This window comes from Oncorhynchus nerka, linkage group LG9b (assembly GCF_034236695.1).
Source record: "Oncorhynchus nerka isolate Pitt River linkage group LG9b, Oner_Uvic_2.0, whole genome shotgun sequence".
In the NCBI taxonomy this organism is placed as follows: Eukaryota; Metazoa; Chordata; class Actinopteri; order Salmoniformes; family Salmonidae; genus Oncorhynchus; species Oncorhynchus nerka.
In genome coordinates, this window is record NC_088424.1 from 1 (window position 1) to 62581 (window position 62581).

General features: G+C 41.4%; 1 long non-coding RNA gene and 1 pseudogene across 1 annotated transcript; both read right to left on the reverse strand.

Annotated features, from left to right (window-relative positions):
- Nucleotides 1–474: 474 nt before the first annotated feature.
- On the reverse strand, nucleotides 475–2030 carry LOC135565767 (uncharacterized). The gene is made up of 5 exons (XR_010461843.1): nucleotides 1461–2030; nucleotides 1197–1373; nucleotides 976–1027; nucleotides 813–893; nucleotides 475–725 (listed from the first exon to the last, which is right to left on the reverse strand). It is a non-coding gene; the product is annotated as an uncharacterized LOC135565767 (long non-coding RNA).
- Nucleotides 2031–2649: 619 nt separating this feature from the next.
- LOC115114218 (CREB-regulated transcription coactivator 1-like) lies at nucleotides 2650–49613 on the reverse strand (annotated as a pseudogene).
- Nucleotides 49614–62581: the final 12968 nt, after the last annotated feature.

A 62581-nucleotide genomic window follows, 5' to 3' on the forward strand; every position in this document is an offset into this window, starting at 1 on the left:
AACCTGTATCTTTCATATAGATGGTCATCAGGGAAGGCCAGTGGGTCCAACCGGTCCCTGAAGACCCTTTCTCGCCTGAAGGCTCTCCTCAGCACAAGTGCTTCTTCATCCACCACATCTCGCACGAATGGGCATGCCATTGTCAGAGCAGAAAGGAACACACAATTTTGGGCCTTCATATAGGCTAGTGGCCACACCTGGTGCTGGGGGGGTGGGCAAAAGAGGGCGATGCCTTATAACGATGACTTGGTTGTACTGATTGCTGGGAAAATAAAAAAAACCTTAGATGCCACCGTCCTGTGTGCTCACAATAAGAGCTCATATGTCATGGCTCACTTGACTTTACGAGAATATACCTAATTTTTATTTTGAGCTGTGTCATCTTCTTGGAGCTGGGGGAGGAAAGAAAAATAATGATTAATACATTTGTGTTACAGTTAGCATACAGTGTACATTGAAGGCATATCTCACCAGTTTCCTAATTGTCCTCTTTTTTATTTCGGACTCCAGTGCAAGATTTTCCATCTTTTTCTTCTTGTACTGAATGTCTATGTCTGCCAGTTCTATTTGGCGCAGGAGGTGGTTGCCATACAACTTTCTGATAGCTTGTGAGCTCTGTGAACACAATACAATTAGCGCAGCTGGAATTTGGCAGGATGTGGTGTCCTTTTATTAATACGCACTATGTTGCCAGGCTGGTTTTCCCACTGTATAGCATCTGGGTCCTGTAAAAGAAATTCGATTTTTTGATTTTGATGAGGACTCCTCACCATTGTAGAGTAAATAGTACTTTCACAGTCTTAACATGATACCTCATGCCTTCTGGAATCCAGAGAGATGGTCTCCTCCTCATCATCGTCTCCATCATGTGCTGTTGCACTGGGGCCTTCACCCTATCACATTTAATCGGATTCATATTGAAGCTAGTAGACAAGACATGCCAGGCCTACAGTATGCCTTTGATGGAGTACTCACTGGATCAGCATCGTCTGGTGCTTGTGCTGGTGGCTCTAACAGGAACACAGTGCTGCCAGGCAATAGGTAAACCAAAGTCAGACAGTCCAAATTGATTCAATATGAATGTGGTTGTATCCCATGTACATTTACATTTACATTTAAGTCATTTAGCAGACTCTCTTATCCAGAGCGACTTACAAATTGGTGCTTTCACCTTATGTAGAGATGGAAGGACATACCTTGAATGAAGCGGGTGGCATCTTGGGAGGAACCTATGCTCGTCTCTTTCCCCCCAGGGATCCCCTCTAAGACGGGCCTGCCTTTATTTAGCTCCAAGGCCATGTCCTCTGCTGGGGTAAGGTCAGCCTTTGGTGACCCACCACCCGTGCCTTGTCTGTGGGTATTCTTTTTCACTGCTAAAACAGTACAGACAATGTGTGAGCAGGCACCTTCTGGGTACAATATATGCTTGTGCTTTGTTAAATATTAGTCAGGGACCATACCATTCTGCAGAATGTTCTTGTATTTGATTTTGACCTGCTGCCATGTCCGTTTTGGCCCGTTCATGTTTAATCTACACACACACACATTTAATGGAGTCACACTGCAAAAAATTACTTGGTATTTTTGTCTTGTTTTCAGTAAAAATATCAAAAAATGTATCATAGCTTTATACAGTGTGATGGAGTTACTTTACACAATTTCACTCATATCTGCAGTGCATTTCAATTAAAAATTTAACCGTTTCATAATTACAGTACAACTGCATTTTTGGAGATGTGAATTAAATATTTGAATTGTAATTGTGATGTTTCAGCGGAGCGGTGAGTGTGTAATTGTGCACTACTTACGCATTCAGGCGGTCTGCAATACTTTGCCACGCTTTTTCTCTTTGCTTTATCACTGTGGCGGTGTTGCCTTTCTTCTTAATTATATCTTTTACCTCCTCGTATGCCTCCATGAGGATTTGTGCTTCCGACGGGGAAAAGTACGCGGCTCTAGTTGCCATGGTAAATCAGTTAATCTGTGATCTGTGGCGGGGTCTATTTGAGTGAGCCGTGAGCGCGCACCTATCCAGGATTGGTTTCACCTGGCTTAATGAATCCGTGTCTGCTCATCCTGGCTTGGTCTTTGTGCAACCAATTAAGCCTGGACGCACATGTTTTGGCTTCATTGAGCTCAGCTGAGTCATTTATCCCGGATGTCTTAATTCTACTTTTGTGCAACAGGCCCCTGGGTGGAAGGCACCAACAATGTTTTCAATCAAATTGGCTTACAATAGCCTACAGACCCTGGTTCGATTTCAGGCTGTATCACAATAGAGTGGCGCACATTTGGCCCAGCATCGTTAGGGTTTGGCCGGGGTAGGCCGTCATTGTAAATAAGAGTTTGTTCTTAACGGACTTGCCTAATTAAATAAAAAAACAAAAATACCAGGAGAATAAGGTTCTTTCCAGTGACACCTGGGAAACTCCCAACACTGCAGATATGTGACAAATGACTAAATGCAGTCTTTCTACAAAAAGTTGATAAGTGGTTATCATATATGAGCTGATATAAAACCTGAATGTGACTGTTTCAGTAACAATTTCAATATATCTTACTGTGTGTGAACGTTTCACAGCTTCTATACCTCCTATGTCCAGCAGATGGAGACATTGTACAACAATGAAACAACATTCAATGGGTCAGTCACATTGATATGCTTTGACTTTTATTTAATGTCATTTCATTTACAAATAGTAATGCAAAGATACTAAGACAGAAGCCTTCACACAAGAAAAATACATTAGGTACGATTTGAGTAGAAGCTTAACATCCGTTATTTAGCACATAATATAGCCAACTTGGATTTTTTTGGCCTGCTTTCTCCCTTTTATATAAAAGCACAATTTAGAGAACAAGAGTTGATCCATTCATTTTAAAAGGGCCAGCTCAACAAAAGTACAGGATTGCCAAACTGCTGCTGAATTCTAGGATTTGCATATTTGATGAGCATAACTGTGTCCTGTTGCTGTGAGTACAGAAGGTGTAGTATCCAGACATTGCAGTCAAATGCATGTGCAACGTTCAAGTAAATCGTACTCTAAAGGAAAATACATTATATTACAATTTAGCTGCCGTTGTATGAAGAAAGGACCACTAGAGTGGGTCATCCCCCATTAAATGCACATAGAGGATTTGCAGTTGTCTTTTTGTGGGAACTATTGAATGATCAAACAATTACGGTCTGTCTGATTCGTTTACCCTTTCAACATGTATTGCTTCTAACCAATTAAACATTTATATTCTGATATTGAGATCTGCATTTTATCCTACTGGAGATGAAGGAGAAAGGAAACCACACACTGCTCTTGATAGTATCACTGATCTTTAATAAGCTTTAGGTATCAGCCTCATGGCCTTCGTCAGAGCTTACGGGAGATGCTTTGGGTGAACAGGTTTTAGTCACATGGTTAAATTATATATATATATATATATATATATATATATAAATACATTTAAAACTTTTATTTAACTAGGCAAGTCAGTTATCACATCAAGCCTTTTTGAGTCATTAGGGGTTATTTTGTCATTCATTACCATGGAGAAAGAGTTTCTAAGTGCTTCCGCTAGGATTATTTTCAGCAGTGGTGGCAACATTATCGGGGGAGGTGGGTGGGTATGTTTTTTAAGGCCCTCTACTTGGCCGCAGAGATAAAATTGCCGCTTTAAAGCTAATTTCCTGCAATTCTACACATTTTGTCATGGTGCTGTGAGAAGAAAAATGCAGTTTTAAAGCTAATTTACTGCAATTCTACACATTTTACCATGACTTATGCCATGTTCTTATAATGTTTGAGTCACTCAGATAGTATAACAAAATGAATGGGGGCCCCATGCCATGCCATTTTTGGAATTTTAGATTCTCCCTGACTGTCTAGTTTTTATTTTAGTGTTAGTTTTCAAAGATGATCTCATTTAAAAAATATATAGCCTCATGACCTTTTCTATATACTTTATATCTGGTTTTGGTCATTTAAGTTTACACTGAAAACATTACCATCCCGAAAAGCAAAAAATGTTGCCTTGCCGTCAACGATTTAGCAGCAGCGGCCTGCCACCGTTAAATTAATGTAGGATAAACACTGAGAGTTACCTCAAGGTATCAAGCAGGAAAAGTCAGTCACATGTCAATCTTTATGCGGTAGGTTATGCAGCAAGAAACAAACTGTTAAGATAAAGCAGATTGTGGTTTCCTCGTAAATATTCTCATTTTCTAAATGTAAACAATTCATAGACAAGTGCACTGTTATAAATGGATGTAATTCTCAAATCTAACAAAACTAAAACTTGGAGATACAGTGGGAAAGTGGAGTATTTAACTCTAAACCTTTGACAGAAACAAATTTTAGTAAATGACAGATAAACAAAGTGCTCTAAACAAGTGCATTACTTGAACATTAAAAACAAGAGTTAAAGGGATGATTTATGAACTTCGGTTTCCTTAATGGTTCACCCGTTGCATGTAAAAAACCAACAATAGTATGATAACTCATCTGACAACACGGGGGAATTAAGGTAAAATAGCAACTCGCACATTTAACGGCTTACAGCAGCGGTTCGTTTTTTTTGTTGCCGTAGCACTACACAGCTGATTCAAATAATTAAAGCTGGATGATTAGTTGATTTTAATCAGATGTGTAGTGCTAGGGCACCCTTTTGGGGTGCCGGGGACGGAGTTTGGGAAACGCTGGTTCATAGCCTGTGAGAGAAAGCAACGGCTGACTTTTCCATTCACTCAAAACAACTTAGCACATAGCCATCACTTACACACTCACTCTCTGTAAAAGGGAACATACAAATCACATTTCTAAATATTTATATTATTGGAAGTATATACATCTTTATATATCTTGTTAAAAACTGGTAAATACAGTTGTTATTTTCCCTATCCTTTGCAACTATTTAGCCTGGATCTCTGTCAGTTTCAGAATTGGACAGCTCCATTGTCACAGCCATGACTTAAGGGAAGCTGTCAATTGCCGGGCAGTTAAAACTTTGAGATGACCATGTTTGGCTATGTAATACCTGTCTGGTGTCAAAAGGGAAGCTAATGGGTTTACAGTATCTTGTGTGGGTGGCAAGGGCCCAGTTTATATTCCCCCAAATTCCTCCTTATTTATATCAATTACATGAACCTACACACACAAAAAACATCAAAACTTGCTCCATTCTTTGTAAACGGTTGCTTCTGTAAACGTTTGAGTGTAAACCATTATAATAGCTGAATATTAGTGCAAAAATGGTGGCAGTAATAATAGACGTATCAAATCAGTCAGATTTACTACATAAACACAGAAAACATTGTTTTAAAGAAAATACCATTTAGAGTTTGGATCAGTCTGAAAAACTTTAGATTTTCTGACTTAGAAGTATCGGTTAGACAGAACAGAAGAACAGAGCCACAATGACATAGCGCAGCACATGACTCTCAGTGCATATAACAACAATTTTCACTTTTGACATATCACAAAAACATTTATACCGAAAAGCAATATAAACAGCCAGTCTACGCACTCGACAAAAATAATACACTTCAGTGGGCATCATCTCTAGCTCATAAGCACATATAAGATCAAATATATAAGCACGTACCAACAAATTGCATCTACATGTGCATAAAAGGCTGATAACAAAAATCTGTTGCTTTTGGATTGACAATCCAGTTTGTGTGTGAGGCCTTGCCACTGTTCGAATCAAAAACAAAGACAATTTACCAAACAAGGAAAACATAACATTAAACCACATTTAAACAAAGGTCTATTCCACTTTTCTTCCTTAGTCTACAATTAATATTTTGCATTAAAAAAAAAAACAATAAAACCAAGCTGAACTAGAAAAGTACATTTCCTGAAGAAAATGTGGTGTGCATGCCATTTTATTTGATGCAATTGTATATAGTTATAGTTGAATTAAGTTCTAAAGAATTGGAATTTATACACATTTGCATAAAATAAATCACCAACATTAACTCTTAAACCATAAATCACGTGAACATGTGAAAGTTGATTTAGTACCTCTAGCTTTAATGGTTTAAGAGTTACTGTTGGCAATTTATTTCATGCAAATGTGTGCAAATGTATTTAATTCAGGTATAAATAATATCACAAATATTTTCAAAAGCAATATAAGTTGGGGTAGTCTTCACATTTGGAAATTGGTTTCGTCTTAATAGCTTAAGTTGTTTAAGTACTAGAGCGAGCGGAAGAAATCAAATAATGAGGAGTATGTAAAAGTAAAGTGTCACAAAACGGAACAAAACAAAAGTAAAAACCAAGCGCTAAACATCAGAAGACGACATTGAATTCAAAACAGTTCTCGTTTTCAGATCTATAACCGATAATGTTTTGCATGCTTGGCCAGCTGACACTGAACCAACAGATCCTTTAAGGAACTCCCTTGTATCTATCTATGGTAAATGGTGATGCTGCATGTATTAACTGTAAACATTGTGAAATATGATGGAACAAGAGGATTCACTAACATATGAGACAAGCATTTAGTTAAACCTTTCAAATAACAAACTCCAACATAGCACAAAGGCACCATAATTTGTGTGCACTCACAATGCATTATACTTTCTGCTACTGTATGAGCTGCACATTAAAGATGCGTTATAAAAGTTTAGTATAATTTCAGCCAGTAGTTTAGAAAGTAGTGCTCACAAGCCAAAAAGGGTCACCAAAAATTGTGCACAATGATATGTTATGTCCTGCAAAAATAAAATAAAACCAAAACCAGGCTTTGAAAGGATTCCCTCATTTCTCCACAGGTGACCCCATTTTGACATAATCGCACCACTAGTGGTATTTCTTTCAGGTGAATTTACACACCTGGTTCTGTGGCTAGCAAATTACACAGTTAAATAGTGTATATTCTATGATAATAATGGGGATTGTTTATATACTCTTTGCACAACAAGATGACTGTTCTTACTCCTGTCCATGACAAATTGTAATATTAAAGTGTGATTTACCACAGCACCCCTTGATGCATCAATGGTGGTACATCCAATGGCTTCCCTATTTCATGCTTACTTCTCCCTGCATGAATTATACTCAAAGCTATATAGCTTGAAAACATGTCCAGCTGTATCTGTTGTGCAGTGAGAAATCTATCCAAAAATACAAAGTTTATAAAAATCACCTCTTTTATATAGACAATACACATATGCTTTTCAAAAATACTTTTTTTTTTTTTTTTTTTTAAACAAAAGGCAAGTTTGACCGAATACAGGGGAAAACAAGTCCAGTGCACATAACAGTCGCTCAGAGGGGGGTGAAACAAACACCAGGGTTCAATGTTCTAATGTTGTAAGTAAAGTGCAAAAAAAAAATAATCTGGATAATGTCATGGCTACATCCAAAGGAATTACTCACAAGAAAAGCTCACTTGACATTGACTACTAACAGGTAAACTGTATAGCCGACATCTACAACATCACTGAAATTCTGACACTATACATCTAGAAAAGCTGGTGGGAAAACTGATGGACTTTTCCAATGACAATGAGTGGGAAACGATTGACAAGTACACACACACACACAAATATTCAATATGAGAAAGACATTAACAGTACTGAACCAAACTCCAAATCGCATGCCACGTCCCTTGGATTTTGAAGTGAAACACCAATGTGGTCGATGCTGAGGTTCATATGAAGATGTTGAGATTATGATAGTACTCTATGGCGATGTGATGAAATACATTCTGGTGGCAGAAATGCTGTTCTAATAGAGGCAGTTGAATCATGAAATCATCAACTTTCAGCAGTAAAAATAATCAACCTCAGACACATCCATGGGAGTCACATATAGGGGTTAATGTTCTTATATATGCAGCGTAATCCTCAAGTTTCTCTTTTGTCATGCTTTTTTACCGTTTCTGCCAAAGCCAACGTGCAAAATATATAATTTGCATTCTCATCTGTGAAGTGGAAGACCCAAACTAAAATGTTCAACAAAAAGTAGCGAATGAAACATGTCAAAATGCTTATTTTCTTTGCTGAAAAAGCTATAAAAATGGTACCGTACAAATAAGCATGGTAGGTACTTAGTTTAGATACTTGCTTAAGCCTATTAGATTGCTAATAACTGTCTTCAATCAATTAATTTGTTCTGCATAGATACCATAAGCAAAATCCAATTTTAAAAAAGACAACTAATTTAAACAAAACATCAATTACCAGGGAGCGAAATGTAAGGTTACTTAGCGTAATCACGGTTCTAGGATAAGATGAGTGAGGTCACTCCGTATGTATGGGTATGTCTCCATTGGTTGTAGTCAATAAGGAACTCCTATCACACAACATCTGTCGTAGACAGACAGGAGCGACAGCCAATAGACTCTGCTCCTTTATAAGGCGCTGACGCCCCCTCCTGCGTTACTTGTACAAGTATACGTTCTTCCATACGCAGATTGTGTGAAGGGCAACGAGCTAAGTGACCTCAGTCATCATCATAAAACCAGGGTTAAGTAACGTCACATTCTATTTAAAATAATCGTTCGATCACTCAGTATGGGATTTAGCCAACTCCTGTAGGGCTCGTACACTCTCCAGGTAGTCTAGACAGAATCAACTCTCAGATGTGCTGACTCGAAGCGAGATCGGTAAAATGTATGGAGGAATAATATCCCAGAAATATCTCTGAACAGAGATACCTTCTTAAACCATGCCCGTGACGCAGCCACACCTCTGGTGGAATGAACTCTGATGCCCTCCAGAGGTAGTCACCCCTTGCTGTTATATGCCTTATAATAGCCTCCACTTGGATAAATGCCTGGTCGAGAAATGGGTCTCCCTACATTAGGGAAGTCCTTTCAGGGCTCTCATCCTGTCCACGTAGAAGCACAAAATATGTGGAGCACAAGCAGTGGAAACAATATTCCTCCATGGAGAAATATGTGGTGGGTGAAAAGCCAACGGCTCTAAAGAGATCTGATAAAGCCCTACTAATCTTTAAGCACAAAAAAAATGATTTATGTTGAAATAACCGTGGATAACCCCAGGGCAAGGAACAAGCACTCGTGGTGAAACTAACAGTGCGTGCAGCTCACTCACCCGCTTTGTGGATACAAATGGCCAAGTAAAGCGGTATTAAATGAGATAAACTAATTTCCACGCTTTCCAGCGGCTGTGAAAATGACTCTCAAGCACCCTAGATGTTCCAGGGTGGGACTATCTGCTTGGTCACTGGTCGTAGGCGAAGTCCGCCTGCCTGTGGCTGCTGTACTGGAACCCAAGTGAGAACGGCAGGGCCCGAAACAGGGCCATAGGGCTGGAGATGTTGGTGCGTCTAGAGGGAGGCTTCCCTCGTCATATTGCTCTAGCACCCATGTATACCATCTGGTGACAGCCAGGCCTACCAACAGTGTGGAGGCTAGACGTCTGAATCAGTCTTGGTTTTAAGAGTGCAATACAGAGGAACAGAGCAGGGCGATCTGCCACCGAGGCATAAGCTTAGGAAACACACGCATGTTGTGTTCCAATGGTGCCTTGGTCACCATCCCATATCTAGTACCAATGTAACGAACAGCAGGACATGGAGGCCAGCCCGGGTCAGTGGTGTGGGATGTGCATGATGCCCAACGGTGCTATGGCTTTAGCTAGCAGCAATGGTGAAGCGTGCCTGCTGTCTCTAAAAGTCTGGGAACCAGTCTGCCAGATGAAAATGGCGAACGTGCCCTAGCAGTTGTGAGTCGTCAATGCAGTCAAATCCCTCTATAGTAGGATAGGATAGAAATGACGTTGAAGGACAGTTAACTAAGTGGATGGAGAACTTTAGTGACCAGCCCAAGGGATTTGTACCTGCCTACTATAACTCGTCCCCTCTCTCTCCATCGCTCGCTAGCCCTCTATGAAAGATGCAAGTGTTTGTGTTCTCGGAAGTACAGCAACTAATCAGTCTCCTCCGTTCCAGAAATTACTGAATCGAATCTCGACACTCAGAAATGGGAGTCGACACTCAAGGAGTCATAGAATCAACCATTCTAGAGTCGACTCTCCACCACTACATCATCGTCGCCATCAACAGTTGGAAAAATGTCAGAGAAAGACAAGCGACAGCAACCAAGTCCTGTATGGCAATACCTTGAGAAGATAAATGAGAAGGAAATGCAAACTTTGGGAGGCGGAATTGAGGTACAGCAATGTATCGAGGTACAGCAATGTTAGTAGAGGTGCAATGCTTAACCATCTGAAAGGGACACACCTTGAGACCCAAACCATTGCGCAGCTGCATTGTGAATACATGGAATGTATGCATTTTTATTATTGTTTTTTAACAGACAATCACAAAAAAATGGGCATTTAAACTGTATGATTTTTTCCCCTCCAATTTGTCAGATCCCTAATCTGAGCAGCCCCTCTGCTGCACCCTCCTTATTGCTTGTTTTCCTATGAAGGAGAACAAAGCAGGTAGTAGTCCAAATGCAAAGTACAAGGAAGAGGCAGAATAGCACTGCAGGCTTAAAGGATAGCTGTCCGGGGCCTAGTCCGACAGCACCTGCTCCCCTCCTCCTTTTTCAAGAACCAAGAAGCAAATACACTATGTTCCCTGGCTCTAATAAAAGGATGTGGCAATAGAGACGAATTCCCGAAAGCCACCGAAAAGTGAAGACATTGGGGCTGATGCCTGCCGTTCCTAAGCAACCCTGTACATCACCCGGGGGAGACTGTGCATGTGCAACAATCTTTCCCAGCCAGTAGGGGTGCATGCTATAGGTGCCGAGACCCTCGTTCGCCTGAGGCAAGGATGCCCTCTAGCAGCGCAAACAAGGTGTCAACTCTTTCATTATAATAAATTAGCTCTGTGCTGTTGGCGAAGGGCCTGGATGTAACAGAAAAAGGTTATAAAAGAGGTATAGTGCACGGGGACGGCGCTTGATGACAACTGGTATACTGCCGTCCTGCTCCTTTCTGACCTAAGCAGTATGGAGGGAGAGCAAACACATCGTCTTCTGGCCCTGGCTGGAACAACATAGCCAGGGGGGGGAGCTATGAATGGGGCGGCACTCGGGGGGTGAGGTGCGGATCTCACTGTTAACGAGGCCAAAGATAAGTCCCTGTGTAGTAGATGGGGAAAACAAACGTAGTAGCATTTCTCACAGGGTGGGGAGATAAGTCTACACTGAACTGGAGAGAGGGTAGGGCAGGGAGCTTCTAGTGTGTCTACATGGGTGCGAACAAAATAGAGTCACTGGCCATCCTGGCCACCAGTGGGCTTTAGGAGGGCGGAATTTTGCTGTGACTGCATCGAAGGATTGTTAACCTCCAGGCTTTCTCTGGTTCTGGGGCTTCGCCTGTGTATGGACAGTCGGCTGCGTAGCCAGGGACCCGAGTTCCTTATGGCTTATCCGTTGTCCCCTTCTAAACATCCCCACGTGGCTTTTTGATGCAGGACCCAGCGAGCTGCCACATGGGCCGAGTTGGTGGGGGTTACAGGAGTTCGGGGGCCCTCTTTCCTACATGTTGAGTAATGAGTGGGCCCCCTCCCTCCTCGTGGGTATGAAACGATGCGTTGCTGCATAGAGGATAGGGCTCTAGAAAAGCAGAGGCACCCCTCCTTCGTTATGCAGGAAATCATCTTCTGCCAAATGGGGGCAGGGCCGGACATATGTGAGCTGTGCCGTTTTTCTCTGCTGCTGGCCTCTAGGCCGTCCCCACTGGCAGCGTTAAAGAGTGTCACGCTAAGGATCACAATCACCTTAGACCCACCACAATTTGCATACCACCCCAACAGATCCACGAACCACACAATCGCCATTGCACACCGCCCTATCCCACCTGAACAAGAGGAATACGCAGGTAAGAATGCTGGTCACTGACTACAGCTCAGCCTTCCACAGCATAGTGCCCTCTATGCTCATCACTAGACAGCTGAGACAGCACGCCCCCATCCACATCAACGGGGTCGCAGTGGAGAGGGTCAAAAGCTTCAAGTTCCTCTGTGTGCACATCACTGAGGAACTAAAATGGTCCCTTAACACCGACAGCATGGTGAAGAAGACGCAACAGAGCCTCTCCAACCTCAGGAGGCGGAATAAATTAGTCTTGGCCCCTGATACCCTCACAAACTTCTACAGATGCACCATTGAGCGTATTCTGTCGGGCTGTATCACCCCATGGTACAACTATACCACCCGCAGTCTAAGGACTCTCCAGAGGGTGGTACGGTCATCCCAATGCTTCACCAGGGGCACACTGCCTGCCCTCCAGGACATCTACAGCACACTGTCACAGGAAGGCCAAGATCATCAAGGACCTCAGCCACCATCATCAAGGACCTCAGCCACTGTCCCAGCATCAAAGCTGGGACAGGCCATCTGACTGTTAAAACAGTCATCACTAGCCGGCTACCACCCGCTACTCTACCCGGCACCTTAGAAACTGCTGCTCTATGTACATAGAGATATTGAACACTATTTTACCACTGTATATGTATCTACTGTATTTGTTACAAATTCCCTGCCGGTGACTTATCAGCACCACACAACCCTAAGCTGCACACTCCACTCCCCTTCCCCCACGACCGGAGCCTGAGAGTCTAGGGGTACCATAAACCTGCCTCTCTAACCTGTGTGACCTTTGCCCTGATAGGTTGCTAGGGAGGTTCCTAGGGGGCTGGATATATGCCTATCCTCTTGACTCTGCAGGTCACACAATACTTGCAGTCTCCCTCAAGTGGCAGAGAGAAACAGTCTGTCTCTGCCCATCAACAACTGGACTCACTCATATCTCTGGACTTGTGGGATTTTGTGCGTGCCCAAAGTGAGTTGTGTGACATTTATATATTGTTCTTAATAGTTAGTTGTTACTATTGTTGTATTGTCATATGTGCAGGTAGCATATACATTTTCATCCTTCCCTTTAATAGTCTTGTTGCTCTACTTGTGCTATCAGTTATAGTATTGTGTACAGTGTATTCATTACCTGTCTCTCAACCACTACCATTCCACTACCTTTCCCACGTTCATCCCCATGTCCATTCCCATCTTCCTGTGAATGATTATTTATATTCTGAACTTTGACATTGCTCGTTCTGATAATGCTCATTCTGTTGTCTTAATTTCTTTTAAATTTTTGATTATGTGTGCATTGTTATTGTATTGCTAGATATTTCTGCATTGTTGGAGCTAGAAACATAAGCATTTCGCTGCACCTGTGATAACATTGCAAAAGAGTGTGTGCGCGACCAACTTCGATTTGATTTTGATTTATAGAAAAAAAACAGGCTCTGTGGCACTTTGGCAAGTGGGACAAAGAGCAATATATTTCTGGAGGTGCTGTAAGCATCGGGTGGGGACAGTGCTTGTTGGTGACTGAATTCTACCCGCCCAGCCTCAGCTTGAACCTGAACCAAGGGGAGAGCTTAGCTTGGAGGGCACTTGTGCCCGGTTACAACTAGCAACAGCTAGCCTGTCTTTGCCATCTTGTGGACCGGATCATAGAATTGGGACCAGTTCAAACAGTAAGTACAAATAAACTGGGTGCTAGACTAAGTATGTATGAGGGTTAGGCTAGTAATATCCAGGCGGTAGTTAGCTAGCTAGTTGGTGTTTGTCGGGATGGCTGGTAGGATAGCTTAAGCTAGCATTGACCGGTTCTCGGTTCATGCCATACAATACTTGCAGTAATGAGGATGGTCGAGAGCTGTCTGGGCATGTTACCCGGGTTAATCGTTTGCTAGACGACGTTAAGCCATGAGGTTCTCATAATTGGTATTAGCTAGCCAGTGTTCACCCAGTTGCTTACTCTTCTGGCTATAGCTAGCACCATGCTAGCCGAGAAGAGCTGTGTTACTCTTCGGTCTGGAAAGCCTCTTTTGACCATAGTACTGTGCGGTGTAAACGGTCAGTTTTAGCAATAACTAGCTAGTAATTCCAGGAATTTGAGTGCATGGCTTAGTTCGCCCAGCACAAGGAAATACAGTAGCCATAACTCCGGAAGAAATTGTTTTGTCAGCCGGGTTAGACATGTTACTCAAAGCCTGCCTGACCATGGAGTACTTACAGTTCAGCTAGCTAGTAGTAACCCGGTGGGCTAAATGCCTAGCTGTAGTTAGCACTCTGTTAGCTTGAGAGGTTGACTCTCTACAGGCTGAAAATATCCCACGACTGCAGTACCGAGAGGCAAGACCGGTCAGCGTATCCAGCGAGGGGAAATAATGCTACCCAGTGGAGCTAGCTCTGAGCGTGTACTGGCCGACGTTAGCTATGGAGCTAGTCCTGGCTTTAGCTAGCTAGCGTTCGACAGGAAAACCCTGGGCTGTGTGTGTGCTGCTGATGCTTAGCTGTGTAGCTAGAAGTTCTGTCGGTAGCTAGCTGGAGTTCACCTCGTGGGTTAGTTGAAATAAAATATCTAATGCACAAGTAGCAACTACAAGGGCATCAGAAATGTGATACCTCGGCTCTTTCTGTCCATTTCTATTTGGCTGACAAGTGAAATACAGTACCACCTCAAATATGAAAAGCAAAATGGTAACAAGTGAAAAGCAGTGGATAACAACGTAAGTTGTGATAAACCTCCCCTAGTTGTGCTCAACTTGGTCCTCTTCTCACACTAGTGCCAATGTGATTCAGGCCATCGGAAAAGAAACGGTGATGCTTGATACGTTTACACTTCACTACTTAAGAGTCTAAACAAGTTGCACAACAACCTGCATTTTTTTTAAAGGAGAGTTGAGATAATAGTCTTCCATATCATGTGCTCTTACAGGGCAGAATCTTATCATTCACAGTGATTCGTTCAGATATAATTTTTTATCTTGTTTGCATCTGAAAACCAGCTACCATTGGTGGCATATTACAGCTGAAATGTCATTTCATGGATAAATTGCCAAAGTGATGCTAGGCTGCCATCCTTTTTTAAATTTATCTACAAACAGGATTCTGAGCGATTTTTCAAGGTTTGTTAAACTGGAATTTAGGTTTTACTTCAGCTGTTCTGGAAAATCATAAGCTAAAGGGGAGGGTTATAACTCCTAGTTGTTCAACTAAGTAAACCGCTTAGATGTTGACCAGCACTAAAACATGTTGTACAAATTTGATGGATTGAAATTAAAATGACAAGTTCGGAAGGGAACCTAAAGTAAAATACTGGTCAACTTCGGGGCAAAAATCAGACCACCAATAAATACAACTAGTGTGAGTTAGACAGCGAGGTTAAGGGCACTGATGGAAATGTGACTGGCAAGATTTACCATGAGAGGGCGGTTCTGAAAAGCAGATGAGTGATTATATGAGCCAAGACATGCTAATCTAGTATGGCAGGTGAGAGAAAGATAAACAGTTTCCCCTGCAGACATGATTTGAATCAGTTAATGTCTTCAAATGGGAGGCAAGACCAATGTAGTGGTTAGCCCCTACTGTTTTCGTTCTTTACAAAAACCAAAGCATCCAACAGAAAGGCCAGCAGGATGCATGTGTAAAAAAAAAGAAAAGGTTAAGGGATGAAGAATGGTAAGCACAAACTAGTCACAGCAGGACCATAAGCTCAATATCCACCAAACATGACAATGTTGCCATCAATCTTTCCCATTCTGAAGAGAGAAAGCAAACTGTGTCGACCATTTCTTGACAAACTAATTTCCCTACTACCACACTATCCCATAGCTCTTAGAAAGGGGCTGCTGGTGAAGGGAGGTGGGATGAACACACTTCACAGCTGGGGCCTCGCCTTGGGCTCCCACACCCCAAAAGTAGCCCTCTCCCCTCAGACACAAGCCCTCAACACCTCAGGCCGGGTTTCACCAACGCAGTCGGTGACTTTGGCAGCAGCTCTACAGCCGGTCAATCCGAAAGGCGTCTTCAGTGGCAGGGTCAGTGAGGACCATGTCAGGGTCATTGAGCATGTGCAGCCCGTCCAGGGTCAGCGGGTCGATCTTCAGCTCGTCTAGGGGAAACTGAGAGTCCGCATCGAAGCTGATGTCAGCTGACAGAGAGCTAGAAGACAACCCCTTGGACAATCTGGGTGGAGACTCTCCTGTGGCTAAAACAGACATGGGTAGAGAGATGAGGAGAGGTCAGAGTCTTCCAGTTGCATTTACTCCACATAAAGAACATGATCTCATTAAATATTTCAAGGAATAGCCAATAACAACAGGTGCCAAGCAAAATCAAATCCAAATAAATGCAGAAAGCCTCTACTTTTAATGACCTTAGCTAAAGTTAGGAATGAAGGTACAGTCATGACTGCAATTATTTGCACCCTTGATAAAGATGAGCAAAAAATTCTACAAATACTGAGCTATATTCTATGCTCCGGAAAAAATATTTTGTTTAAAAATAACATTTTTCTCAAAAAGATAGGAGTGATAATTATTGGCACCCCTGTTTTCAATACTCCAGCACCCTCCCCTTCAGAGGATAAGAGCACAGAGCCTTTTTCAAAAATGTTTTGTGAGATTGGAGAACACATTGGGAGGGATCTTAGATCATTCCTTCATACAGAATCTTTCTAGATTCTTGATATTCTTTTTCTGTGCTTATGGACTGCCCTCTTCAATTCAAACCACAGGTTTCCAATGTGGTTAAAGTCCAGAGAGAGATGTTGATTTTGTGGTCAATTAACCATTTCTTTGTGGATTTTGATGTGTGCTTGGGATTATTGTCTTGCTGGAAGATCCACATGCGGCTAAGTTTCAGCCTCCTGGCAGAGGAAACCAGGTTTTTGGCTAAAATGATGGTACTGAGGAATGTTCATGATGCCGTTGACCTTAAAGGCCCAAGGAAGCAAAATAGCCACGTAAAAAAAATAGAAGATTCTGTATTTTACAGTAGGTATGGGGTTCTTTCATCATTCTTTCGACGACTGGTCACCAAAGAGCTCTATTTCCATGTCATCCAACAAATGTAAAAGCCTATAGTTTGCTAAACAGCATTGGCACTTGGATGGAACTGCTGACGGATGAGTTCAACAAGGCTCCCGCTTGCGGCGAACATGTTACTTAAGTAACAATTTCTGTTGAACAATTTAAATGAACAACAAATCTTACGGTGAAGCCACAAACGGCTACTTTTTGTGTGGATTACTGTGGCTTTTTAACAGCAATATTCTAACTTCCAATTACTTTGCTATTCTTACTACATGTAATAGAAACCATATGTCAGAATTATTATTTGTAGCGGCAGTTTAGACTTGAAACAGACATGTTCGCCACACACTACCTTCTCATACTGTTAGCTAACGTTGTCAACGAACAGAAAACAAATGGAATGCATTAGCTAATGATTGCAAACGTTCGCAAACTATTTCACTTGTTGAATGCACCTCAGATCACGGGTTTTTCTGCCATTGAAATCCTCAGGCAGTATAAACAAACGGAATACATTTTCTGGATGGAAAAACACTTCCATTGTAAACATAAACAACTAAAACCAGATCGTGCCTTCAACAAGTATTCAGACCCCTTGACCTTCTCCACATTTTGTTACGTTACAGCCTTACTCTAAAATGTATGAAATAAAAACAATTCCTCAGCAATCTACACACAATACCCCATAATGACAAAGCAAAAACAGGTTTAGACTTTTTTGCAAATTCATTACAAATAAAAAACAGATACCTTATGTACATAAATATTCAGACCCTTTGCTAGGAGACTCGAAATTGAGCTCAGGTGCATCCTCTTTCCATTGATCATCCTTGATATGTTTCTACAACTTGATTGGAGTCCACCTGTGGTATTCAATTGATTTGACATGATTTGGAAAGGCACACACCTGTCTATATAAAGGTCCCACAGTTGACAGTGCATCAGAGCAAAAACCAAGCCATGAGGTCGGAGAAATTGTCCATAGAGCTCTGAGAAAGGATTGTGTCGAGGCAAAGATCTGCGGAAGGGTACCAAAACATGTCTGCAGCATTGAAGGTCCCCAAGAACACAGTAGCCTCCATTCTTAAATGGAAGAAGTTTGGAACCACCAAAACTCGTCTTAGAGCTGGCCGCCCGGCCAAACTGAGCAATCGGAAGAGAAGTGCCTTGGTCCGGGGTGTGACCAAGAACCCGATGACCACTCTGACAGAGCTCTAGAGTTCCTCTATGGTGACAGGAGAACCTTCTAGACGGACAACCATCTCTGCAGCACTCCACCAATCAGGCCTTTATGGTAGAGTGGCCAGACGGAAGCCACTCCTCAGTAGAAGGCACATGACAGTGAGCTTGGAGTTTGCCAAAAGGCACCTAAAGGCTCTCAGACCATGAGAAACAAGATTCTCTGGTCTGAGGAAACCAAGATTGAACTCTTTGGCCTGAATGCCAAGCGTCACGTCTGGAGGAAACCTGGCACCATCCCTATGTTGAAGCATGGTGGTGGCAGCATCATGCTGTGGGGATGTTTTTCAGCGGCAGGGACTGGGAGAGTAGTCAGGATCGAGGGAAAGATGAACGGAGCAAAGTACAGAGAAATCCTTGTTGAAAACTTGCTCCAGAGCATTCAGGACCTCAGACTGGGGCGAATGTTCCCCTTCCAACAGGACAACGACCCTAAGCGCACAGCCAAGATAACGCAGGAGTGGCTTCGGGACAAGCCCTCCGATTGTCCTTGAGTGGCCCAGCCAGAGCCCGGACTTGAACCCGATCGAACATCTCTGGAGAGACCTAAAAAAAGCTGTGAAGCAACATTCCCCATCCAACCTGACAGAGCTTGAGAGGATCTGCAGAGAAGAATGGGAGAAACTCCCCAAATACAGGTGTGCCAAGCTTGTAGAGTAATAACCAAGAAGACTCGATGCTGTAATTGCGGCCAAAGGTGCATCAACAAAGTACTGAGTAAAGGGTCTGAAAACTTGTGTAAAATATGATTTTTCCATTTTTATTTTTAATAAATGGGGTATTGTGTGTAGATTGAGGGGGGGGTGGGGAAACAATTTAATCAATTTTAGAATAAGGGTGTAACGTAACAAAATGTGGAAAATGTCAAGGGGTCTTGAATACTTTCTGGAGGCACCGTATAAAGTATGAAGAAAAGATAATGAAACTATATATTTATTTTAAATTACAATCTTTGAGAACTAAGAATCACCAAAATAAAAGCTAGACGGAAATATAGAAATTAAAATTCCAAAAACAATGAATTTAGCAGTCTAGATTTTGTTATTATGTTTGAGCAAAATAACACAGCATTAGCCAAGCAAAATGCGTAGAAGCGCAGGAGATTAGCTTAAGAACTGCACAAATGTGTCTCAGAATTTTTTGAATTACAGGAAATTTGCTTAAAAATGCAAAAATTTCTCTACCACACAAAGATGGGGGTCTGAATTATTATTATTATTATTTTTATTCAGCTGGGTCGATGGGCCTACCACGCCCCCTGACATGCCCCATACTCAACCCACCATCTTATTTGCCCCAGAAAAAAATCCAACAAATGACCTGAAAGTACAGCTCTTTGGCACACAAATACGTGCAAGTGATCGGCAGGTGATCAGTGAGAAGAGAGTTGCCATGGATTGAGTAGCCTGGTGAGGTCATTTGTTTGATAATTTTTTGTTTAGGCGTGCCTTTTTATATTTGTCCCCACAAGAACAAATGGGTTGGGCTGGCCGACTTAAACAGAGCTCGCCCTGGTAAGTACTTTTTCTTCCTAGGTAAGATACACTGACAACATCAGTCCGCTTAAAAATTCAGACAGGTTATGGAACAGTTAGGCATGCCTTGGACCTGTAGACATAAGAGTTAGAGCCTTGTATGGAGAGAATGTTTACATTGACTGAACTCTATTCCACTGCCTAGCCTTACTGAGGCTTGAGTGAGCCACCCGGTGAGTCAGAATAGTACCTGTGAGAATGATGTTGGGGATGTTGCCATGGCTACTGTAGCCCAGCTGCTGGGAGTCTTGCAGGTTGCCGTGGCTTCCCGTCAAACCCATCATCGCTGCTTGGGAGTAGCTGAGGGTTGAGCCCTGGCCGTACAGACTATTGCTGTCGATCATGTTGAACTGCTCCAGCTGTTTGAGGAACAGAGAAAACAGCAAATCAACATACCAGGAGGTTAGCCAACACTCAACAACAAGGGTTCATTTCTGTACACAAATGGTCAATATAAAGATATAGTACAATGGGGAAAAAACTGGAGGCATATTATTCTATTGCGCTTTGTGTCCCAATATTGTCAGAATGGATCAATAGATAGCCCATCACATCAAAAGTGTCTTATCCAATATAAAGATCCAGTTCAAAGTAAAAACTGGAGACCTGTTGTGTTGTGAGGCAAACATATTGGAAACTATTGCCATATAAACAAGTATCTAATATTAACTTGCATAATTAGTCCTGAGGCAGACTGTTAAACTTAACTTACCTGTTGGGAGAGAGCACTGGTCTGTCTGGATGCGAGTTGCTGGTCATAGAAGTCTGCAAATACACTGCCCAATATGGAGTTGTGCTAGAACACAAGTATATCCCCTCTTTTTGTTAAAAACAACACCAGGATATTAATTCACAAGTATAAAATACGGGAGAAGAAGAGCAGACACAGAGAGCATTTGAATCACACCACAACTCTGTAAATGAATAATTTCACAATTCATAAGACATTCCTATCAAACGATTGGGTTTTGCTTTCCATTGAGCTCCAGGCAACACAGAAAACACTGCACACATCTGCAATCCTGCAAACAAACCATAACATACTGTAGCCCGGTCTAGATTAAGCATGATACAGTACAAGCACAGCAGGATTCATGTTTCACAAGCCCATCAATTAATTCACTGTGCATTCAACCTCAATCTCCTCCATTAGTTGATTAAGTCATCATAGTAACCGCTTCACATCTATGCCCATCTCATCTTTCAAGATGACTCCACAGATCAATTGCATTTACCTGTTGTTTTTCTGATGTTCATGTAAGTGCCCAACCAGCCAATATGTCAACATGCACTGAATACTAGGACCTACTTGAAAGCACTTAATAAATGTTATCAACCCACAACCAATAATGTTGTAGGGAGTCTTTCAAAAGGGTTGCAGTTACCATGTAAGCTTTAGTACTGAGAATTCTGATGAACTTTAAATAAATAAATACAACAATATGAAATCATATGGAATTCCCTTTTCTGAGTAAAGCTAGAATTTATAAAACATGGAATCGTCCAGTAATGCTCTTCGAGTTTTAATTGCATATCCTTATTAAACCCGAAAAGAGTATCCTCTTTCATCGTCCGCCTTAATGTATAAATAATAGGAGCATTTTCACAGGCAGACTCAGTAAGGCAGACTTCGCCATGCCCCTTTAAGTTCAGAACCACATCTGTGCTCTGCCAAAAGAACAGCGGGGAAGAACATGATAATAGCACATTGACTGTCAGCTACACTGCAGGTTAGCCATCTAGATGAGAGAAAGAATCGATGGGCAAAGCCAACAGAAGCACAAACGAATGAACAAATACAACAAATGTAGCTACTCAATGAAAGATTTCCCCTAACAAGATATGACTTAGTTATTCAATGCTGTAAGTGTAGGCCTATATAATACATTTACATTGAACAAACAATGTACATCTAGCCTACAGGCCCTCGTAGAGGGACACTGCTCCTTCTTGATTTTTCACAATAAACAAGTGATTCAACTCTAGCAAGGATAAAAGGTGGCTCAGGTGGCTAAGTGTTAACTACTAAGTACATTTTCCTTACTCACCTAACTAAAGTGTATCAATTTAGTGACTATGCTACGAGGCCACTTAGGATGCAGACACAGAGAAGCAGCAAAGGGGACGGGGTCAGTGACATTGCGAGACACCACGATGGGGGTGGTAGGGGGTTGAAGACACAAGAGCAGCCAGTAGGGGCAGCCAAGAGGCCCAGCTGATGACGAAAACAGAACTATGATGGAGGAACAGTATATACAGTCAGCAGGTTTTGGTCACACGCCCTTACTTGAGGCGAGCCTCCAGGTGAGAAGCCTTGATTGGAGACTGGAGAGGTTGGAGACTGATTGGCTGAAGACCCAGCCCTACTGCGGTACTGTTGGGGGAAAGAGCCCTAATACAGGACATTTTAGTTAGACTGACCGACTGACTGTCCCTTCTGAGAAGGTATGCTGTGTGTGTCCCAGCCTGCCTATGAGGACACATACACACAGAGGATGGGGCTCATGTCTTTCCTACATTTTTGCTAAACATGCCCTGTATTAGTTATTAGTTGACTTGTACCATCATCATGGTACTGAGGAAGTACAGTTCCCGCTCAGCCCAGTCAAAACTGTTCGCTGCTCTGGCCCCCATGTGGAACAAACTCCCTTCAATCACCATTTCTTTAAGCCTAAAGGATAAAGCCCTCACCCCCTCCCCTGAAAAGATTTAGATGCACTACTGTTCCACTGGAGGTCATAAGGTTGACTTGTACCATCAAATGACTTAAATGTAAATGACTTAAATGATCATGGCCTTGATTTAACCTAACTGTATAAAGAGACCAGAATTAGGCTAACAATCAAACGTGTTAATGGAATCCCTCAGACACTGTGGTTTCAATGATCAAAAATAATGTTATGTAAGGGTTTGTTCCTCCTTTAGGGTGTGTACTGTGCAAATAGCTGACTCACTAGCTAGCCATTTGGGGTCATTCTTCAACAAGATAACCGAGTAATCAACTGGCATTTACAGTAGTAGCTCTCTCCTCTCGGTTTGTCTTCTGCTCAAGACAAGACCACTGCAATCTACTTCCACAAGATCCAGCACATCACCAGTACAATGGTCAAATTCCATGTTCACGCAATAGAAGGTTAGTTGACTGTATATGTTTACTCAAACAAAAGCTGAGTTGACACATGATCACCCAATGTGAGGTGATGAATCACATCAGTATTGACAGACACTCATATTTTATCTCTGAGTTCACTACTGAGGTATACAGTATGTGGGTCTTTCTATAAATAAATGGGGCCAATGTGTGACATTGGGATAAACAATTTAAAATGGTTTGAAACAAAAATATGCTATCCATTCATGTTTTTGTATTTTCTTATATCTGAGAATTAACCAATAATATCAGGCCACACCCGGCCATGGTTACAGACACCTGTGTGTTCTTTGACACGTTATGAACTAGTGACCCGCAGTCTTTGTCATTATACCCTGATGAAGACAGCTTGTCTGTCGAAACGTTGGTGATTAAATTATTGCATCTGAGCTCCTAGAGTGTGCGGCTCTCCTTTTCTTTTCCAAGTGTTCTACCCCGCTAGCCAGCACCTCACCTAAACAGGTGTGCGTTTCTTTCGCCACTAGATTGAAACAAAAATCAAACAGATTTTCATGCAGTTCCACATACTTCGAGGAATAATTAATCCATTACTCCATCTATATAACAGGCCTAGGACTATACATCATTTAAGCAGAGTTCATACAAACATTGGCAAGTCAAATTCAGGGACTTTTCCCAAGCACTTAAATGTAATTGTCTAGGACCTCAAAGTTATACAATCGTATAATTTATATTATGAACTGGGTGGTTCGAGCCCTGAATACTGATTGGCTGCATGTTTTGTTTTACACAGGTATGACAAAACATTTATTTTCACTGTTCTAATTATGTTGGTAATCAATTTATAATAGCAATAGCTCCGTATCGTGTCGTTACAAGAACAGCCCTTAGCACTGGTATATTGGCCACAGCCCCTCGTACCTTATTGCTTAAGTATACCATGACATTGTTGAATACTCGTTTCTGATTGGCTTGAAGGGCATTCTAGAGTGTGCATTATGTAAGGGACAATCAACGAGGGGCTATGCTTTCTATGAAAAATGGTGAACGACGTGGAAGGTGTGTTCCACGACACGCTAACGTTCAACGGAATGCATTATTTTCCAGAGAACGCATAACGTTAGATCCCCGGGTTGATTATCCCTATTATACTGTAACGACCCTGGGTTTTCCTTCACTACCCGCTCTATGAAACAGCAGAGGGCAGGTGGATGTTGAACACATTTCTACCAGCAAATGAACACATTTCTTGCGGGCTAATGTGTTACTTACTCCTGAGGTGCTGACTTGCTGCACCCTCGACAACTATTGTGATTATTATTATTATTTGACCATGCTGGTCATTTATGAACATTTGAACATCTTGGCCATGTTGTGTTATAATCTCCACCCAGCACAGCCAGAAGAGGACTGGCCACCCCTTATAGCCTGGTTCCTCTCTAGGTTTCTTCCTCGGTTTTGGCCTTTCTAGGGAGTTTTTCCTAGCCACCGTGCTTCTACACCTGCATTGCTTGCTGTTTGGGGTTTTAGGCTGGGTTTCTGTACAGCACTTTGATATAGCAGCTGATGTAAGAAGGGCAATATAAATACATTTGATTTGTTAAATTATAGCAATGGTATAATAGGGATAAACAACTCGGGGCTCTATGCGTTCTGTGGAAGGTTACTTCCACAACGCACTAACACCTCCCACATCGTTCAGTATTTTCCATAGAGTGCACAGCGCCTTGTTGATGATTGTACATATAGGGCTTAACAGATTTTCCTGTCGCCTACATTATATGGCCGGCGCATGCACACAAAATAAATCCATGAATAGCGGTAATCTCACCATAACTGGTTTTTTTAAGTACCCAAAAAACGGGTTCATTTTTTAAATGGAAGGATTTGCATGGAAAGCCAAGTTGAAGCCAACAGATATTGTCGTCCTCATAATAACCGCACATGGTTTTATCGCAACAGAGTAGCAAGACCCTTGCAACAGAAACTGATGCATTCGTATTGTAATACTATTCAATGAAGCATCTGCTTACACATGGGCACTAAAATCTCTAAGTTCAGCACGGTTGGGGCGATGCTAAAGAAATGTTTGACACTTAAATTCCAGAGCATTTCTCTACCGAATGCTCCTAAAGCAGAAAAAAAAACTACTTTAAGAAGTAGGCTAGTTCCTCTGACCTCAAGATCAAACTGTGTTCCATAGTGTAGGAATACTAAGTGGGTTTGAGTACTATATTGTCCTACGGACATAGTGTAGGATAGGGAAACGTTTGAAGAGGGAACGGTTTGATTAGGTAAGCTTACCGAGTTCATATCCATGGAGTTCTGTGTCTGGATGGAGGAGGTGTTCAGAGGGGAGGGGAGCTGAACCAGCCTGGTCAGTCCTTGAGTGGTCTGTTGCTGCTGCTGAGAGGAGGACTGGCTGAAGAACGAATACTGGGACAACTGCGCTTCCAGAGTCATGGCATCTATGGTCTCCGCCTGAGACAGATGGACATAGGGGTTTGAAATTAGTCAGTGTGGGGAAAAGGGAGAATTAGTCGACAAACTGTGATAGAAACATCTACTACAATCCTCCATTCTCTTACCTTTTAGTCATTTGGCAGGTGCTCTTATCCAGAGCAACTTTAAGTGCATTCAAATAGGGAGGATACAACTACAGAATACAATAATTGTCAATACACAAGGAAGGTTATTTAGAAATATGTACCAATCACAGTGCTAGAAGGGTAAAGTACGGTACGTGCTACCTGGGCGAGGGTGAGCGGTGGCGACAGGGTGGGGGAGAGCTGTAGGGAGTGGTGCTGGTGGAAGTCCTGGTTGACCATGTTGTCCTGCCTGCCTTGCTGGGAGGTGGTCTGTCCTGGTGGGACACAAAACGGCAAACATCCCCTTGAGAATTCCCACAGTTTCATAGAAAGCTAGAGAAATAGAGTCATAGATAGATACATTTTGGCACCATACGTTGTCACCATCTCCTCACACTTTTGAAAAATCAGGATTTCAAACCCGGTTTGCAAAACCCTGTATATCTATTGTTCTGGAAGGTGGAGGACAGAGGTCACCTTGGCTGGTGGAACTGAAACTGTGTGAGTGGCTGGGGGCCAGGTTTCCCGTGCTGTTGGAGGCGCTGAGGGTGGAGTCTTCAGGGGGGTCCAGGGGGGTGGGCAGCGGAGGGGGAACTGGATGTTGGTCAGATCAGGCAGGGAGCCACCGCCCGTGTCGTGGGCTGATGGCATCAGTGTCGCAGTCAGATCCTGATCCGGAGACGGGAATATACTGGAAATAGAAAAAGAGTTGATCGGTATACCCATAATGATAGTTGAGGTAGTATCAATGATGTATATCAACCCTGGATTGCTGATGCTATGTTTTGGCCAATGAGAGGCTTTGACTCCACCGGTCAGCCATATTGGTACTCCTCAGAAGAAGCAGTCCCTCCATAGGAATTAATGGAATTCTACAGTATTTCAATTAAAAGGACACAATTACATGAATTTACAGTGCCTTCAGAAAGTAGTCATAGCCCTTGACTTATTCCACATTTTGTTGTGTTACTGACTGAATTCAAATTGATTTTCTCTCACCCGTCTACACACAATACCCCATAATGACAAAGTGAAAACATGTTTTTTGAAAATGTTGCTAATTTATAGAAAATAAAATACAGAAATGTCTAATGTATTTAAGTATTCACACCCCTGTGTCAATACTCTGTAGAAGCACCGTTGGCAATGATTACACCTGTGAGTTTTTCTGGGTAAGTCTCAATGAGCTTTCCACACCTGGATTGTGCAACAAATCGGCTATTATTCTTTTCAAAATTCTTCAAGCTCTGTGAAATTGGTTGTTGATCATTGCTAGACAACCATTTTCAGGTCTTCCCATAAATGTTCAAGTAGATTTAAGTCTAAACTGTAACTCTGCCACTCAGGAACATTCAAGGTCTTCTTGGTAAGCAAATCCAGTGTAGATTTGGCCTTATGTTGTAGGTTATTGTCCTGCTGAACGGTGAATTAATCTCCCAGTGTCTGGTGGAAAGCAGACTGCAAATTATCTGGGTAGCCATTTGATTAGCTGTTCAGGAGTCGTATGACTTGTTAGAAGCCTCATGGACCTAGACCTGGTGCTCCGGTACCGCTTGGCGTGCGGTAGCAGAGGGAACAGTCTATGACTAGGGTGACTGAAGTCTTTGACAATTTTTAGGGCCTTCCTCTGACACCGCCTGGTATAGAGTATAACATGACAAGCATACCCATGATGCAGACACCACTATGCTTGAAAATATAGAGTGTTATTCAGTAATGTATTGTATTTGCCCCAAACATAAGGCTTTGTATTGAGGACAAAAATAAATTGCTTTGACAATTTAGTTTGCAGTATTACTTTAATGCCTTGTTGCAAACAGGATGCATGTTTTAGAATATTTTTGTTCTGTACAGGCTTCCTTCTTTTCACTCTGTCAATTAGGTTAGTATTGTGGCGTAACTACAATATTGTGGATCTATCGTCAGTTTTCTCCTGTCACAGCTATTAAACTCTAACTGTTTTAAAGTCACCATTGGTGACCACTCAACCAATCATGGTGAAATCCCTGAGCAGTTTCCTTCCTTTTCGACGACTGAGGAAGGATGCCTATATCTTTGTAGCAACTGGGTGTATTGATACACCATCCAAAGTGTAATTAATAACTTCACCATGCTCAAAGGGATATTAAATGCCAGCTTTTTTTCTCTTCCCATTTACCAATAGGTGCCCTTCTTTGCAGGGCATTGGAAAACCTCCCTGGTCTTTGTGGCTTAATATGTGTTTGAAATTCACTGCTTGACTGAGTGACCTTAGAGATATTTGTGTCGGGTACAGAGACGAGGTAGTCATTCAAAAATCATGTTAAACACTATTATTGCACACAGAGTGAGTCCATGCAACTTATTATGTGACTTGTTAAGCACATTTTTACCCCTGAACTTATTTAGGTTTGCCATAACAAAGGGGTTGAATACTTATTGAATCAAGACCTTTCAGCTTTTCAATTTTTATTAATTTGTAAAATGTAGAAAAACCAAATTTCACTTTTACATTCAATTCAGGCTGTAACAACAAAATGTGGAAAAAGTCAAGGGGTGTGAATACTTTCTGAAGGCACTAAGTATTATTTTGTTGTAGTGGGGACTAACATTCAAGCTCTATAAAAATGATAATTTAAGGAAAATGTGTTTAGTTTAAAAGTATTAAGGTGTCTATTAGAATAAACGTGGCAAAAAAAAAGTAGACATTAATAAATGCATTTCCATAGCTTCCAATGTTTTTTACAATGGTGGGGGTGTGCTAAAATGGAGGCATGTTGGCTTCAACAAAAGCGCCCATCTAGTATACTGAATATATTTAAATCATTGGGTAGTATATGCACAGCCAGCCAATTTCACAGGCTGCTGCAGAGTATGTAAAACAACATAGAAAAATAAATCAGAATTACCCCCCTCCTGGACTTCAGAAATATTTTGTCCATTGTGGATTTCCCTTGGAAATGTACACTACCGTTCAAAAGTTTGGGGTCACTTAGAAATGTCCTTGTTTTCCATGAAAACATACATGAAACGAATAGGAAATATGGTCAAGACGTTGACAAGGTTATAAATAATGATTTAATTGAAATAATAATTGTGTCCTTCAAACTTTGCTTTGTCAAAGAATCCTCAATTTGCAGCCATGCAAATCTTTGGCATTCTAGTTGTCAATTTGTTGAGGTAATCTGAAGAGATTTCATCCCATGCTCCCTGAAGCACCTCCCACAAGTTCGATTGGCTTGATGGGCACTTCTTACGTACCATACGGTCAAGCTGCTCCCACAACAGCTCAGTAGGGTTGAGATCCGGTGACTCTGCTGGCCACTCCATTATAGACAGAATACCAGCTGACTGCTTCTTCCCTAAATAGTTCTTGCATAGTTTGGAGCTGTGCTTTGGGTCATTGTCCTGTTGTAGGAGGAAATTGGCTCCAATTAAGCGCTGTCCACAGGGTATGGCATGGCGTTACAAAATGGAGTGATAGCCTTCCGTCTTCAAGATCCCTTTTACCCTGTACAAATCTCCCACTTCACCACCACCAAAGCACCCCCAGACCATCACATTGCCTCCCCCATGCTTGACAGATGGCGTCAAGCACTACTCCAGCATCATTTCATTTTTTTCTGTGTCTCACGAATGTTCTTTGTGATCCGAACACCTCAAACTTGGATTTGTCTGTCCATAACACTTTTTTCCAATCTTCGTCTGTCCAGTGTCTCTGTTCTTTTGCCAATTTTAATCTTTACTTTTTATTGGCCAGTCTGAGATATGACCTTTTCTTTGCAACACTGCCTAGAAGGCCAGCATCCCGGAGTTGCCTCTTCACTGTTGACGTTGAGACTGGTTGTTTTGCGGGTACTATTTAATGAAGCTACCAGTTGAGGACTTGTGAGGAGTCTGTTTCTCAAACTAGACACTAATGTACTTGTCTTTTTTCTCAGTTGTGCACCGGGGCCTCCCACTCCTCTCTATTCTGGTTAGAGCCACTTTGCACTGTTCTGTGAAGGGAGTAGTACACAGTGTTGTATGAGATCTGCAGTTCCTTGGCAATTTCTCGCATGAAATAGCCTTCATTTCTCAGAAAAAGAACAGACTGACGAATATCAGAAGAAAGTTATTTGTTACTGGCCATTTTGAGCCTGTAGTCAAACCTACAAATGCTGACGCTCCAGATACTCAACTGGTCTAAAGAAGGCCAGTTTTATTGCTTCTTTAATTAGCACAACAGTTTTCAGCTGTGCTAACAATTGCAAAATGGTTTTCTAATGATCAATTAGCGTTTTAAAATGATAAACTTGGATTAACTAACACAACGTGCTATTGGAACACAGGAGTGATGGTTGCTGATAATGGGCCTCTGTACGCCTATGTAGATTTTCAAATTTAAATCAGCCATTTCCAGCTACAATAGTCATTTACAACATTAACAATGTCTACACTGTAATTCTGATCAATTTGATGTTATATTAATGGACAAAAAAAGTAGCTTTTCTTTCCAAATCAAGGAAATGTATTTTGAAAGGTAGTGTACATGATCCTTCGAGCCGGATAGGAAGTTGAGCATCATGTTGTGCTGAGCGAATAGTCCTTTTTGAGGTCAGTTCGGTTAGAATATTCAAAAATAATTATGGTTTTCTATCTATCCATCTATTTATTTTTTTACATTAAATGCACTATGCATTATTGTGGGCTGAATGCTGTAACACAGAATAAAAATGTATTAAAACGTTTTTTTAAACTATTAAAATGGTAGTGACTACCCACTATTGCTTATTAACCATCATGTATTCAAATTACTTTATTTTAATTAAACATTTGTTTTGTTTTATTTTATTTTAGTAGTTCTTCAAAGTAAATAAGGTATACTTATATGACTGCTGAATACCAACTATCAATCATTTAAAAACATTTTCTGGTAGCAATACCTTGTAAAGCAACTGCTTTTATCCCTCTCAATCATGCAGTTGGTTTTCCCTCAGTCTGTCTTTTCCACACCATTCTTATTACAGCTCAGTGCTCAGCGCAATGGATTATGGTCATTGTCGTTAATTACCACTTTTTCTGAGCTAAACCATGTTGAATATTTTTCTCCCTACTACAATCGCACACTTCATGCTTGATCTGATTCATCTCTACAGAAACTACACATTCAGCTCACAGAAGAAGAAAAAAACTAAATGGAATTCAAACAATAGAACCAACATCGGTCAATTAGTTGTTTTAAAAAGCAAAAAATTAATTGCACACAAGCCCAAGGACAGGCTAATTGTCTCCAATTGAATTCCCTCTTATAAGATCAGGACACATATCTGCTGATATCCCTGCAAGGGAATCTGTTCACATTCTAAAAATAACAATAACATAAAATCACACACAGCCAGAAATGGCTGGATCCACAACATTTCTCAAAGATCTCAAACTATTCCAAAATATCAGATGTCTACAGTTGAAAAAACATCAACTGTCGTGGAATTATCAGAATTTGTAGGTAACATTTGTAAGATGTTTAATATTCATCAAATGTGTGTAAGTTACTTCTCATAAGAATGTATTTTGTTGTACTATAGTGGTGGCCATTGGCAGTTATCTGTTCTATGTCAGGACTAAGTTGCATGGGCCACATGAGAGGGGAGAGGTCAAAGTGTCATCATGTGTAAACATATCTTATACTCCCTAACTTCCCCAGTGGGGAAAGGAGGGGTTGCAGTGTCTGGAATCATTCTATGCTCCCTCTTATTGTTGTTTCTATCTTAACCTATAGCCTCACCTCCTCTCCGTGAGTTTGTCCAGGAGTTTGTATTTAGAGTGGGTTGTATATAAATGACAATTTGATATATGCCTGTTGATATGGAGGATTTGGTTTATGAAAGGAGACAAAGCTGAACGATGAATTATGTCTATGCTGTCTGACTATGGGTGTCTTTGCTATTAAAGGAACTCCGTTGCATTGTAAGGGGACTCTCAGAGAATTCACTGGGGAGACACTGAATTTATCTGAGAGTCACAGGATTGTTATAAGAGCTCATATAATTAAAGATGGACTTTTATAACTAACTCTGACGTGTGTGTGTGGTTTGCTCCCATGATTTGGTAAATAGATGAAATTTCCACGACACAACTCATCACTAAACCACTATAATCTGTCAGTTGTCGCAGGCTATCGTAATCAGCCATTCAAAGCTCACATGTAGTCAGGATAAATGTTACAGCCTGTGGGACTCATTGAAGTACTCACTTGATTCCTGGGACCTTGGACCTTGATGAAGCATTCTAAGGGAAAATAAAAATTACAACTCAGAATACAATACAACTCAGTTAGGGCTGTATAACAAAACAGTGGAGATACAGTTGAAGTCAGAAGTTTACATAAACTAGTTTTAAATTACTCCAACCTAAGTGTTTCAACCACTCCACAAATGTCTTGTTAACAAACTATAGTTTTGGCCAGTCGGTTAGGACATCTACTAAGTCATTTTTCCAACAATTGTTTACAGACAGATTATTTCACTGCATCACAATTCCAGTGGGTCAGAGGTTTACATACACTAAGTTGACTGTGCCTTTAAACAGCTTGGAAATGTACAGAAAATGATGTAATGGCTTTAGAAGCTTTTGATAGGCTAATTGACATTATTTGAGTCAATTGTGTACCTGTGGATTTATTTCAAGGTCTAACTTCAAACTCAGTGCCTCTTTGCTTGATATCATGGAAAAATCCAAAGAAATCAGCCAAGATCTCAGAACAAAAATTGTAGACCTCCACAAGTCTGGTTCATCCTTGGGAGCAATTTCCAAATGCCTGAAGGTACCACATTCATCTGTACAAACAATAGTATGCAAGTATAAACACCATGGGACCACGCAGCAGTCATACCGCTCAGGAAGGAGACACATTCTGTCTCCTAGAGATGAACATACTTTTGTGCGAAAAGTGCAAATTAATCCCAGAACAGTAAAGAACCTTGTGAAGATGCTGGAGGAAACATGTACAAAAGTATCTACATCCACAGTAAAACGAGTCCTATATCGACATAACCTGAAAGGCTGCTCAGCAGGGTAGAAGCCACTGCTCCAAAACCACCATAAAAAAAGCCAGACTACGGTTTGCAACTGCACATGGGGACAAATATGGTACTTTTTGGAGAAATGTCCTCTGGTCTGATGAAACAAAAATAGAACTGTTTGGCCATCATGACCCTTGTTATGTTTGGAGGAAAAAGGGGGGATGATGGAATATTGTGGATTTATTGAAGCAACATCAGTCAGGAAGTTAAAGCTTGGTCTTCCAAATGGACACTGACCCCAAGCATACTTCCAAAGTTGAGGCAAAATGGCTTAAGGACAACAAAGTCAAGGTATTGGAGTGGCCATCACAAAGCCCTGACCTCAATCCAATAGAAAATGTGTGGGCAGAACTGAAAAAGTGAGTGCGAGCAAGGAAGCCTACAAACCTGACTCAGTTACACCAGCTCTGTCAGGAGGAATGGAACAAAATTCACCCAACTTATTGTGGGAAGCTTGTGGAAGGCTTCCCGAAACGTTTGGCCCAAGTTAAACAATTTAAAGGCAATACACTCAATTAGTATTTGGTAGCATGTAAACTTCTGACCCACTGGGAATGTGATGAAAGAAATAAAAGCTGATATATAAATAAACAATTCTCTCTATTATTCTGACATTTCACATTCTTAAAATAAAGTGGTGATCCTAACTGACCTAAGACAGGGAATTCTTATTAGGATTAAATGTCAGGAATTGTGAAAAACTGAGTTTAAATGTATTTGGCTAAGGTGTATGTAAACCTCCGACTTCAACTGTATATCACCAGATCTGGGTGAATTTCACCTTTTTACCATCCCAGTTCGGTTTCTGTTCGTCTTTGTCCATATCTGATTCTGTGTCTTCTGGCCTTGGTACATGAAGCATAAGCACTGGGGAGATTGAGGAGAAGAAAGAGGGAGAGGGAGTTGGATTTATCTAAATTGTCACTTATCTAGAATTTAAAAGAGCTACAAATATACAGTACCAGTCAAAAGTTTGGAAAACACACCTACTCATTCCAGGGTTTTTATTTATTTGGATTATTTTCTACATTGTAGAATAATAGTGAAGACATCAACACTATGAAATAACATATGGAATCATGTAGTAACCAGAAACAAATCCAAATATATTTTATATTCTTCAAAGTAGCCACCCTTTGCCTTGATGACAGCTTTGCACACGCTTGGCATTCTCTCAACCAGCTACATCAGGTAGTCACCTGGTATGCATTTCGATTAACAGATGTGCCTTATTAAAAGTTTGTTTGTGGAATTTATTTCCTTCTTAATGCTTTTGAGCCAATCAGTTGTTTTGTGACAAGGTAGGGGTGGAAAACAGAAGATCGCCCTATTTGGTAAAAGACCAAGTCCATATTATGGCAAGAACAGCTCAAATAAGCAAAGAGAAACGACAGTCCATCATTACTTTAAGACATGAAGATAAGTTCTTGAAATGTTCCGTATTGACTTAGAAAGTTTCTTCAAGTGCAGTCGCAAAAACCATCAAGCGCTATGATGAAACTGGCTCTCATGAGGACCGCCACAGGAAAGGAAGACCCAGAGGATTATTTATTTATTTCACCTTTATTTAACTAGGTAGGCCAATTCAGAACAAGTTCTCATTTACAACTGCGACCTGACCAAGATAAAGCAAAGCAGTGCGACACAAACAGAGTTACACACGGAATAAACGTACAGTCATTAACACAATAGAAAAGTCTATATACAGTGTGGCAAATGAAGTAAGATTAGGGAGCTAAGGCAATAAATAGGCCATAGTGGCAAAACAATTACAATTTAGCAATTAAAAACACTGGAGTGATAGATGAGCAGAAGATGAATGTGCAAGTAGAGACACTGGTGTGCAAAGGAGCAAAACAATAAATAATATGGGGATGTGGTAGTTTGGTGTGCTATTTACAGATGGTCTATGTACAGGTGCAATGATCTGTAAGCTGCTCTGACAGCTGATACTTAAAGATAGTGAGGGAGATATGAGTCTCCAGCTTCAGTGATTTTTGTCATTTGTTCCAGTCATTGGCAGCAGAGAACTGGAAGGAAAGGCGGACCAAAGTAGGAGTTGGCTTTGGGGGTGACCAGTGAAATATACCTGCTGGAGCGTGTGCTACGGGTGGGTGCTGCTCCGGTGACCAGTGAGCTGAGATAAGGCGGGCCTTTACCTAGCAAAGACTTATAGATGACCTGGAGCCAGTGGGTTTGGCGACAAATATGAAGTGAGGGCCAGCCAATGAGAACATACAGGTCGCAGTGGTGGGTAGTATATGGGGCTTTGATGACAAAACTGATGGCACTCTGATAGACTACATCCAGTTTGCTGAGTAGAGTGTAGGAGTCTATTTTGTAAATGATATTGCCGAAGTCAAGGATCGGTATGATAGTCAGTTTTACGAGGGTATGTTTGGCAGCCTGAGTGAAGCTTTGTTGCGAAATAGGAAGCCGATTCTAGATTTCATTTTGGATTGGAGATGCTTAATGTGAGTCAGGAAGGAGAGTTTAGGAAGGATAATTTCATTAGAGTTACAAGCCTCAGAAATTGCAACCCAAATAAATGCTTCAGAGTTCAACAGACACATCTCAACATCAATTGTTCAGAGGAGATTGTGTGAATCAGGCCTTCATGGTCGAATTGCTGCAAAGAAACCACTACTAAAAAGGACACTGATAAGAAGAAGAGACTTGCTTGTGCCAAAAAACATGAGCAATGGACATTAGACTGGTGGAAATCTGTCCTTTGGTCTGAGGAGTCCAAATTTTTTATTTTTGGTTCCAACCGCTGTGTCTTTGTGAGACGCAGAGTAGGTGAACGGATGATCTCCGCATGTGTGGTTCCCACCGTGAAGCATGGATGAGGTGTGATGGTGCTTTGCCAGTGACACTGTCAGTGATTTATTTCAAATTTCAAAAAGCACACTTAACCAGCATGGCTACCACAGCAATACGCAATCACATCAAGTTTGCACTTAGTGGGACTATCATTTGTTTTTCAACAGGACAATGACCCAACACACCTCCAGGCTGTGTAAGGGCTATTTGACCAAGAAGGAGAGTGATGTAGTGCTGCATCAGATAACCTGCCTACACCCAAATGAGATGGTTTGGGATGAGTTGGACCGCAGAGTGAAGGAAAAGCAGCCAACAACTGCTCAGCAAATGTGGGAACGCCTTCAAGACTGTTGGAAAAGCATTCCAGGTGAAGCTGGTTGAGAGAATGCCAAGAGTGTGCAAAGCTGTCAACACAACTGATTGGCTCAAACGCATTAAGGAAAGAAATTCCACAAATGTACTTTTAACAAGGCACACCTGTTAATTGAAATGGATTCCAGGTGACTGGCTAATGAAGCTGTTTGAGAGAATACCAAGAGTGTGCAAACCTGTCATCAAGGCAAAGGGTGCCTACGTTGAAGAATATAAAATATGTTTTCATTTGTTTAACACTTTTTTGGTTAATACATGATTCCATACGTGTTATTTCATAGTGAAGACCTCAAAACTATTATTCTACAATGTAGAAAATAGTAAAAAATAAAGTAAAACCCTTGAATGAGGTGGTGTCCAAACTTTTGACTGGTACTGTATATATTGAAACTCCAGCATAGCCCAAAAATATTTTTGGTATCTCAGATTGTTTTGGTAATTCTCACATAGCAAACTTCATTGGGATAAAAGATGTTTGACATGCTTTTAACATTTGTATCACAAACCATTTTTTAGAAAATCATGATGAAAGTGGCCATTTTAGGCCCTTGTTAGGCCTAAAAATGTCTCCGGTAAGACTCTATGAACTGTGAACCGTACATGAAACAGACATCTTGATGTCATACCCCTCAGTGTTCTTTAAAATATGGAGTATGTCTAGATTCTGAAATAAAACTTTTCACATTAATTTATTCAACATAAAAAAGTATCCTTTTTGATTTAGCTTATTTGAACCCTTTGATGCGTACAATAACATATTTGTAACATAACATTTGTAATAACATCATTGTTGAGTGGTCCCTGCAGCGTACCATTGCAAATATGTGATTGGAACAGTTGCAACAGAACGTATGATGCAACAAACGCATCTAAAACAGCACTGTGGTCTGAAAAGCATGTAAACAATGTTTTGTTCTGATGGGAAATAAAAGGTCTTCACCACTTTATTCCTAAATTTCACCTTTTATTGTAAAATCTAAAATGCGAACGCCATCATCCAAACATCACACGGAACACATCCACAGCCAAACTCATTCCATAAACTAGTCTAAATAACAGGTTGCGCTGACCCCCCCAAAAAACACAATTTTGCGACCTAACAGCTAGATTTGTTTACAATGTACCACATCTCTGGTGACCACAAGGAGAGATGTAATATTGTTTAGAAAAGAGATGCGTGTCAGTTAAGCAAACAGCAGCTAAATTCTTTATGATGGCAACTATGTTTGAAAAGTAAAAACTCCTAATTCCTGAATGCCAATCACTATAAGATGCCAATAAACAAAGTAAAAAACTTTTTTTAACGTACTTTGCCCACTTTTCAGCATATTACAAATCTTTGATGTACGTGTTACAGTGCATACAAGAACCCGGAGCATATGACTTGTAACATGGAACCCAAACCGTCTGCACGCGTGCGCCATCGTGCATACATTTATTTTGTCCCCCCACACCAAATGCGATCACAGGTTAAAATATCAAAACAAAATCTGAACCAATTACATTAATTTGGTGACAGGTTGAAAAGCATTAAACATGTATGGCAATTTAGCTAGCTAGTTTGCACTTGCTAGCTAATTTGTCCTATTTAGCTAGCTTGCTGTTGCTAGATAATTTGTCCTGGGATATAAACATTGAGTTGTTATTTTACCTGAAATGAACAAGGTCCTCTACTCCGACAATTAATCCACACATAAAACAGTCAACTAAATTGTTTCTAGTCATCTCTCCTCCTTCCAGGCCTTTTCTTCTCTGGACTTTATATTGCGACTTTCATAAATTAGGTGCATTACTGCCACCGACCTCGTTCGTCTTTCAGTCACCCGCGTGGGTATAACCAATGAGGAGATGGCACGTGGGTACCTGCTTTTATAAACCAATGAGGAGATGGGAGAGGCAGGACTTGCACTGTGATCTGTGTCACAAATAGAACTGACTTCTATTTTAGCCCTTGGCTAAAGGAGAAATTTATATGCCAAATAAAAATAAAACCACTGGAAAGCGGGTCTGAGCTGGCAACCCTGAAGAACCATAGTTACAATCTGATGCCGCGTTCAAGACAACACTGGGAACTCCAAAAAAAGACAAGCTTCAACTGGGAAAAGTAGTTTTGAACGGTCATCCAACTCGGAATTCCAACTCGGGCATCTCTCTAGAGCTCCGACTTTCCAACCTGAAGATCACTGATGTCGTGATTTTACCTCGTATTTTTCAGAGCTTCCAGTTGTCTTGAAAGCAGCATTAATCAGTCGAGTGAACTATCCCTTGTTATAACATCTTTGGTCTGACAGACGCTTACGTGACAACTAGAATGCATTGTATGACGTCAACAAACATGACGTCACCCACAGCTGGCAAATAGCTTAGCATTAGCTCATCATAATCAGTACAACCCTCAAGAAACTATGTTACACACATAATGTGCCCATTACAATCTATGCAAGAATCAGAATGCATGATTTGTCACCGGTACTTAAAAACGTGAATAAAACAGTAAATACATTATGATTCATACATACGGTATGCTCCCGAGTGGCTCCCGAGTGGCGCAGTGGTCTAATGCACTGCATATCAGTGCTAGAGGCATCACTACACTGCATCTTTAGTTTAACTTTTTGCAAATCCCCCCCAAAAAACTGAACAAAATACCAACAAGTCTCCAAAAATGTAATTTCAGCCTGTGGTGTATGGCCTTAAGACATTGTTTGTAACAATATACTCGTAAAATAGTGATTTTGGTCCACCAGCTTCAAACAGCTGTAAAAACTATATTTTTGTTTATTGAAAAGATATTTCATAACGATTTAGATGGTACAATGATTCCCTACACTATTCAGAGCTTGTTTTCTCACATAAACTGAAATGTTTAGCAACCAGGAAACGACAGAGCTGTTTACACTAGATAACACAACCACAAAATCAGAACAGCTTTCACATTTTTACAACATCTGCCTCTCCGGCGGGAGAAATCAATAGGTGAATACTGTGAAACACTATCATGCCACTAACTGCAGATATATAATGGGCATTTTCTGAAATCACAATGCACATTTCTTTTGTGTAGCACATGGGTCTTCAACCTTTTCTAGCATGAGAGACACTTTTCAAAAAGAAACATGTCGCAAGCATTTTATTGCTATCAAATAGGCACGTCTCTTCTCCTCCCTCTGCAACTCTTCCCCGGGGCCTTTGTCTTCAAGAGAAAGTAGTGCACCATTCTCTATTAATTATATTACCAGGTATAATGACAAATAACTTTAAGGGGGCCCTATAAAAGGTTTTTATATAAAAAACTATGGTTTATATTATCCCATTTTTTAAAATAGATTTTTCACTCTCAAAATGACAATTGTTCACCGAGAAACAACAAAATTGGATGTTCTGAGTCAATGTCAATGCTTTAGTCTGGAAGAAAATAACATCTATTTTAGTGTAATTCCTCTTTAATTGCGCATCTGGCCCTTTAAATTGCGCATCTAGTGTGCCGGTCTAGTGATGGTTCTGTACTGCTGCTGCTCATGTCATGGCAAAGTTGGCAAATAACAAGTAATAGATACAAATGATATACAGTTTGGAAGGCCCATTTGCGACCAAGCCTTAACATGATGTCTCGAGATGTTGCTTCAATATATCCACATACCCTCAACATGATGCTGCCGCCAGCGTGCTTCACGGTCGGGATGGTGTTGTTTGGCTTGCAAGCCTCCCCTTTTTTCCTCCAAACATAACAATGGTCATTATGGCCAAACAGTTATATTTTTCTTTCATCAGACCAGAGGACATTTCTCCAAAAAGTCAGATCTTTGTCCCCATGTGCAGTTGCAAACCGTAATCTGGCTTTTTTTAATGGTGGTTTTGGAGCAGTGGCTTCTTCCTTGCTGAGCGGCCTATCAGGGTATGTCGATATCTAGGACTCGTTTTACTGTGGATATATATGTTTTTGTACCCGTTTCCTCCAGAATCTTCACATAGGCCTTTGCTGTTGTTCTGGGATTGAATTGCACTTTTTTCGCACAAAAGTATGTTCATCTCTAGGAGACAGAACGAGTCTCTTTCCTGAGCGGTATGACGGCTGGGTGGTCCCATGGTCTTTATACTTGCGTACTATTGTTTGTACAGATGAATGTGGTACCTTCAGGCATTTGGAAATTGCTCCCAAGGATGAACCAGACTTGTGGTCTACAAAAAAATAATTCTGAGTTCTTGGCTGATTTCTTTTTATTTTCCCATGATGTCAAGCAAAGAGGTACTGAGTTTGAAGGTAGGCCTTGAAATATATCCACAGGTACACCTCCAATTGACTAAAAGTATGTCAATTAGCCTATCAGAAGCTTCTAAAGCCATTACATCATTTTCTGGAATTTTCCAAAAATGTTTAAAGGAACAGTCAACTCAGTGTATGTAAACTTCTTTGTGATACAGTGAAATAATCTGTCCGTAAACAATTGTTGGAGAAATGACTTGTGTCATGCACAAATAAGATGTCCTAACCAACTTGCCAAAACTATAGTTTGTTAAGAAGAAATTTGTGGAGTGGTTGAAAAACAAGTTTTAATGACTCCAACCTACAGTGAGGGAAAAAAGTATTTGATCCCCTGCTGATTTTGTATGTTTGCCCACTGACAAAGAAGTGATCAGTCTATAATTTTAAATGGTAGGTTTATTTGAACAGTGAGAGACAGAATAACAACAACAAATTCCAGAAAAGCGCATGTCAAAATTGTTATAAATTGATTTGCATTTTAATGAGGGAAATAAGTATTTGATCCTTCTGCAAAACATGACTTAGTACTTGGTGGCAAAACCCTTGTAGCAATCACAAAGGTCAGACATTTCTTGTAGTTGGCCACCAGGTTTGCATACATCTCAGGAGGGATTTTGTCCCACTCCTCTTTGCAGATCTTCTCCAAGTCATTAAAGGTTTCGAGGCTGACGTTTGGCAACTCGAATCTTCAGCCCCCTCCACAGATTTCCTATGGGATTAAGGTCTGGAGACTTCAGGACCTTAATGTGCTTCTTCTTGAGCCACTCCTTTGATGCCTTGGCTGTGTGTTTTGGGTTATTGTCATGCTGGAATACCCATCCACGACCCATTTCAATGGGGGAAGGAGGTTCTCACCCAAGATTTGACGGTACATGGCCCCGTCCATCGTCCCTTAGATGTGGTGAAGTTGTCCTGTCCCCTTGGCAGAAAAACACCCCCAAAGCATAATGTTTCCACCTCCATGTTTGACGGTGGGGATGGTGTTCTTGGGGTCATAGGCAGCATTCCTCCTCCTCCAAACACGGCGAGTTGAGTTGATGCCAAAGAGCTCCATTTTGGTCTCATCTGACCACAACACTTTCACCCAGTTGTCCTCTGAATCATTCAAATGTTCATTGGCAAACTTCAGACGGGCATGTATGTGCTTTCTTGAGCAGGGGGACCTTGCGGGCGCTGCAGGATTTCAGTCCTTCACGGCGTAGTGTGTTACCAATTGTTTTCTTGGTGACTATGGTCCCAGCTGCCTTGAGATCATTGACAAAATCCTCCTGTGTAGTTCTGGGCTGATTCCTCACCGTTCTCATGATCATTGCAACTCCACGAGGTGAGATCTTGCATGGAGCCCCAGGCTGAGAGAGATTGACAGTTCTTTTGTGTTTTATCCATTTGCGAATAATCGCATCAACTGTTGTCACCTTCTCACCAAGCTGCTTGGCGATGGTCTTGTAGCCCATTCCGGCCTTGTGTAGGTCTACAATCTTGTCCCTGACATCCTTGGAGAGCTCTTTGGTCTTGGTGGAGAGTTTGGAATCTGATTGATTGATTGCTTCTGTGGACAGGTGTCTTCTATACAGGTAACAAACTGAGATTAGGAGCACTCCCTAAATGTGTGCTCCTAATCTCAGCTCGTTACCTGTATAAAAGACACCCGGGAGCCAGAAATCTTTCTGATTGAGGGGGTCAAATACTTGTTTCCCTCATTAAAATGCAAATCTATTTATAACATTTTTAACATGCATTTTTCTGGATTTTTTTGTTGTTATGCTGTCTCTCACTGTTCAAATAAACCTACCATTAAAATTATAGACTGATCATTTCTTTGTCAGTGGGCAAACGTACAAAATCAGCAGGGGCTCAAATACACTTACAGTGAGGGGGAAAAAGTATGTAAACTTCCGACTTCAACTGTACTTACTCATCACATACTTCTGCCAGGTATGCCTACGTTGCAGTTAACATTTAATTGAATATGTTTTGGGGAAAGTATTTCCGTCAACCCACAAGACTGTTATCACATCAACTGGCTACACATGGACTGATAGACAAACGCCCACCATAGACAGAAAGGGGCCATATTGCTGGAAATCAATTGGCAGCTTTATTGTATTAAATTTGGCTTTTTAAGCCAATAGTGGCTAACCAGTGATGGGATAATGTCAATGCTGCATTGGTTAGATAATATCTGGGAGCTTGCGGTGTCTGATACTTCTGAGATTTATTCATGACAGTTTGCGGTAGAACACGTTGTTGGAGACCCCTGGTGTAGCACCTTTAACCAATCACAGACCATTAGGATTGCACATTCGGCAAATCACCAGCATATTTATTTTGAATCCATTTCCCCATTCACTGTTAGGAGAGAGCCCACTCTGGAAATGTGATGTACTTGTATAGTATATTGTTCCAAACAACATCTTAAAATTAACAAAAATTTTAAAAAGCTACTTTTGACATTCATATTTGTTTATGTTGAATAAATTAAATGTCAAAAATGAATGTCTATACATACTCCATATTTTTGCACACACTACAAGGAGTACAATGACACCAATATGTTGTCTGTATCGTGTACGGTTCCCATGTCATGTCATATAACAATGGCCACTTTAATCATAATTTTCTCAAAAATGGTTTCTGATACAAATGCAAAAAGCATGTCAAACATCTTTCCTCCCAACAAAGTTTCTGTGAGAAATGCGAGAACAATCTGAGATACATAAAATATTTTGGGGCTGCGCTGGCGATTCCCAAAAACGGCAGGTAGCCTACTGGTTAGAGTGTTGGGCCAGTAACCGAAAGGTTGCTAGATCAAATCCCCGAGCTGACAAGGTAAAAATCTGTCATTCTGCCCCCGAACAAGGCAGTTTAACCCACTGTTCCTAGGCCGTCATTGTAAAGAAGAATTTGTTTTTATCTGACTTGCCTAGGTAAAAGGTTAAATACATTTTAAAAGACACAATTGGCATGTAACATTGAGAACCACTCAGATGTTCCTATTCGTCCCATGAGTAATGTCTATAGCCTTCGAAGACAGTGTCTAAAACCTTTTATCAGGTACACTAGACACTATTCAACAGTACAATAAAGAGTAGTCAACAAAGCCATTACAATATATTTCATTGTCAATACATTGAATACCACCTCCCTCATAACAATTTGGCTAATAATTCAGGGCTGGACTCAAAAATCATTATTAAGCCTACCATCTGGAAACAGAGCATTGTACCCTACAATGGCTATTCATTCCTCTCATGGGGTCATTGTAGGGCCAAGAAATTTTGCTAACCGGTTCTGTCCAAAAATAATTAATGTGTAATGATGAACTAATAATGTAAAGTTTATAAAACTTGAAGTACCAAGTTCAAATCCAACACACCTCGTTTCGACTGCATGTCCTGTGAGCCTCCCGCGAAAATGTCCTGTGGGTTCAAAGTGCTCTGATGCAACGCAGAGTCCGAGTTAGTCCTATAGCACAGGGAAAGAGACATACACCACTTAAGGGGGGTGACCAACTGTATCAGTTGTGGAAAGTCAAGGGAGCGTTACACAACGAAATCCCAACAGTTCGACGTCACATAGTCGGGTTATCTTACCTCCTCCAACTGGTGTCAGGTGGGGGTGACAGATACACTGAACCATATGGACAGCTATCAATGTGATACCCCTGGTTAAGGGCAACACAAATCTCTAGCATTTCACAACTGATGTTAATGGATGTAAAACACCATTATGCCATAAAGTACAGCATATGCTTTTGAAGTACAATGGTTAAAGATGTTAAATAGTGGTGCTTGCTTTAACGAAAAGGCAAATTGTTACTGTAAAATTACTATGTAATTACCATGTCATTCATAGTCAAATATCCGTTGCATAGCAGACCGTAAATAATAAAAAGTTAACTATACAGTAGCATACACCAACAGTAAAAGATATTTGGCGTCCATGTTTGTCGAGGGGCCTTCCATGTGGGGACGTGATGCGGTTTCTGTCCCGGTAAACTCTGTCAACCAATCCATGATGCCGTGTTGTCCTGCTAGTGTCACCTGAACCTTGAAAGGGAGTCTGCAGACACCGCACAAAGAAAACCAGTTACAAGCTCCATAGATAAAAGACAGAAAAATGTATGTCAACAAAAGAGTAAACAAATTTCCATTTCGGGTTAAGACACATACAGTGACTTCAAAAAGTATTCACACCCCTTGACCTGATTGTCTTTTTTTGTCACTGGCCTACACACAATACCACATAATGTCAAAGTGGAATTGTTATTCGAAGTTTCAACAAATTAATAAAAAATGAAAAGCTGAAATGCCTTTCCAATATCCAAACACTTTATGGCAAGTCTAAATAAGTTGAGGAGTAAAAATGTACTTAACAAGTCACATAATAAGTTGCATGGACTCTTTGTGCAATAATAGTGTTTAACATGATTTTTGAATGACTACCTCAGCTCTGTAACCCACACATACAATTATCTGTAAGGTCAGACAGTCAAGCAGTGAATTTCAAAGACAGATTCAACCACAAAGACCAGGGAGGTTTTCCAATGCCTCGCAAAGAAGGGCACCTATTGGTAGATAAGTAAAAACTTCTTTTTTTAAAGCAGACATTGAATATCCCTTTGAGCATGGTGAAGTTATTAATGACAATTTGGATGGTGTATCAATACACCCAGTCACTACGAAGATACAGGCATCCTTCCCTACTCAGTTTCCAGAGAGGAAAGAAACCATGAGGGATTTCACCATGAGGCCAATGGTGACTTTAAAACAGTTACAGTTTAATAGCTGTGATAGGAGAACTGAGAATGGATCGACAACTATTTAGTTACTCCACAATAGTAACCTAATTGACAAATTGAAAAGAAGGAAGCATGTACAGAATATGTTTGCAAAGAGGCACGAAAGTAATACTGAAATAAAGTGTTGCAAACAATTCTCTTTTTGTCATGAATACAAAGTGTTATTTTTGGGACAAATCCAATATAACACATAACTGAGTTACCACTCTCCATATTTTGAAGCATATTGGCTGCATCATGTTATGGGTATGCTTGTAATCGTTAAGGACTGGGGAGTTATTCAGGATAAAAAATAAACGGAATGGAGCTAAGCACAGGCTAAATCCTTCAGGAAATTCTGGTTCAGTCTGCTTTCCACCAGACAATGGGAGACTATAATTCACCTTTCAGCAGAACAATAACCTACAACACAAGGCCAACTCTACACTGGAGCTGCTTACCAAGAAGACAGTGAATGTTCTTGAGTGGCCGAGTTACAAATACTCACAGCTGTAATCACTGTCAAAGGTGCTTCTACAAAGTATTGACTTAGTGGTGTGAATACTTATGCAAATTACATATTTCTTTAATTCATTTTAAATACATTTGTTAACATTTATATGGGGTATTGTGTAGGTGAGAGAAGAAAAATGTCATCCATTTTGAATTCAGGCTATAACACAACAAATTGTGGAATACGTCACGGGGTATGAATACTTTGAGTCCGACAAACACACATTACCTGAAAAGGCATGTCAATGGTGCCATTTCCAATCTGATTGACATTTGGCAATGATCCGCCATAGTACTGCCCACGGTTTTGTCCCAGCTGTAAATACTGGGTCTTCTGTAACTGTAACTGTATAAGGAGTGACAAAACAAAACAAAGAGCAAACATGGCATCAGATAATGTTCGGTATGAAATATTCAACAATAATTCAAAATCAAAATGAGGGTGACAGAGAGCACAAAAATTCTGACTGATGAAAAAAAAAAAATCCTTGTAACATTGATTCTATAGATTACAAATCACTCCATCCATCTCAGTTAGAAACAAGGGGATAAGACTTGTCTGGCCTAAGCAATCACCTATTGTTGTGTGAAAACGACATTTACTCACCTTTAACCTCAATTTACCTAATAAACTTCATAGAGAAAATACATTTTTCAGCAATTACAGATCACCCATGATTAAATGATGTTTTCTTTATTTACAATCTTGCTACACCGCCTCATCTTGACATTGAATGGCACCACATATAGGCCTAGCTGGGATAACTATCACCTATATGAATGTCTTTCCATCCTTACAAAAACTCAAGGTCACACCCTTATAGGTTCAACAGTTCATCTGCTATGAGTATGCAAATAGTTGATCTCAAATCAAATCACATTTTATTGGTCACATACACAGTTAGCAGATAATGCGAGTGTAGCGAAATGCAGTGCATCTCCTCCTCATGGACTGCACCAGATTTGCCCGTTCTTGCTGTGAGATGTTACCCCACTCTTCCACCAAGGCACCTGCAAGTTCCCAGATATTTCTGGGGGGAATGGCCCTAGCCCTCTCCCTCTGATCCAACAGGTCCCAGACATGCTCAATGGGATTGAGATCCCGGCTCTTCGCTGGCCATGGCAGAACACTGACATGCCTGTCTTGCAGGAAGTCACGCACAGAACGAGCAGTATGGCTGGTGGCATTGTCATGCTGGAGGGTCATGTCAGGATGAGCCTGCAGGAAGAGTACCACATGAGGGAGGAGGGTGTCTTCCCTGCAATGACAACAAGCTCAGTCCGATGATGCTGTGACATACTGCCACAGACCATGACTGACCCTCCACCTCCAAATCGATCCCGCTCCAGAGTACAGACCTCGGTGTAACGCTCATTCCTTCGACGATAAACGCAAATCCGACCATCATCCCTGGTGAGACAAAACCGCAACTCGTCAGTGAAGAGCACTTTTTGCCAGTCCTGTCTGGTCCAGCGACGGTGGGTTTGTGCCCATAGGCGACATTGTTGCCAGTGATGTCTTGGGAGGACCTTCCTTACAACAGGCCTACAGGCCCTCAGTCCTGCCTCTCTCAGCCTATTGCGGACGGTCTGAGCACTGATGAAGGGATTGTGCGTTCCTGGTGTAACTCGGGCAGTTGTTGTTGCCATCCTGTACCTGTCCCGCAGGTGTGATGTTCGGATGTACCGATCCGGTGCAGGTGTTGTTACATGTGGTCTGCCACTGCAAGGATGATCAGCTGTCCGTCCTGTCTCCCTGTAGCGCTGTCTTAGGCATCTCACAGTACGGACATTGCAATTTATTGCCCTGGCCACATCAGCAATCCCCATGCCTCCTTGCAGCATGCCTAAGGCACGTTCACGCAGATGAGCAAGGACCCTGGGCATCTTTCTTTTGGTGTTTTTCAGAGTCAGTAGAAAGGCCTCTTTAGTGACCTAAGGTTTCATAACTGTGACCTTAATTGCCTATCGTCTGTAAACTGTTAGTATATTAATGACCATTCCACAGGTGCATGTTCATTAATCGTTTATGGTTCATTGAACAAGCATGGGAAACAGTGTTTAAACCCTTTATAATGAAGATCTGTGACGTTATTTGGATTTTTAAGGATTTTAGTTGAAAAGACAGGGTCCTGAAAAAGGGCCATTTCTTTTTTTTGCTGAGTTTACATTTCAGAAATTTCTCTTATGTACTAGAGATACTGAGTAATATCACGAGACAGTCATTTTGATATTTTGTTTAGAAAAGCTGGTAATCAAAGATGTTTAATCCTATACGCAGACAGTACCCAAACTGTTCATGTCTGTCACGAACATGCACTATTGATTAAAGCAGGGAAATCATTTAATAACAATCTCTAAAGCCTATTTCTCCAGAGTGTTTTGAAAATACAGTAATCTCCCAATAGTGAGTCAAGTTTGAATACATCTTGTTATTTTGTTGACAGAAGATTACATGCATTTTGGGATCAGTGTTTCACAAATCCAACCACATATGAATCTAGTCAATAGGGTAAATGTGCCTACTTGAGTGAACTTGTAGGCTCGCTGCCTAATGCACTGTCAAAAGTTATTATCAAATACTGAGTATTAGACTTGCCCTTCCTATTAATGAATGCATAATATATGTTACAAAGTAAGTATTATGTTTATAGCCTCATACTATAACTAGGGCTGGGAATTGCCTGGGACCTCATGATACGATATTATCACGATACTTTAGGTGTCAATACGATATGTATTACGATTCTCACGATTGTATATTTATTGCGATTGGATACTGTTATTTTATTGCGATTCGATGTTCCAAACCTATATTGATCGCCATACGTATGCTGCAGTGTCAAGAGTTTTTTTTTAATCAGTCATGGAAACAAAAATGTTGTAAAAAAGTGCAGGTATACAGGCCACTAAGCACAAAAATAATATTGCGTTATTGCCAAAATGATACGATACAATATATTGTCCAAAATAATATCCCGATATGTAGCTGTATCGACTTCGTCCCCCATCACTAATACTATAGGGCCAAAAGCAATATTTTAAAAGAGATTCTCCAGTACTTTTGTATACTTTTTAGCTAGTAGCCTTCCGTCCCCCCCGCTTTGTGTGCATCTTGCTAGCTGAGGGGCTAAAACTCATTGGCTAGAACTGGAATTGCTAGGGGGCTGTCCCATGTAGGGGGAAAGGTGCACCGTTTCCAGAAAAACAATCGCTTTCAAACTAGGGATTTCATGGCTGACTGTGGTAACAGTAATTCTGCTCATGTCTGAACTACACAACTACACTACACCCCAAAGTTCCAGAGCATGTCCTCAAATAGTGAAACCTACTCTTCCCAAATGTGTTTGTTGAAATTGCACCCAGGTTTGACTTCCAAAGGTTCCAGCCTAACACAATAAATCACCCACTTCAGGAAAAATAACAGATGTCACCTCAACACTGAATTAAACAATTGAAATCAATAGAAAATGTGTTATTTTCTGTGAATTAAAACCAAAAACTACACTGATGATTGTCCAATGTATTCAATGGATAATACCATCCAAATAAGGATGCAGTAATTTAACCAGTCAGTGAGCGATGCCAATGTTGCTACAGTATCTCAGAACCCGCCCATTTGAAACTATTTCAAATGCGCTGGTTCTGCTGGCAACGTTTCTCAAATGCACCAATGTTATTTCGTATACATTTTGTAGAAAAATGTACTGCCAAAAGCACTGAAATGACATTGATCTAGAGCGCAATATGTTGCTGGCATTAGAGGCCTGCGGCATGCGGTTTTTGTCGTCAACATAATCTGTGCGGGTTTGTCCTCATCTTTGATATGCCACTGTCAATCATATTACTGTACTTGTCTGCCCAGTTTCACAGCACGACTGCTTTTCCCACCTGGTTATTAGCCTGTGTGTCTTTGGTGATCTTTAAACTGAACATACTGCTCTCCAAAATGCTTCTATACATAGAAATTGCTGTTCATCTGAAGCTTCTTCCTCGCCTAGAGTGCGATCAGAAAAACCAAAGAACGTTCTATTTGATGTGGCTGTCAAACGCGTGTTTGACAGCCACATCAAATAGAACGTTATTTGGTGCACGCCCCACATTAGTTGGCTATTGCCTTGCACTGGAGCTATATTGTGCAACTTTTGAAGACGGAGGGACTTGAGTCGGGCTACCTCTCCATTTGAGAATAACTACACGAATACGATAATAAGACTGCTGGTTGCCATTCATGCCAAGAATATTAGCTGGCACGTAGGGGGCTGTTTGTTATTGTTTACCTCCCTGGCCAGCTACGTGCCCGCCGTGAATATTACTGAATTTGACAGCTCACCAGCAATAACAGCAAATGGGTAAAAACATTTTTAAAAACAGACAAGCTTACCCTCGCTGCTCGGGTAATACTCAAATCTTTCATCACTTCCTCGAATGCTGCGGTCTCCTCTGCCTGCTTCTGATTATGTAAAGCGATTTTCTCGCTAAATTTCCGCGGATTGTTTGATGTCGCCATGTTTCGCTCTTCTGCTCCGCTTTCCCTTCAATGACGTTGCATGCACACGTCCTTGCGCGTGGGCGTAGGTTACGCGCACATCTGGAACGCCTGCATTCCCCACCTTCTTCACCAGGGATGGGTGAAATACCAAAAAGTGATATTAAGTTATACATTTTACCCTCATTGTTGCTTGTCTGAACATGTTACCAACGGTCCACTTGTCAGACGTATGCGGATAACAAAAATAAGATGCTCCAAAGAACGTGTTTGTCGGGTTCTTCTTGTTTGCTTGCCTTTTGTAGCCACTTAGCCTACAAGGCATAACAATACTCTATCCTGTTCCCCTTATTTTCCTCTGATGAAGGCTAGAGCCTATGAAAGTGGTTGTGTGTGTCCGTTCCTTTCCAATTATTGTAGGCCTTGTGTCTTTAATAACTAGCCCCTGGCCAGATGTCTCCACTCAAAGGAGAGCGCTTACTGGCAATATAAATCTCACTTGGAATTAAACGCATAAACCACTGTAAATCACACAATTAACTACTAATATGCTGAAAGTACTAACACTATCAAAAAGGTATTTTTTTTTGACAGACACTAAGGCCAAAGATGAGGTTTTGAGCGACAGGCACAGTCCAAGCACAATGAAACAATATGCCGTTTCACCCACCATTCAGAGTAGTGGAAATAAATTGGCTGTAAAGTAACCAAGGAAACCATTGAAATTGTATTCCAGGGCACTGGGTGTGTGGGATTATGCTGTTATTGCAAACTAAACCCTGGAAAAAACCTTGGAGTTGAGCCTCAGTGAAAAGGCTAGCTAAAATGGAGAGAATGTCATGTCTTAGTAGATTCCTGTATTCTGCTCCTCAGATACATTTATCTGGTTACATAAACACAGAAATTGCAAGCATTTCCAAAGCATGAGACAGCATGCTTCCCTGTACATTCAGTGCCTTAGGAAAGTATTCGCACCCCTGGACTTTTTCCACATTTTGTTACGTTACAGCCTTATTCTAAAATGTATTAATAATTTTTTTTTTAAACTCAATCTACACACAATACCCCATAATGATAAAGCAAAAACATATCGATATGCAAAGCTTATTAAAGAGCAGTGAAACTATCAAGAGTATTGTGCAGGTTTCTTTTTTCCTCTTCTATTTATCAGAACTCAGAATAAGACCCAGATGCAGACAGCTAGATTCACAGATGTTTTTTGACCCAAACAGGGGGCAGGCCAAAGTCAGGTCAAAGGCAGGCAGAGGTCCGTAATCCAGGGTAGAGTCAATAAGGTACAGAACAGCAGGCAGGCTCAGGACAGGCAGAGGATCATAAACGGGTCAGAGTCAGGCAGGTACAGAACAGCAGGCATACTCTGGGTCAGGGCATGCAGCATGGTCAGAACCAGGGAAACCTAACTTGAGACCGCAGTGCGCCGCGCAAACACACTGGTAAGACCTGACGAGACAAACTGGCAACAGACAAACAGAGAATGCCGGTATAAATACTGGGGATAATGAGGAAGGTGGGCAACACCTGGAGGGGGGTGGAGACAAGCACAAAGACAGTTGAAACAGATCAGGGTGTGATACTATTGTTAGAAATCTTGCGAGAGACCAATCTGGTCTTCCAGATTGATATTTCTGCCATTTCGGGTGTTGTATATGACAGACACCTGCTAAGATACTGTATTTGCATTTCACACAGCCTTACCAGAAATGTGCTTCTGAAAACTGCTGTGACAGTCTTTCCCTTGCAAGGCTTCTCCAGTACCATTTGACCATATCAGCAGGTAATGTGCATGTATATAAACACTAAAATGGAGATTTCACTTCACTTCCCTCAGAAATACGGTTTTTCTGTTTGTGATAAACAACATTTTTCAAAATCCACTGTATATACTGTAATCTCTCTGCCAATACACAGTATACACTGAGTGTACAAAACATTAAGAACACCTTCCTAATATATATATTCTTTAACCTGTCTCCTCCCCTTCATCTGCACTGATTGAAGTAGATAGATGAAGTGACATCAATAAGGGGTCATAGCTTTCACCTGGTTAGTCTATGTAATGGAAAGAGCAGCTGTTCTTCATTTGTACACTCAGTGTACGTAGGTTCATTTGAAGAACCTGCCAGACATTTCTTGAATCTATTCAAATGTGGTAGCCTTCCAAAAGAGAAATGAAGATGTGTAATATGAAATGGAAGTAGGCGTAACAGCTAGAATATCAGTTAGCAGAAATAATTTCCCGGTGGAAATGACATCTAATTGTGTAGGCTATGGACAATAAACTATTGTCAAATGTGATCTGGGTTGTCACACTTCAATAAGCATTCCTGGATAGCAATGATTCATAAAACATAATTGCACACAATCTCACTGCTTATTAGTTCATATGAGTGAATTAAACTATACTTTAAAACAATTGTTGTTTGAATAGTGAACAATACAACAATAATGTAGAGTACACCCTTCAAGGTGAGGTACAGACTAATGGAGAAATCTACATAAAAAAATAAAGTCCCAAACTTGTCTCTTCATTGCAGTGTGATATATTTTCTAGATTGAATGCCTCATTGTCAATCTTCAAATACAATTAAATCAAATTTTATTTGTCACATGCGCCGAATACAACAGATAACCTACCATGAAACGTTTACTTACAAGCCATTTACATTTACATTTAAGTCATTTAGCAGACGCTCTTATCCAGAGCGACTTACAAATTGGTGCGTTCACCTTAAGACATCCAGTGGAACAGCCACTTTACAATAGTGCATCTAAATCTTTTAAGGGGGGTGAGAAGGATTACTTTATCCTATCCTAGGTATTCCTGAAAGAGGTGGGGTTTCAGGTGTCTCCGGAAGGTGGTGATTGACTCCGCTGTCCTGGCGTCGTGAGGGAGTTTGTTCCACCATTGGGGGGCCAGAGCAGCGAACAGTTTTGACTGGGCTGCGCGGGAACTGTACTTCCTCAGTGGTAGGGAGGCGAGCAGGCCAGAGGTGGATGAACGCAGTGCCCTTGTTTGGGTGTAGGGCCTGATCAGAGCCTGGAGGTACTGAGGTGCCGTTCCCCTCACAGCTCCGTAGGCAAGCACCATGGTCTTGTAGCGGATGCGAGCTTCAACTGGAAGCCAGTGGAGAGAGCGGAGGAGCGGGGTGACGTGAGAGAACTTGGGAAGGTTGAACACCAGACGGGCTGCGGCGTTCTGGATGAGTTGTGGGGGTTAATGGCACAGGCAGGGAGCCCAGCCAACAGCGAGTTGCAGTAATCCAGACGGGAGATGACAAGTGCCTGGATTAGGACCTGCGCTGCTTCCTGTGTGAGGCAGGGTCGTACTCTGCGGATGTTGTAGAGCATGAACCTACAAGAACGGGCCACCGCCTTGATGTTAGTTGAGAACGACAGGGTGTTGTCCAGGATCACGCCAAGGTTCTTAGCGCTCTGGGAGGAGGACACAATGGAGTTGTCAACCGTGATGGCGAGATCATGGAATGGGCAGTCCTTCCCGGGAGGAAGAGCAGCTCCGTCTTGCCGAGGTTCAGCTTGAGGTGGTGATCCGTCATCCACACTGATATGTCTGCCAGACATGCAGAGATGCGATTCGCCACCTGGTCATCAGAAGGGGAAAGGAGAAGATTAATTGTGTGTCATCTGCATAGCAATGATAGGAGAGACCATGTGAGGTTATGACAGAGCCAAGTGACTTGGTGTATAGCGAGAATAGGAGAGGGCCTAGAACAGAGCCCTGGGGGACGCCAGTGGTGAGAGCGCGTGGTGAGGAGACAGATTCTCGCCACGCCACCTGGTAGGAGCGACCTGTCAGGTAGGACGCAATCCAAGCGTGGGCCGCGCCGGAGATGCCCAACTCGGAGAGGGTGGAGAGGAGGATCTGATGGTTCACAGTATCGAAGGCAGCCGATAGGTCTAGAAGGATGAGAGCAGAGGAGAGAGAGTTAGCTTTAGCAGTGCGGAGGGCCTCCGTGATACAGAGAAGAGCAGTCTCAGTTGAATGACTAGTCTTGAAACCTGACTGATTTGGATCAAGAAGGTCATTCTGAGAGAGATAGCGGGAGAGCTGGCCAAGGACGGCACGTTCAAGAGTTTTGGAGAGAAAAGAAAGAAGGGATACTGGTCTGTAGTTGTTGACATCGGAGGGATCGAGTGTAGGTTTTTTCAGAAGGGGTGCAACTCTCGCTCTCTTGAAGACAGAAGGGACGTAGCCAGCGGTCAGGGATGAGTTGATGAGCGAGGTGAGGTAAGGGAGAAGGTCTCCGGAAATGGTCTGGAGAAGAGAGGAGGGAATAGGGTCAAGCGGGCAGGTTGTTGGGCGGCCGGCCGTCACAAGACGCGAGATTTCATCTGGAGAGAGAGGGGAGAAAGAGGTCAGAGCACAGGGTAGGGCAGTGTGAGCAGAACCAGCGGTGTCGTTTGACTTAGCAAACGAGGATCGGATGTCGTCGACCTTCTTTTCAAAATGGTTGACGAAGTCATCTGCAGAGAGGGAGGAGGGGGAGGGGGAGGAGGATTCAGGAGGGAGGAGAAGGTGGCAAAGAGCTTCCTAGGGTTAGAGGCAGATGCTTGGAATTTAGAGTGGTAGAAAGTGGCTTTAGCAGCAGAGACAGAAGAGGAAAATGTAGAGAGGAGGGAGTGAAAGGATGCCAGGTCCGCAGGGAGGCGAGTTTTCCTCCATTTCCGCTCGGCTGCCCGGAGCCCTGTTCTGTGAGCTCGCAATGAGTCGTCGAGCCACGGAGCAGGAGGGGAGGACCGAGCCGGCCTGGAGGATAGGGGACATAGAGAATCAAGGGATGCAGAAAGGGAGGAGAGGAGGGTTGAGGAGGCAGAATCAGGAGATAGGTTGGAGAAGGTTTGAGCAGAGGGAAGAGATGATAGGATGGAAGAGGAGAGAGTAGCGGGGGAGAGAGAGCGAAGATTGGGACGGCGCGATACCATCCGAGTATGGGCAGTGTGGGAAGTGTTGGATGAGAGCAAGAGGGAAAAGGATACAAGGTAGTGGTCGGAGACTTGGAGGGGAGTTGCAGTGAGGTTAGTGGAAGAACAGCATCTAGTAAAGATGAGGTCGAGCGTATTGTCTGCCTTGTGAGTAGAGGGGAAGGTGAGAGGGTGAGGTCAAAAGAGGAGAGGAGTGGAAAGAAGGAGGCAGAGAGGAATGAGTCAAAGGTAGACGTGGGGAGGTTAAAGTCGCCCAGAACTGTGAGAGGTGAGCCGTCCTCAGGAAAGGAGCTTATCAAGGCATCAAGCTCATTGATGAACTCTCCGAGGGAACCTGGAGGGCGATAAATGATAAGGATGTTAAGCTTGAAAGGGCTGGTAACTGTGACAGCATGGAATTCAAAGGAGGCGATAGACAGATGGGTAAGGGGAGAAAGAGAGAATGACCACTTGGGAGAGATGAGGATCCCGGTGCCACCACCCCGCTGACCAGAAGCTCTCGGGTGTGCGAGAACACGTGGGCGGACGAAGAGAGAGCAGTAGGAGTAGCAGTGTTATCTGTGGTGATCCATGTTTCCGTCAGTGCCAAGAAGTCGAGGGACTGGAGGAGGCATAGGCTGAGATGAACTCTGCCTTGTTGGCCGCAGATCGGCAGTTCCAGAGGCTACCGGAGACCTGGAACTCCACGTGGGTCGTGCGCTGGGACCACCAGATTAGAGTGGCCGCGGCCACGCGGTGTGGAGCGTTTGTATGGTCTGTGCAGAGAGGAGAGAACAGGGATAGACAGACACATAGTTGACAGGCTACAGAAGAGGCTACGCTAATGCAAAGGAGATTGGAATGACAAGTGGACTACACGTCTCGAATGTTCAGAAAGTTAAGCTTACGTAGCAGGAATCTTATTGACTAAAATAATTCAAATGATACAGTACTGCTGAAGTAGGCTAGCTGGCAGTGGCTGCGTTGTTGTTGTTCTATCTCTCTATAGTGCTGTTTCTTGTATTATGGTCTCTTGTTTCTTTAGAGGTTTCACTTTGTTGTCCTTTTTCTTTTCCTTTTTCTTCTGTCCTTATTTTGTCTTCCTTTCTTCTGTTAACTAGATATTTTTTGTTGTTATTATTTGTAAGCTAGCTAGCTTCTTCCAGGAGAGTCCCTAGCAACTGCTTAGCAACAAGTAAACAATTCAGCTAGCAATTCAGCTAGCTAAGATAACTGTACAATTTTATGAAAAATAGTTACTTCTTCAAAAGCCTGTCTTTTTGGTTTGTTCCTTGTTTTGTCTTCTATTGAGTCTGGCAGTTTTCTCTTGATTTTTTCGATGTACTTCACTCTAAAAAACCATTTAAATCTCAATATATACAGGAGCTCATTTTTCAGCAGCTGCTCAATTTAGAACTCCGGAACACATAGCCCTTAACCAACAATGCAGTTTTAAGAAAATACCTACAAAAAAGTAACAAATAATTAAAGAGCAGCAGTAAAATAACAATAGCGAGGCCATATACAGGGGGCACCGGTACAGAGTCAATGTGCGGGGGCACCGGTGTCGAGGTAATATGTACATGTAGGTAGCGTTATTAAAGTGACTATGCATAGATAATAACAGAGAGTTGCAGCAGTATAGAAGAGGGGGAGGGGCAATGCAAATAGTTTGGGTAGCCATTTGATTAGATGTTCAGGAGTCTTATGGCTAGGGAGTAGAAGCTGTTTAGAAGTCTCTTGGACCTAGACTTGGACCTCTGGTACCTCTTGCCCTGCGGTAGCAGAGAGAACAGTCTATGACTAGGGTGATTGGAATCTTTGAACATTTTTAGGGCCTTCATCTGACACAGCCTGGTGTAGAGGTCCTGGATGGCAGGAAGCTTGGCCCCGGTGATGTAATGGGCCATACTCACTACCCTCTGTAGTGCTCGTCAGAGGCCGAGCAGTTGCCATACTAGGCAGTGATGCAACCCGTCAGGATGCTCTTGATGGTGCAGCTGTAGAACCATTTGAGGATCTGAGGACCCATGCCAAATCTTTTTAGTCTCCTGAGGGGGAATAGGTTTTGCCGTGCACTCTTCACGACTGTCTTAAAATGACAATCTTAAAGCAGCAAGCAGCAGTTGAAACAATAACAGCCCACTACCATTTTTGGATAACATGGGGGGATGGGGCTGGAAAAATGTAACCACTCAAATTCAAAGGCAGAGCTATGGATGCAAGGACCGACCATCCCATGATATCAAAATGACAGTTTTAACTGTGTTTATTATGCTATACAATATGTGTCTACATTTACTTTGTTTACAAACATTGGAGTAAAGCAAGCTTATTTTGGCTTCTGATATGGTACCACGTTTGGACTAAGCTCATGAGGAATTTATAATTCTTCAAGAATCAATGGGTACATATAATTCATTTATGGGGCGACAGGGTAGCCTAGTGGTTAGAGCTTTGGGCTAGTAACCAAAAGGTTCAAATCCCCAAGCTGACAAAGTACAAATCTGTCGTTCTGCCCCTGAACAAGGCAGTTAACCCAGGCCATCATTGAAATTAAGAATTTGTTCTTAACTGACTTGCCTAGTTAAATAAAGGTAAATAAAATGTATGTCCACAAATGGATGTTGCAACTGCTGATTGCCCCTTTAAGCGATTACTTATTTGCCAAGTTCCACTATTTTACTATGGAAATAATGGAACTTTAAAGTTGCGCCAACATCTTCATTGTCTCTTACTCATAGACCAAGTTGACCACACTGCTGTTCTCTCCCTGGCCTGGTAAGACACATTTTTATTGGTTCTGACCTACTGATCTTTTGTATCTCATGGTTGCTCTCCTATTCAAACAAGCCTGGAAACTGGAAAATGTTATTAGGACATGCATTGTATTAATTTATTTTTCATGAAATCATTTTTATTGATTTCAATTGAATAAATCCTTTATTTAGCTCATATGTTATTGAGATTATTTTACAATGATGACCTGGGTTTGGTTAGTTTGGTAGTTATCATTAATATGACACAATTCATTGAATGCTTTAAATATCAGACGTTCTATGTATAGTAGCAGTGGTGGAAAAAGTACTCAGTTATTTTCTATTAAGATACCTTAATAGAAAATTACCTAAGTAAAAGTGAAAGTCACCCAGTAAAATACTACTTGAGTAAAAGTCTAAAAGTATTTGGTTTTAAATATACTTAAGTATCAAAGGTAAATGAAATTGCTCAAATGTACTTAAAGTATTGAAAAAGTAAAAGTATAAATAATTTCAAATCCCTTAAACTGGATGACACAATTTTCATGCTTTTTTATTGACGGAGCCAGGGGCACACTCCAACGCTCAGACATAATTTACAAACAAAGCATTTGTGCTTAGTGATTCCGCCAGATCAGAGGCAGTAGGGATGAGCAGGAATGTTCTCTTGTGTGAAGTGTGTGAATTGGATAATTTTCCTGTCAAAATGTAACATGTGCTTTTGGGGGTTAGGGAAAATGTATGGAGTAAAAAGTATATTATTTTCTTTCGGAATGTAGTGAAGTAAAAGTACAGACACCCCAAAAAACGACTTAAGTGAAAATACTTTAAAGTACTACTTAATAAGTACTTTACACCACTGTATAGTAGGCTACCCTTCATTTCAACTCCCCAAACTGTCATCCAATCATCAATTTTGTAATTTACAGGTAATGATGTCTAATAGGACTTGTCTCCCTGGAAACTCTACCACAGAATGCTTAGACCCAATCTCTCTTAGTTATTCTGTGGGTCTGCCTCTGTTCTTCATAGTGCTGGGAATAGTGATTGCACTGGTATTCACCCAGCACAGTAAATTGAGGAGCATGTCACAGTTAAATCAACTGAAGAGCACAGAGGTCAAAACACGTCAGTCTGAGGGTTCCCAATACACAGTCATGGTCAGACCACCACCTGCTGATCATAGCTCTATCTACGAGAACATCACTGACTCCAACAAGACAGCCAGAAACATAAACAGGTCAGGTAGGCTACATGATGATTCGTTTGGGTTGATTTTGTATTGAAATGTTCAAACAAAATGGAGTGTAAAATGGAAGTTGATTAGGTTTCATTTGCCTTTTGCAAACTCTTCATTTTCTAGATTTCGTGTATTAATCCTGTTGTGTATCAATGACTCAACACTGGACTTTTAACAAAATTGAGGAATGTTGACCACGTGAAAGTGAGCACACATATGCCATGTTTGTTGTGGTGCAACTGTGCAGGGAAAGCACATTCTGATGTTGGCTCACCTGTCTACCCATCTCTACAGGTCACCTATGGAACCCGAGGATGTATACCTGCAATGTGATTCATCTGATGACGCAATTTACAGCAACGACCCGCCGTGTAGCCTGACCGCGCTGCCTGCTGACATTGAGGAGGACGACCTTTATATAATGCCAGATGCTTTATAGGTACAGCCACAAAGATGACCCTATCAGGTCCAGACTGAGTCATTTTTTCATAGGACAGGAAGGGGAATGTTTTAGCCACCTTTGAAGTCAAATTTGGCCACATGACAAAATAGGCAAATTTGTCTTAATTCGATTGTTTTGCTTTGTTTAAAGGACAAGCATAGTAAAAAATCTGTTTTGCCTGTTTCACATCATACTGTACAACAGCTGATAAAACTAACACTGTAAAATTGCAATCTAATGGCAATCTACATTAAGATTCGTAATTGTTACCCAGAAATGATTTGATATTGATATAAAAAAAGAGCCCCATTCGGCCTTTAACAGACTGAAAAGTATGTTATTCTGTTATTGTACATTGTAAATATTTTAAGAGGCGTCTGCTAGGTTAAGAACAACACCTTTTTTGGGCAATTTGAATCATTCGTAGCATTGAAGCCCTAAATATATACAGTTGAAGTCAGAAGTTTACATACACCTTCGCCAAATACATTTAAACTCAGTTTTTCACAATTCCTGACATTTAATCCCAGTAAAAATTCCCTGTCATAGGTCAGTTAGGATCATCACTGTATTTCAAGAATGGGAAATGTCAGAATAATAGTAGAGAGAATTATTTATTTCAGCTTTTATTTCTTTTGTCACATTCCCAGTGGGTCAGAAGTTTACATACACTCAATTAGTATTTGATAGCATTGCCTTTAAATTGTATAACTTGGGTCAAACGTTTTGGGTAGCCTTCCACATCATCGTGCGCTTTGGATGCGAATGGTATGAACTTTGAACTCTTATTCACTACAGAAGTGATACCTTCTAGCCGTTGAGTTAGCAACCACAGCTGCAAACGCAGGTTAGGAAGGAACAGACAGAGTATCCCGTCTACCACACAACAACGTTACTACAACGTATCCATTTGACCACCAGAGACATTCTTCAAAGGACTCGGTTGGGCAACACGGCCTTCCATCTACCACCAACATACCGAAGTGCAGCTCAGAGTAAATATTTATTGCATTTTCCTTTTCCAAATGGGCGGTAATTTAGAATGCATAAGATACTGTATTTACGATAGCCCAGCTTCTTCCCTTTGTTCCTCAGTCTTCCCGCTCCTTCACTAAACCCAGTCCCTTTTCTTTTATGTAACAAGCTGTCATATCTGTTCCGCCCGCTAGGGACGTTTTCCTTAATGATGTAATTTATAATCTAGTTATGATTAATTGTGTGTATGTGTAATTCTGTGTGATTAGTTAGGCATTTAGTAAATAAATTATTAAACCCAATTTTGTATTGCTGATTCAAATTGTTAGCCAGGGTTCTTGCAGATAACCAAGAATTTACAACTTTCAGATGAGACTGAAGTAAGGTGACGATTGATATTGACTGCTATTGATGTAAAATATTACTAGGTCTTTAAGAGTTTATTCGGAAGATAACAGCTCTATAAATATTATTTTGTGGTGCCCGACTCTCTAGTTAATTACATTTACACGATTAGCTCAATCAGGTGATATTAATTACGGATCAATTATTTTATAGAATAGCATGTCATATCACTTAATCCGGCATAGACAGTCGTCTGCAAACTTGATGATTGAGTTGGAGGCGTGCATGGCCACGCAGTCATGGGTGAACAGGGAGTACAGGAGGGGGCTGAGCACTCACCCTTGTGCGGCCCCAGTGTTGAGGATCAGCGGGGTGGAGATGTTGTTTCCTACCCTCACCACCTGGGGGCGGCCCGACAAAGTTCAACGCCGATACTGATACTGATTATTGGAGGACCAAAAAGCCGACACCGATTAATCGGCCGATTTTTCTCCCCTTTCATTTATTTATTTGTAATAATAACAATTACAACAATACTGAATGAACACTTATTTTAACTTAATATAATACATCAATAAAATCAATTTAGCCTCAAATAAATAATGAAACATGTTCAATTTGGTTTAAATAATGCAAAAACAAAGTGTTGGAGAAGAAAGTAAAAGTGCAATATGTGCAATTTTCCCAGGTAAGAAGTTTTAGGTTGTAGTTATTATAGGAATTATAGAACTATTTCTCTCTATACCATTTGTATTTCATTAACCTTTGACTATTGGATGTTCTTATATGCACTTTAGTATTGCCAGTGTAACAGTATAGCTTCCGTCCCTCTCCTCGCTCCTACCTGGGCTCGAACCAGGAACACATTGACAACAGCCACCCACGAAGCAGCGTTACCCATGCAGAGCAAGGGGAACAACCACTCCGAGTCTCAGAGCGAGTGACGTTTGAAATGCTATTAGCGCGCACCCCGCTAACTAGCTAGCCATTTCACATCGGTTACACCAGCCTAATCTCGGGAGTTGCTAGGCTTGAAGTCATAAACAGCGCAATGCTTGAAGCATTGCGAAGACGCACGAAAGTGCTGTTCGAATGAATGCTTACGAGCCTGCTGGTGCCTACCGCCGCCCAGTCAGACTGCTCTATCAAATCATAAACGTAGTTATAACATAATAACACACAGAAATACGAGCCTTAGGTCATTAATATGGTCGATTCCGGAAACTATCATCTCGAAAACAAGACAACAAGTTTATTCTTTCAGTGAAATACGGACCCGTTACGTATTTTATCTAACGGGTTGCATCCATAAGTCTAAATATTCCTGTTTACATTGCACAACCTTCAATGTTATGTCAATTCTGTTAATTCTGGCAAATTAGGCGGCCCAAACTGTTGCATATACAGACTCTGCGTGCAATGAACTCAAGAGAAGTGACACAATTTCACCTGGTTTAATATGGCCTGCTAACCTTTCTTTTAGCTAAATATGCAGGTTTCAAAATATATACTTCTGTGTATTGATTTTAAGAAAGGCATGGATGTTTATGGTTCGGTACACATTGGAGCAACGAGAGTCCTTTTTCACAAATATGCACCGCATCGATTATATGCAACGCAGGACATGCTAGATAAACAAGTAATATCATCAACCATTTGTAGTTAACTAGTAATTATGATTGATTGATTGTTTTTTATAATATAAGTTTAATGCTAGCTAGCAACTTACCTTGGCTTACTGAATTTGCGTAACAGGCAGGCTCCTCATGGAGTGCAACGTAATCAGGTGGTTAGAGCGTTGGACTAGTTAACTGCAAGGTTGCAAGATTGAATCCCCGAGCTGACAAGGTAAAAATCTATCGTTCTGTCCCTGAACGAGGCAGTCAACCCACCATTCCTAGGCTGTCATTGAAAATAAGAATGTGTTCTTAACTGACTTGCCTAGTTAAATAAAGATTAAATAAAGGTGTATAAAAAATATTTTTAAAATTATTAAACCGATTTGAAATCAGCACTAATTAATCGGCCATTCTGATGAATTGGTCAACCTCTAAAATATATCTATATATATTTTTTTACTCTTTGGTTATAGAGTTGCTAATGGCTTTTGGTTTTAGCTTCTCCTTTCTCATAAAAGATGTAAAGTAACAGTCAGTACAAAAATGACCTGCTTATGAACTCAGGATAGAAAAGACAAGAGCAGCCTCTGCTGTTTTCTGTTGCATGCACATAAATCACAGTATCATCAGCATACAGTGTCAAGAAAATGTGAACCCGTTGGAATTACCTGGATTTTTGCATAAATTA